This window comes from Aristolochia californica, unplaced genomic scaffold (assembly GCF_029961685.1).
Source record: "Aristolochia californica isolate CCGP_79_NKW_82.1479 unplaced genomic scaffold, dmAriCali1.0.hap1 SCAF_15, whole genome shotgun sequence".
Taxonomy (NCBI): domain Eukaryota; kingdom Viridiplantae; phylum Streptophyta; class Magnoliopsida; order Piperales; family Aristolochiaceae; genus Aristolochia; species Aristolochia californica.
The window spans coordinates 25,320,356-25,390,845 of NW_027181826.1; the positions used below are offsets into that span (position 1 = coordinate 25,320,356).

Here is a 70,490-nt window from a genome sequence, read left to right on the forward strand (position 1 = left end):
GCTTCTGGGATATTTTCATTTTCGATTCTTCTCTCTCAAGTCCACCATCTACACGTTTCAAATTCACGACTTTCATACATGAACATGTCCAGAAGCATCGGAAACAAAGAGATGGGAACAGCTGATCTTCAAGAAGAACAGTTGCCTCAATACACAGAACAGTGATGGACTGTTTACTACGGTTTTGACTGTTGCTAAGGATTATTATAATTGCTGAACAGTGCAAAATTACCTCTCTAATATTGACAACACAGGTCTGCATCTGTGGTGCCTCTTGTCTTACTAAAAGGTGACAGAAGCTTTTCCTGAAGATGGGAACTTCACCACTTTCATTGTCATGCGCTCACTTAATCTAGATTTCACTTTTCCTTTTCTGAGTTTTTCCCTTTGCCCTTCGAAGATCTGTTCTGTACCATCTTGACAAGTGGTCATAGGGCCCCAAAATATGAACAACACAGAAGCAAGTTGCTGTCATGCGCCTTCCTCAATCATTCCAGTCAATGGCAACACTCTCTGCAAGCATCTCTGCTTCTGGCCTTCGTCTTATTATTATCATAACAGCACAAACCTATGAAAAAAAAATGCTCTCCATGATTCGTGTAATCTCTGTATCCCAGAAAGTCTGTCACTGAAAAGAATAAAGAGGTGGAAGAAAATATTAATCTTGTACTAGAAACAATGTAGAGAACTAGTTAAGCAGATTTAAAGCAAGAAATACAGCAGGAAGATGAACCCCAAGTTCTCTTGTTTTATTTGAGACAAGATTTCATGAGACGCATCACAGGAACGACAGCAATCAGGAGGTGTTTTTACGTGGGGGCCATGTGGAGAACATCTCCTGATTGGTTTCATACCCTGTAATGTTTCACAGGAAACCAGGCAACGAAACAAACCCTGAAATATCATATAAAGTAAGACCACTATCCACAAATTTCCAAAAGAAAATAGTGAATCGTTTGGCTGTTCCTCACTAGCTACTTCAATCTGGAAACGCGCAATTCTTCAATTATATATGCAGATGGTGAAACTTGTTTGCACTTTACAAATAAAACATCGGCGAATGTACAAACCTTAGTTCAATGGACTAAAGATTTATGATAAATGCCTTGGCTGGAAAAGTGTTTTAATATTTATCTGAAAAAAACTTGAGAGTTCCAATTCAAACTGAAAGATACAGTAACAGTTGGGAGCCCTGCTCGTAGCCATTTTTCCACCGTTGCTTCTGTAAAGGATTTTGAAATGCCATTTGGTAGAATATATTGTTAGAAAGTCTTCCTTTTGGCTTCTATCTATTCAGAGAAAAAGAAAGGGGAAAGAGAGCAGTCTTGAGCTGTGGAGCAGTTCTTGTAGCTGTTGTTCATGAAATAGACTTTTGTGATGGTTCCCTTTCATCTTTCTTGTCATAAGACTCCTCGTTTCTATATTAAAGCCCTATCTGCCCTTCCATTTGTTGCTTCAACTTTCTAAAAATGGTCCTGATTCTCTTCTTTTATCAAGGCCAGCAGTAGGAGATTGATGCCTTCTGAACTATTTACGCACATGCAATGTTCTGATCATTTTTTACCCAGAACGAATACATACAGAAGGAAGCATTTGAAACACTTCCATGATTCTGAAGTTAAGCTTGAGAACATGAAGATGATGCTTGAAGGTTCACTGCTGACCCACCATAACGAACTCATTCACTTGAACCTTATATAATTGAGAACCCATGTCTGTCCTGAAATAAGATAACCCTAGTCACCATTGAAACTGATCACAGGCTTTACCATCAACAATTGTAGAGCTGCCCTTGTTTAGTGTAAAAAACAGTACACTTTTTGTAGTTGAGTGAGTAAAAGAGCGAACATATAGAGAACAGAGGACAAAAGAAATAATCTCTGAGTAACCAACGACAAGAGAACTCAAATCGACAAGAGAACCTAAAGAGAAGTCAAAAAGACATCAGCGATAGGCAAAAAGAAACTGTAACTAATTGATGCTGACGAATTAAATTTCCAAGAAAGATACAAACAACGAGAAAATGTCAAGGTTTTTTTAAAACAAAACGTACGCGCGTCAAGGTTTTTAAAAAATAAAACATAAGCGCATCTATAATAAGTATATGTGCATGTGTTTAGCTGGTTTGGCCAAAGAGTTGTGATATATGTTTGAGGTCATAAGACCTGCCTAGACCAAAGTATGTCTTTTCTACTGGTTCCATATTCTTTAGTCCCACATTACTTCGCAAATGTGTTCATACAGGCCTGTACATATAGAGCCAAAGCAAGATGAGTTTTTTTATTAGATCAATCGGACCATTGGGATGGATTAAGATCACAACCATTGGATGGAAACGGTTACAGATCTTAACCATCAAAGATAAAAAAAAAAAAACATTATAGATATGAATCGGCAGATCAAAACGGTTACAGATCTGACAGTCAGATTGAGATCATTGATCTGAATAATCAAACCAATGTGGTTACAGATCTAGACGGTCAGACCAAAAGGTGTTTTTTTTGTTCAAAAGAGTAAAAAAACTCTATAAATAGAGCTTTAGAATGTTAGAGAGAAAAAGATAAGAAATCTGAGCTCTAAAAAGCATTCTACAAAGAATAAATTATTCTCTGTGTTCCAGAGAAAAATTCCAGTATTCTTGAAAGAAAAAGCGAAAATATCCACCATTCCATCAAGTTCGAGCAGTCAAAAAACTCTTGAAGAAGTTGTGGATCAGCTTAGCACCATGCATGTCTAAGAGGGCAGAAAGGTTTGTTGTATCTTGGGAAGAAATCGTCAGTATCCTATGTACTGTAGGAAGTAAGACATAGAAAGGTTTGTTGTACGGTGAATACATGCCTATGGCTTGGCAAAGGTATTGATTAATTATAATTATTTTTTGTCTGATTGATGAAGCGGATCAACAAAAGGTGTGCATCGACACCAGATTTAATTTGGGTTTATTAAAGTATTTATTTTAGTTCTATGAGTTTGCATTATATTATTTCCAACATTTTTGAAAGATATTTGAACTTCTAAAATGGGGAAATTAGAAAACTCACTTAACAAAACACTGAAAGCCAAACCATTTGATGGAAAAAACTTCAGTATATAGCAAAAACGGATGAAATATGAGTTAACAACTCTAGAGTTGTTCTTTGTAGTTGTAAGTGCCCCACTAGTTAGTACCCCGAAGACCATGAACCAACAAGATCACATGTTAAACATAAATATGAGAAAGATTATTATTGTTGTCATTGTCTAATCCTTAATGAACTAAGCAACAATTTATATGACATGTATTTTGATGCGAAAAGTGCAAAAGGTTTTTGGAAGACTTTAGAGTCAGCAAGACATAGAGTCTAAACAAAAAAAATTCATAGGAGAATATTTTACTTGTGCGATAACAGATGGCAAATCAGTAATCGATCAAGCACATGAAATTTAAAATATTGTTGCTAAGATTATCACCAAAGGTACTCTTATGGATGATAGAAGACAAGCAACTATCCTCATAGTCAGACTTCATGATCTGAAACATAAAAGAGAACTTCCCACATTAGACAAAGTGATGGTATCGATTCATATAGAAGAAAAATACATAAACAAAACTAAGAAAAACTTGGGAAACGGATCTAAAGTCAGTGGAAGAGGAAATTTGATAGAATAAAATAAGACTAACTTCATAAAGAAGAAACCCAAGAAATTCGTTGGTAAGCCTAAACAGAAAATTGAGAAGGAACAAAACAAGAGGGCATGATATGTCTGTAGAAAATCGGGTCACTTTGCTAAATAGTATAAACATAAGAAAAATAAAGGGCAATGTGATAGTACGACTCCTCAAGCAAGTAAGATAATCAAAACTAGCTCGGTTGGAACCGATGACGGGTTAGTAACAACTAACTTGGAAATAAATCTAACATTTAATCCAACCGATTGGTGGATTGACACAAGAGCAATTGTCCATATTTGTTCTTATATTTCCTCTTTTTATTCCTACCAGGAGATCAAAGGGAGAACTGTGACAATGAGCAATTCCAGTGTTGCTCAAGTGATAGGTGAATGAGAAATAGAGTTGAAGTTTACATTCAGGAACACTCTCACTCTTCACAATGTGCACATGCGAGACGTATGGAAGAATCTTGTTAGCGTTTTCCTTCCAAGTTAGTTGGGCTACAAATTAGCATTTGAATCAAATAATAATGTAATTACCAAGGGTGGGTCTTTTGTAGGAAAAGGTTATATTTTATATGGTTTATTAAAATTTAATGTAATTTTTGCCAAAAATATCAATGAGAATAAAGCTTCATCTTATGTCATTCTAGTTGTCTTTTTTTACTTATGGCATAGTACACTGGAATATATAATATGAATATTTAATACCTAAAAATAACACAGACTTAAAAAATAAGTGTGAGATATGTGTCTTATCTAAACAATTTGAAAAGTCATTTAAGTCAACAAGTAGAAGCTCCGACCTTCCAGAGCTTATACACACTGAAATTTATGAGATGAGCAGTATTTAGACCAAAGGAGAAAAAATGTATTTTATTACCTTTCTAGATGATATGTCTAAATATTGTTGTGTTTCTAATTAGGACTAAGGATGAAGCATTAGAAAAAAATTTTAATTTATAAATCAGAAGTAAAAAATCAAATGCAAAAAAAAAAAAAAAAAGACTTAGGTTAGTCAAAGGAGAAGAATATAATTCTATAGAATTTGGAAAATTTTGTGAGGAACATGGTATCATACATGAGACCATGACTCCTTATTCTCCTTAGTCTAATGGAGTAGCTAAAAGGAAAAGCAAATATTTTTAGACATGATTAGTTCTATTTTGCCCAGTTATGGTATTCCCAACAATATGTGGGGAAAAACTTTACTTTTATCTTGTAAAATACTCAATTGTATTCCTTACAATGACACTTAGAAAACACCATATGAGTTATGGTGAGGTAGAAGACCTAGTCTTACATATTTTAAAGTATGGGGTAGTCTTGTTAAAGCTAAATTTAACTTTAACATGACGAAGCTAAGTCCTTAGACTTACGATGCAACTTTCATAGGATATACAGAAAATAGCAATGCATAAAGATTTTTAGTAATACATTCAGATTTACCTGAAATTTTGGTAAATACTATTAAAGAATCCGATGATGTTGTATTTTTTGAAAATGTGTTTCCTATGAAAGAAAATAAAAAATTAGAAGTAGGAGAGACTTCTAGATATTGTGATGAGGATATTGAATTAGTATCACAAACTGAACTTAGGGGGAGTAAGAGACCTAGGATAGAAAATAACCTAGGAGATGATTTTTACACATTCCTCTTAGAGGATGATTCTTTGAATTTTATCGAATCAAGGAAATCTAGTGAAGCATCCATGTGGGAGGAAGCAGTTAAAAGTGAAATGGATTCTTACCTCCAGGGTCTAGACCAATTAGATGCAAATAAATTTTCAAAAGGTAACGTAATCCTGATGGGTTCATAGAAAAATACAAAGCAAGATTAATTGCTAATGGTTTTAGGCAGAGACAAGGGATCAATCTTTTCGATACTTATTCACTAGTCACTAGGATAACTACAATCCGAGTGCTTATTGCATTGGCTACATCATATGACCTCGAAATACATCAGATGGATGTTAAAACAACCTTTAGCAAATTAGAGGAAGAAATTTATATGAAACAACTAGAGGGTTTTGTAGTTCTTGATCTTGAGAATAAAGTGTGTCAACTAGTCAAATCTTTATATGGCTTAAAACAAGCTCCTAGGCAATGACATGAAAATTTTGATAGGGTAATCCTATCATATGGTTTCAAAGAATGTGATTTTGATAAATGTGTATATTATAAAATATATGATAGGTCTTTCATTATGTTATGTCTTTATGTTGATGACATCTAGATATTTGGAAATGAAAATATCAAAATATTATAGGTAAAGAAATAATTTAATGATAATTTTGACATGAAAGACCTAGGGTTAGTAAATATGTGGGCTTGCTAACCACTTTCCACGTCTAAGAGGGCATAAAGGTTTTGCTGTATCTTGGGAAGAGATCGTCAACATCTTGTGCATTGTAGGAGGTGAATCTCTTTTGAAGACAGTAAATATACACCTCAGACCTGAGAAAGGGAATATTTGATTATTATTGTTATCTATCTAATTGATGATACATATCAACAAAAGATATGTAGCAGCACTAGATTTAATTTGGGTTTGTTAAAGTGTTTATTTAAGTTCTGTGAGTTTGCATTATATTATTTCCAACAGAATAAACATGTGGAACAAACATTTCAAAACATGTGACGCATTACAAGGGACCGACAAGGAATCAAAAGCAGGCGATGTATATGCCTCGTTCACTTTGTTGTTTCTAGGTAAGTAAAAATTGGTATGACCCACCAAAAGGTGCATAACCTTTCTCATGGCATCATGAAGCAATTATGATCAAAAGCTTACAAGACAAAGGAAGAATGAAGAGAATGAGATGTGCAAGAGAGCTTTGATTGATTGTTTTTAGTTTGATAGTATATACCTTATGTAAATATATATTATACATGTCTAAATACAATTTGGCACAACTTAGAAAAGCTCGGATCTGTGATGATCTGATCTAGAGGAAAGTTTTGCCTTCTCAGAGAAGAATTTTGTCTAGGATAAGGTTTGTTCACTGTCCTTTCTTGTTTCATGTTGGTGGGGGAAAAAATTGACCAATATATAATCATGCATGTGTTCTACATCTCAGGCTTGTTGTTTGAGAGTGAGATTGTTGTGTAAAGGAGTACAACTCTACACTAGTTTAGGCTTGAAAAGATCCTTTACTAATTAGTGGGAAAGAGGCCTCCAAAACTACTATTAGTTGCTTTGGGAGGAATCAACTCTAACTTTAATATGGTATTAGAGCAAACCAAAATAATGATTGTGTTCTATATAGCTTTGTGTATATTCTTCATGACCCACATATGCTCTTCATGTTTTGAGTTAGGTTGTTGGTTTAGGTACGGATATAAGGGGGAGCGTTAGTGGGTAAAAGAGTCTACTAGTTAGTTGTATATGTGCCCCAGAAACTACTCTACCTAGTTGTTTAGAAGTGACAATTGTTGTGTGTGGGAGAATAGCCCTATATTGATTTGGGTTCAAAAAAATCTCAAGGTAATTAATTAGGAAGAGAAAACATGATCTTAAGAATCTTCAATGGATTCTACATCTCCAATATATGGTGTTTTGCTTTGCTCCAACAGATATGAATTAAAAATTCAGTATGTCTCTTGAGGAAGCTCTCATCATATATGGACTAGAAGTGGCCTACATACCTTTGTGCACTAACTCCATAAGCAAATCACAAAGAATGTTGTTAACTTTCATCGTAAAAAATCCTCTTTATGTACATTGAATTCACTTTACATTTTACAGATTACAGGATTTATACAAAGTCGATTACATCGATTACAGGATTTCCTCCTGTAATCTCTCAGGAGGATAAATCAGAGGATCTCCTCCTCTGATTTTTTGGGAGACAACTCATGCCAACAGTCTCCCTCAAGTTGGTGCATATAGATCTCTTATGCCAAACTTGTCAAGTGAGTTGTTGAAGTTCTTGCTGCATACTGCTTTTGTAAGTATGTTTGCCAACTAGTCTTCAAATTTAACAAATGGAAATTGAATTATCTTGGCCTCAAGGTTTTTCTTGATGAAGTGTCGATCTACTTCCACATGTTTAGTCCGATCATGCTGAACTGGATTATGCGAAATATCAATAGCCACTTTGTTATCACAGAATAAGTTCATCTCACGGCATAGGGCAAAGCCAATTTTGGTTAATAACCTCTGAAGCTAGAGAAGCTCACAAAGACCCTTAACCATCCCATGAAACTCGGCTTCAACACTTGATACTGCTACCACCTTTTGCTTCTTACTTCTCCATGTAACTAGATTCCCTCCAAAAAATGTAAAATAACCTATGGTGGATCTTTTATCTGAAATATTCCCTACCGAGTCAGCATTTGTATAACCTTCAACCCTTAGGTGGTTGTCTCTTGAGAACATAAGTCATTTCCCACGGAGGACTTTAGGTACTGAAGAATTTGACTCATGCATTTATATGATCTTAACTTGGACAGTGCATGAATTGGCTTACTACACTTATTGCATAGGCGATGTCAGGCCATGTATGGGAGAGATAAATAAGTTTACCAACCAACTTCTAGTACCTTCCTTTATCTGTTGGGACGTGGTTTGGGTATTCTCCAAGCTTATGATTTTGGATTATTAGGGTATCTACAGGCTTACACTCCAATAGTCTAACTTTAAATTATAAATCTAGGATATATTTTTGTTGGGAAAGGAATATGTCTTGCTTATATCTAGCAACTTCAATTCCTAAAAAATATTTGAGTCCTCCCAGATTTTTCATCTCAAATTTTGTTGCCAGTTGCTTTTGAAGTCTTACTATTTCTTCTTGATCATCTCCTGTAAAGATCATATCATCTATATAAATTATCAAATTTGTTACCTTATCTCCTTGATGCTTTAAGAAAAGTGTATGATCGGAGTTACTTAGTTGAAAACCATATTTCCTCATTGCCAAGCTCAGTCACCTAAACCACCCTCTAGAAGATTTCTTCAAGACATGCAATGTTTGTTGTAGCTTGCACACCACCCTCACTTCCGAATTTGCTATATATCCCGGAGGAATATCCATGTAGATTTTTTCTTTAAGATCTCCATGGAGAAAAATATTTTTAACGTCAAGTTGGTGTAATAGTCAATCAAGGTTAGCTACAAGAGATAGCAACACCCTAACAGTACTTAATTTGGCCACTTGTGAGAATGTCTCCTGATAGTCTACGCCATATGTCTACGTTATTATTTTACTACTAGCCTTGCCTTGTACCGTTCAATTGATCCGTCTAAACCCCATTGTTTTTTTACCTTCAGTTAACGGAACAAGACTATGTGTCTCATTTTTTTCATTAATGCCTCCATTTCTTTCTTCATAGCTTGAACCCACCTAAGGTCTTTTAGAGCTTCCTCAATACTTCTGGGAATATGGTGTGAGGAAAGTTCACTTACAAAAATTTTGAGGGGTTCAGTCAGTTCTTTTTTAGATACATAATTGGCAATCAGATATCTCAATCTTTGTTCCTTCACTTCAGGAGAATATTTGTTTGGTGGTTTGCCTAACAGGTAATTCATAGCCACTAATAGGAGTATTCGCATCATTAGAATTTTGTTGTGTGGCAGAAGTACTTACCTCACAAATATTCTCAGAAGATGGGTCGCTGGATATAGAGGAGAGGAGGGGTACTGGTACTTCAACTTATGGAGATGTCAGCTCTGGATTAGGTTCTGCTCTTCAACTTTTCAATATGTCATTGTATTAGTGTCCTTGAACCAGTCAAATGTCAACCAATTCAGTTCTTCTTCTCATGTCTCTCCTTGCAGAGAAGAATTGGATGCGAAAGGAGAGTAGAAAATATCGGATTCCATGAATGTGACATCCATAGTCACATATGTGCGCCGAGTAGTTGGATCATACCCTCAGTACCCTTTTTTATGTACCACATATCCCAAAAAAAGACACTAAATAGCAAAAGGATCAAGTTTCATTCACTGGTTTTTTTGGAGATTCACAAACACAACGCAGTAAAAAATTCGCGGTGGAAGCATCAACACCGTGGGTAATGAAACATAGGTTGACAAGACCTGTAGTGGAGTCTTAAACTCAAACACTTTGGAGGGCATGCGGTTAATAAGATGGAATGTCATAGCAACAACATCAATCCAATGGTGGCTAGACACGTGAATTCAAAGTAAAAGAGCTCGAGCAGTTTCAAGTATATGGGCATTTTTTGCTCTGCAATACCATTTTTCTAAAGAGTTTAGGGGCATGAGGTTTCATGAATCAGTCCATAATGTTGGAAATAATCACAGAACTGTTGATTCACATATTTTCTACCATTATCATATTGAAGAATTTGAATCCTATCGGTGAACAGAGTTTGAATCATTTTATGAAAGGATTGAAATTTATGAAAGACCTCATCCTTATGTTTCAACAAGTAAATTCAAGTCATTCGAGTGCAATCATCAATAAATATCACAAACCAGCGAATACTAGACAGAGAATATTTAGGGGAAGGACCCCACATATAAGAGTGAATCAAAGCAAAAGGGACCTCACTCTTATCCATACTTAAAAGATAATTGACTCGATGACGTTTAGGTAGAATACAAATTTCACCATTAAAGTCCAAAATTTACAAATCTGAAAATAAATCAGGAAACACATGCTTCAGATAACCAAAGGAAGGGTGGCTTAACCGACGGTGCCACAGCCAAATTTGTTCTAATTTGAGGTCACTCGGGTGGTGCATGTGATATGCTCAGCCTAGCACCCCCACCCTTCTTAGTACCACACCCAATGATATCTTTGGAGAATATCTTGAATAAGATAAAATACAAGATAAATAAGCACAACAAAATTTAGGTCTTTGGTAACTTGACTTACAGATAATAAATTGTTAGAAAGAATAGGCACTAGTAATGTATTAGGTAATGGTAGGGTTGGTGACAATATCACCGTTCCCACCCCTGTTCCTGAAGAAATAACTCCATTAGTATTGGCAATGCTAGTTCGTCGAGGAGGAGAGGTCTAAGAAAAATCATTCGCATCAAACGTCATATGGTCCATTGCTCTAGAATCAATTATCCAAGTGTTGTAGTTAGTCTCTCTATTAGATCCAATGAGAACATTACCTGAAGTAGAATTTGAACTATTGGCTGGAATAAGGGAAAGATGTGGCTCTGTTGCAGCCACTACAACCTTGCATGTGCCTTTATTATTCCCACCTACATCCTGGCGCTTTCTAGCCTAGAGTTCATGCCACCAATCGGAATACCCATGTAGCTTGAAGCAAGTCTCACGAGTATGTTTCGCATTCCCACAATCAGAGCATCTGGTTTGATAAAAAATGGCTCGTGATTTGGAATTGGAACCAAATTTGCCACCATGCAGAGAGATAGACCCAGAATAAATCGGAGGGTGTGAACCATGTTTGATGCTTTTAGATGCCATAACTGCTCCTAGTGTATCATTGAAACTTTTAGTCGTCATCACTGCTTGACGCCTCTCTGTAGATGTGAGTGTAGGTTTGCTCCACAGTTGGGAAAGGTTGTATCTGGAGAACATCACTTCGGATATGGTCTAGGCGATCATCGAGACCATCCAAGAACACACATACCCGCTCTTCTTGAACCAAGATGATATACTGGCACTCCATCTGGTTTGATCAACGGATTTCTATTCATGCCAAAGGCCTTAAAGATTATTGTAAAATTTTTCAAGAGAGCCACCGAACAATTTGAGACATGTCACATGTCGTCGGAGATCATATACCTAAGAGGTGTCATTGCCATCAAAATACGTAGTAGCAATGGCATCCCAGACCATCATGGCTGTCGAGAATCAAATGAAGTTGCTGATGATGGAAGAGTCCATGAAATTAATCAACCATCTTTTGACAATAGCGTTGTTTGTGTCTTGTCGACAAAAGGTAGGATCCGTCTGAGGAGGTTGAGGGAGATCATTGTTCAAATACCCCAGTTTGTCTTTGCCTGGGATATACATTTCGACAACCTGAGACCAGAGTGTATAACTTGATTCCAATTGGTGCAACAATATCAGTGATCTAGGTCAAAGCTGAAACTTTTCTCAAAGTTTTAGTCATTCTCGTGGTCAACTCAACCAAGATAGAGGAGGGCGAAGATTCACTGGACTTGAAGACTGTATCGGACATGGATAAAGACACATGAGATGTTCCTGCTCAGTCGCTGAGTTGACTCGGCTGAGAACAGACTGAATAGAATCCAGTCCGAGTCCGGTCAGAGGTGTTGGGTTCTGGGTTGACTCGGTTCTAAACCCAGTCCAAAATTAAAATCCACGCATCTCCTCCGCTACTGCAGTGATAGTCGGAGAGGGGTTTCTCGCCCGGGAGTGTTGTTCGAGAACACGGCCGCCCGTCGAATCACCGCACCTCTATTGTAGCGATCTTCGGAGGAGGATTTCTCGCCCGGGGAGTGACATTCGAGAACACGGCCGGGCCGTCGAAGCACCAGGTAGTGATGATGCGAGTGGGTTCGTCGGAGAAGGGTTTCAGACCGGTCGCCTAAAATCCTGATGTTATTAAATGTTCAGCCATTTTTTAGAACCTTCTTTCAATAACTTGGTGATGTTAAAAATGGCCAACGAAGTACAATCAGACCTTTGGTCTGTAAAAAGCTGTTTATGTATGTTTCTTGCTTTCTGTGATGGATTAAAGCACATATGGCGATATGATTGATAAAATTCTGATATTTATGTCCCTGTAATATTGGTTTCGACTTCCACAAAGTGAAATCATGAAATAGAAAACAGTAAAAATGACAGCTTGATATATCAAACATGTATCTCGAATAAAAGATACTACAAGAAGCTGAAAAGTTGCAAATGACATGTTTGCTTTCTGGCATGGAAATACTCGGTGCTCAGTTTCTTGTCCTGTAATTAAAACGTTTGGAAGAACATGATTGGATGGGGGTTCTTGTTTTTGCCAGTGGACAACATAAAATTGTCTGATGCATGGACAAAACGCATTATTTGAGGATCCATTCTCTCTCTCTCTCTCTCTCTCTCTCTCTCTCTCTCTCTCTCTCTCTCTCACACACACACACACACACACACACACACACACACACACACACACACACACACACACAAAAAAAAACACAAACAAAGAAGAGTCCAGTATCGTTTTCCCCATCATATACCCAGGCAGAAAAAATAATGGAAGCTCTCGATGGTTCACTTACTACTTGAGAAGAGCTCAAAATATTCTAATAGAGTGTTAGATTAACAGTGGCAGTTAGTTGTTCAATAGAAGTTTCAATGAAAAAGCAATCAGTTCATGGCAGGAGGATTTGAGCTCTGCCCAGTTTATTTATTTGTCAAACAGAATTTGAGCCTCAAAAATACCTTCTCATTATGTGCTTTTCACCTTGAAATCCGTCGATCTTGCGCACTTGACAATGTCTACAAGTTGGGTTACAGTGGCCTTGGACTTTCCTTGCCGCTACCACTTGAGATGGAGTCAAGATAATGTTAGCGGACATGGATCACGGAAAAGTAGTTTTCAGCTAGGAAAAGAACAAGAAATTCGGGAAAGAAAGTTGCAAGCAGCAGATGTTAAAATATTTTGCACAGTAAACCTCGTTTGAGGACAAGCGACAATAAGCATGGGACTGTGTGTCAGATGCGGGCATGGATGAAACAGACAATCCTTTGCATAGCACAAGAAAATGAGAGGCCAAGGATGGCATTGGTTGATGTGAAGGGTCTACGACAGTTTTCCTTTCTGTTGATTATTAGTGGGAATCAACTTCTCTGGGGCATTTAAACAAACATATGGAGTCTCAACCATACAGATCTTCTGTGCTTCCCTGGTGAGCCATAAGAACTCCAGCAGAGAAAAATGACAAAGAAATCTCATCAAAAGTGTACACCAGGAATTCATGAATGATCAGAGAGTCTGTCCATGAGAGGCCAAGGATGACATGAGGAACCCTTTAGTGGGTACTGCATTCGAACACTACTTGGAAGTGGCAACAAGATGTCCAGCAATAAAAATCAATAGAAAATGAAACCCCAGCCTGAGTAAACTTTGCAGCAGAACCCAAATGAAACCCCAGCCTGAGTAAACTTTGCAGCAGAACCCTTTACTGTGTGTTTCTCAAATATCTGCATTCTCAACAGATGAGTTTAACTAGTGGCAATACTTTACTAATCATCTCAATCATTTACTGTTGCAGTTTCTAAATAACCAGCTCTTCCAGTAACAAGTGGCAATACTTTACTAATCATCTCAATCATTAACTGTTGCATTTTCTAAAGAACAAGCTCTTCCTGAAAGGTAAAAAAAAAAAAAAACCAATAGAAGACAGAAAAGGCTGTGGAATAGAATAAGAAAGAGGTTGAGAAGTGGAGCTACAAATTGACAGGGCACGGGAGACAAGCCTACTAGATAAAGGCAGTGTTTCATCAGTCCTGGTCTCTCTTTGTTGCATCACCTTCCTTGACTTGCTACAATGAAAGAGAAATAAATAAATAACTGAGCCCATCTCCTAGGTCTTGGAGAAAGAAACTGACTTTGTTTGGGATTGAGAAAGGAACTGGAGGGTCTTAGATGAGATGGTTTCATCAAGAAATTCTAGACAGGTTTTACTTCTTTTAACACAAGCCCTCCATAAAAATATACATTTGATACTATATATTATTTTACATAAGATACTGCAAGCATGGCTCTCAATTTTCTCTTTCTAGCTAATCTTGTTTTGCATTTGAGCTGAGTTGAATGGAATGCAAAACTGCATTAGCAACTGAATTAGAGATTAGGGTAAATTAAAAAAAAAAAATCTAATTATTTATAAATTAAAATTTCAGATTCGAAGTTACATTCAAACACAAAAGTTTTACTTGTATTTCTTTTTTGTTTTTCTTATGTGGGTCAGATTCAATTCGGATCGGATTCAAAATTCGAAAGCTTTGAATTAAAGTGAAATGTAGTAAAACAAATCGATGAGGTTTATGAGAGTGGGTAGTGAAAATATTAATTTAGTTTAGAATTAGAACTATACCTGACATATTTTCTTATCCTCAAGTGGTTCCATAGGATAAGAATTAGAAACTTACTAAGCAAAATAAGGTTACATGGATGACTAAAAGGAATTGCTCTATCACATACCTTGAGATTTCATATGGAGTGTCTCATAATTTTCACTCATATGGAACCCACGTATATTAATAGATGATCCTTATCTCCTAATATAAAAATGTCAGATCATATCCGAACTAGCATTATTCAAACCTTACGAACAGCTAATAAGGGGTTGCCAGATCCAAGATTTAAATCATGTGTACAAAACAACTTCCATCTTATTTGATACCAAGTTGTGCATCTACTTAAACATCTTTTTTCATTTATTTATCTTATTTCTTTTCTTTTCTTTGCCAAATGATCCCGATTTACAGGGATCCTTTGAACTCTATTCACATTAAAAATCAAATAAGAACAAGAAGAATTTGACTTTGGTGATTTCAGTCCCTTTCTTGACATGGGGATTAAATAAAACTTAAAAGAGTAACCAAAGTGTTGACTTCAATCTGATCGTGGCTCTACAAAGAGCGAAATCAGAGAGAGAGTGAGAGTTGCAGAAGGAAGGAATGGAAAGAAGAGCCTGGGTGAGAGGGATATGGGAGATGGTGAAGGACATATTATGCCAGAAGCTCCTCACATACCACCTTCCTTCTCGTCTCCTCCTCCCCGATCAATTTTCCGGCCTCTGTATCATTGTTACAGGCGCCACCAGCGGAATAGGGCTCTGCACTGCCAGGGCTTCTTCTTCATGGCCTCACCCTCGTCTTCATCGAGCATCGACTATTTACTTTGATGTTCTGTACAAACCCAGACACTTTAAAACCATTTCTTCTTTCTTTTCTTCATTCGATTTACTTGAAACCATTAATTTCTGCATCCGAAAGAAACAAGTGTAAATCATTGTTCATGGTTGACCACTCTCGCCAAATCTTTTAAAGCATCAAGCATCAACCTGTTAATCACTCAGACTGGACTGAATTAACCCAGAACCTAGTTTTTCTTGTCTTCCATTACTGCAGCCAGATTTTGTTTGTTTCGGTATCCGTTATTGGTTCCTGATAGAAAACCGTTGAAGAGTTTTGATTGCAGAGAGCTCGCGCTGGGTGGCGCGAACGTGATAATGGCATGCAGAAACACGAAGGCCGCCATAGAAATCGCACGAGGGTGGCAAAAGGAGGCTCCAGGCCGCGCCAATCTAAACGTGGAGGTACGTAAGTGCGCATCAAGAGATTCATACTTCCTCCGACATGGCTTGTCTTCTTCCTCCGTCTGTTTTCCAGACCTGTAACGCTCTCTACTGCCCATAAACGTGGAAACCTGACGGCAGGTGATGGCGCTGGACCTTCTCTCCCTCTCCTCCGTCCGGAGCTTCGCCGGCGAGTGGGAACGACGTAGAAAGCCCTTGGACGTTCTGATCAACAACGCCGGGGTTTTGCTCATGGGAGGTGAGACAGCAACTCGCACAAATCGTTAAACGATAACATATTGAATTCATCGTGGTGATCTCAGAGACGCAAAGAGGGTTCCTCCTTGAACCCAACTTCTAACAGAAGAGATTCATAAACAAAAACAAAACAAAAAAAAAAGTTTTGATGGATTGTTTTATCTTGGTTTTGTACTTTTGACGAGAAAAATTAAAGAAAAGAATGGTGTTTGTCTTATCTTTTATCAGAGCCACAGAGATTTTCTAAGGATGGAATAGAACAGCATCTGCAAGTGAACCATGTGGCTCCTGCACTGTTGAGCCTCCTTCTCTTACCTTCTCTCCTCGGAGCCTCCTCTCCACGAATTATCAATGTTAACTCCGTGGTAATCTTACTATTCTCTTTCTCTCTTTTTCGATTGTAATCCAGAAAGCCCTTGTAATTGATTTGGAGTAATTGAATTCAATTCAGGCACATCATTGTTCAGTCGTGGATACAAAACACTGGAACCTCAAAGTTGAAAACTCCAAATTCAGCAGTATAAGAGCCTACGGAACAAGCAAGCTAGCACAGGCACAGACCCTACTCACCCTTCTTGATCTTTTCCTCACTTCCCATATCTTGATTAACTAGTAATCACATCACTATTTTTTCACTTCTGCTAATAAGAAACTTTTGTTCTTGTTACTCATAGAAGTGGAATCTTCAGTTTGTGCATGTAAAGGAATGGTTTTTTGCTCCTTATTTGCAGCTCATGTTCCTCAAGATTCTTGCTATCAAGCTCTTGGAGAAGAAGGCTTCCATTCAGTGCATTGCAGTGCATCCAGGGATTGTTACAACCAACCTGGTGAGCTTTCATGACTTTTTTTTTATTGAAAAAAGGTTATCAATATGGTTTTTGTTATTTTTTATACTAAGCTAGCAAATACAAACATCAATTCAAAAATACTCTTCAGGTTCCTGGGGTTAGAAAGAAATCATTCTGGAGGTTTGATCCAGCTCAAGGTAATGAAGCTCCAACAACACTCATCAAAGAGAGCTTTTTTTCTCTGGCTAATACTGCAGAATTCTTACCCTTGTTGTGTTATATAATTAGGGGCAAGAAGTGTTCTGTTTTGTGCCACAGATGACCTGGTTGCAGACAATCTTGTTAAAGACTTTGCCTACTATTCAAGTAATTGTAAGCCTGGGAAAGTTTCACCCCAAGTAGGAGATATGAACTCCTGCATAGAAGTTTGGAAGGAGACATTGGAGATCTCAAGGGTTAAAGCTGATTATGTTGAGCAAGTGTTTGCCAATCGAGATTAGTTGAGGGATTGGTATACAGTTTTACAGTCATTGTAAATCATTTTTTTGTGACAAAAGGTACCCCTCTAGTTTTAAATTAATCAACCTATATTAATGTCACACATAAGTTAATAAATTCAATCTGACTCCATTTCAGCCACCATAGTTATATGAATTAAAGGAAGGACAAAAAAATCTTTTTTAAACCAAATTTTTTTCGAGGCTTATAGCCCTAGTCCAAGTGCTCATGTTTTATAACACCAAGTTTTTATTTGGGACCAAGGTTTATGTAAGAACAAAAAAAGGTCATTACTCTAAGGTGATCTATCTTCTCTGGATTAAAATGGATTTTTATTAATTCTTAAAAATAGAAAGTTTAAAAGATAAAATAACATTACATGATCACTTCATCTCTCTCATTCTAAGGCAACTCTACATTTTTATTTGAAACATACCATTAAAATTGAAAAAAAATAACATTATATCACTTCATCTCATTTAAATATTATGGAAAGAAATTGAAATTTCATATTCTCATATTTAATGCAAAAATAAGAATGATTCACTGTATCTAGGTAATATAAATCCTGTATAAATTTTCTATCTGCACTAACATGTTTAAAACAGATTTCACCTTCACTACCAGCATTGCCTATAACATTATCAAAACTTTGCTTTGTTCTATGCATGTTTACTAAGTTAAACTAGAATGATTGTTTAGCAAACACTTTCAACTCAAAAGGTCTTGTAGAGGCTTGAGAAAGAGAGTATTGAGAGTGAAATGACTACATTCAAGCAACGATTGGAGCAAAGAGTGGAAAGTGGTAAATATGCCAAGGCCTTCTATTTGACATTTAGCATAAGCTTTGGCCTTTGAGTGGAAGGCTCAATTGCACTACAAAAAGATAAGAGAGCTCGATGACTTCTTGCATCTAGTAAGCTTGGGTCTCTCTATCAAAGAAATTTTAGGAAAAAATTGTCCACTTTTTGGTGTCACGAGGGCTCATAATGAGAATCTTAATCCAGTTTTAAGTTACTACATAACAATGAAGTTAAGGAAGAGAAAAAATTTGACCTAGGGAAAAAGTTCACAATGGGTCCATGACAAACAAGTGAGAGATTCCAGTAGGGACCATCACCTAAGCATGCTACTGCTATGCGATTAGTCAAGATAAGCATAATCATATCATAATATCTACCTCTAAAAGGCCAATTAGACTGATTGAAGTGGCGACGTAAAGCAACCTCAGAAGAAAAAGGTGCAATTTGACTATTCCTTGTGCTAATCACATTCTCTCGAACTTGTATCTGTGGGTGAACTTTTCTTAAAGGAAAGATGACACATTAAGAAAAGGATTGCCAAGGTCAATTGATCCCATTTATGTGGTGAATACAACAATATGATTAGCATCTTTCTCATCTTTACCACCGTCTTGCTTAAATTGTCACTTCCCACTAACCACATTGTGCCAGGTTGGAGAGGTTCACCTCCCCTTTAGCTCTTTCTTGATCATGATAAAGGAACCCCACAAAGACAGATATTCTTATGATCATCATCGAATCGTGATCCAGGACATAAGACAAAGCTGGAAGGATTTTCACCGATTAGTTTAATTAAAATCTTAATCATGGTTAAAGTGCTTTTGCTTTCTTTCTTCTAACTATTCAACAGTCTATGGACCTATGCTGTTGAGGATTTTGATTCAATTAAGGCCCAGGAAAAGGTAGAGGCCCACACCCCCAGAGCCAGGTAACATCCGAATGTCTTGCGCTCGAACTCGCGTAAAGACGTACTCCTGAGATTTCTTGAACCGCGAACCACGTCTCAACATCAAAAAGAGAAATTCACTTATCTTGAGAACCAGATTTTCTCGACTGTTCCACATCAGGAAAAATTTTCCACCATGTATCTGCAAGTTTCGTGTCATATTTCAGTGATACAACCATTAGTTTTGATAAACATCTTTCACAACCTTCTGAAAAGAGTTCATTTTCAGCTGAAAAAACATGTTTTCATGGGAAAGTGCCATCTTCTACATCGTAGTAACTATGTTCTTAATTCAAAAGGCATATATAACAAGATGAGATGCAGATTGGGGTTATACAATTTAAGTGGAAAAGTTATATCCACAAAGAAACTTTCCAAGTGAATATACAGTTCGCAATCATTCAATATGACTGTTTCAAAACTGCTTGTAATAAGAATGTGGCTTTCAGAGATGAGGACAAGAAACCCTACACTATAATCATTCTATTGTTGATCCACAATTCAAATTTCTAGATATGCGACTTAATGCATCTTGTACACTAAGTTCATGTTAGTACAAGTAACAAAGCATAACACACCCTCCAACCCCCCCCCCCCCAAAAAAAAAACACACAATCTAAGGTTTATAGTAATTTCTCTTCGCATAAGCAGATCGAAGGTTCTAGGGAAATTTAATAGAATCAAACCATACACAAATAATACTTGTAAAACGATGTTGCATTCGCCAAATAAGACATGAGAACACCCACTACCACAAAGCACCTAATTAAACCTCTGAAATGATCTTCACCAAGGACTAGCTGTTTGGTATGGGCAAACAAATCAGCAAGAGTAATGGTGGTGTAACATATATTACATCGAAGGACGTTGAACACAAGCAAAATTTATCTGCACCTACCTCACAAAAACACACTCCTAGTAGCAGCCTTCTTTTTATGAAATTCACAAGGGTGTGAAGCGTACAAAACATATAAAGGAACTTTGTAGAGATAAATATGTACTTAATAATGGAATTGTTTGGTAAGGGTTTAGAAGAGAACCTTCATCAAGTGGACAATTTGACAAACTTTGCAATAAAAAGCCCACTAGTTCGGGAGACCAAGGGATCAAAGCGCAACGTCTTTGGGATACCACCACTCCTACAGGGCCAATTCTTTGCAGCATTGATCTCTTGCAACTCTGTCAGACCAAAAGAATGGCTATTGGTTCAAAAATGACATTGTCAATCAGCAAGGCACATAAGTACCAGAGTCATGCATATGGCCCTGGTGAATCTCTTTCCACATTGTAAAAGTAAAATCAGAAGCAAACCAGAACCCATCAAGACTTTGTTTTTCCCATTTTTTCGTTCTCCTTTTTCTCAATTAAATCTGGACTAAAGTTGCAGGAACCCAATTTACTTGAACTCGAGCACCAGAAGAGGTTTAAGTCCGACACATATTTGGTCCACTTTTAAGAACAGTTGTTCCTAGCAGTTGAAGAGTAGTCAAATTAACTGTCTTTTTTCTTGATTCACATTAGAATAGATCCCAACACAACAGTGGAAGCAGTGAGATCGTGTGGAGGAGACCAATATGCCAATCAGGCTTCAGTGGACCTACCAATTATGGTTGAAATTATTTATTTTTGTAATACCTTTTATTTTATTTTCATTTTATCTTTCCTGATTTTACTGGATTTGATCAGATATTAATCTTATCTATTTTGAGTTTAAATTTCAATATTAATTATTAATAGACTATAACAGCATGTTGAATGTAGTTTTTTCAAGATAAAATAAAATTTCTCTCTTGGTTTTCTCTTCTTCTCCTTCTCCTTCTGCTTTTCCTTCCTCACTATTCTTCTCCTTTCTTCTTCTTTTCAATCTCTATCCTTCTCACGTCTTCTTCTATCTTCTTCCCAATTCTTCTCCTTTCTTCTCTATTTTCTCTTCCTTTTCCTTTCTAGTTCCAGCAGCTAATCGATAATCAATCGCATCAATTAAAATCATGTTGTCATCCCACATCATCATGTGCATTTGTGCATATATGTGAATGTGTATGTTTTCATTATTAAGAGTCCCAAATTGATATACTTGCTCAGAAGAGTAGAGAAGGAGAAGAAGGTTGAATAAATCAGAGGGAGGGAGTTTAAGGGTAAGAAAAATAAGAAGAAAAAGAAGAAAAGAGAGAACAAGAGGAAAGCCTAAGAGAAAGAGAGTCGAAATAACAATGATTCAATCTTGACCCCCTGCTCTTATTTACAGAACTTACTTAGATTGAAAAATACACACATCCCACTCACCTTCGTAATTTAAGGGGGAAAATAATTTTTTTCTTTTTTTTAAAGGAGTTAATTAACTAAATATGGACCCTGAATCAAATAGGTAAGTATTCCATTTTACTTGAAACAGTTTTAGAAGCATAAGATGACATACCGGCAGAAGGATTTTCAGAAAGAAATTGATCCACCACGTCTTCATTTTGAGCAACAGTTAAACTGTTGGAATTTAAGCAAAAGGTAAGGAGTCATATGACAGATTTTGCACCAGGGCAGAGTCGCACACCACAGTCTCTTTCCCGCCCAAAATCCGAGAACACTATAATAATAAATAAATAAATATGGTTAGACTCTGTACAGTTACAATACCTGCAAGTGCTGTAGACAAGTGAGCCCCCAGTCTTCAGTAATTTGAATCCATTAGTCAGAAGTTTTAACTGCTTAAACAAGACAGAAAAAGTAAGTGAAAAAAGCTAGGTATACTGGTATAAATTTAGGGATTTTAGGAGTATAATACAAATCGGTTTTTGTGCACACGTATCTAGGGAAAATGGCATCCATTGAAGTGCACTACCGGCTCAAAAAGGAGAAAATTCAAAAAAGATAGTAAACAAGTGGAAGCCAATTCAAGGAGCAATTAAAGTGGGAAGACAAAATCTCTTTCATCTGTGATCTGAGGGACTTACTCCATTTTCTTGATGTTTCTTACTCTTTACTTCTTCTTTGTAGAGCTATAATACAAAAGAACTACCTCATTGCCCATATCTTCTTTTTCATAGAAGCTTATTAAGAACCAAAAGAACTATAATACAGGAAGAAGACCTCCCAAAACAGGAGAATAAGGAGGAACAAACATGTTAAGGAATAGTCCTACATGGATTAGTGAGTACAAAGATTTTGAGTTTATTAGTTGGGAAATAGGTTTCCTAAGTTGGCTAGTCATTTTGGGATGGGCATTGGACCCAACTTAACATGGTACCAGAGTAGGTACTCATATGTGGGCCTACACCTAAATTATCCACTTGTAGAGCCACAAAAGAGGGCCTACACCTAAAATTATCTACTTGTAGAGCCACAAAAGAGGGCCTACACCTAAATTATCCACTTGTAGAACCACAAAAGAGGGTTTACACGTGAGGGGGAGTATTAAGGAATAATCCCACATGAATTAGTAAATACAAAGATCTTGAGTTTATTAGTTGGGAAAGAGGCTTCCTAAATTGACTAGTCATTTTAGGATGGGCCTTTGACTCAACTTGACATGGTATCAGAGCAGGTACTCATATGTGGGACTACACCTAAATTATCCACTTGTAGAGCCACAAAAAAAAGCCTACACCTAAATTATCCACTTGTGCAGCCACAAAAAAGGCCTACACCTAAATTATCCACTTGTGGAGCCTCAAAAGAGGGCCTACACCTAAATTATCCACTTGTAAAGCTACAAAAGAGGGCCTACACGTGAGGGGGAGTGTTAAGGAATAGTTCCACATGGATTAGTGAGTACAAAGATCCTGAGTTTATTAGTTGGGAAAGAAGTTTCCTAAGTTGATTAGTCATTATGGGATGGGCCTTGGACCCAACTTCACAAAACAGATGAAAAGCCCACGTACATTCGATAAAGCAAGCATGATCAGTTCCAAGCAAACAATGTCATCACAAATCACATAAGAGCTCAACAAATCTCTACACTTGAGGTATCTCCATCAAAGAAAAGCGAAGGTGACAAAAATCTCCTACAAACCCTAAAAGAAGTGAAGAAAGACAAAGCCACAGCTTCAGTTGTATGTTTTGTTAAGGAATAGTCCCACATGTATTAGTGAGTACAAAAATCTTGAGTTTATTAGTTGAAAAAGAGGTTTCCTAAGTTGACTAGTCATTTTGGGATGGGCCTTTGACCCAACTTCATATGGTATCAAAGCATATGTCGGCCTACACCTAACCTATCTACTTGTAAAGCCACAAAAGAGAGTCTACACTTAACTATCCACATGTAGAGCCACAAAAGAGGGCATACACCTAAACTATCCACTTGTAGAGCTATAAAAAAGGGCCTACACCTAAACTATCCACTTGTAGAGCCACAAAAGATGGTCTACACCTAAACTATCCACTTGCAGAGCCACAAAAGAAAAATGGCCTACATGTGAGGGGGAGTGTTAAGGAATAGTCCCACATGGATTAGTGAGTACAAAGATCTTGAGTTTATTAGTTGGAAAATAGGTTTCGTAAGTTGGCTAGTCATTTTGGGATTGGCCTTTGACCCAACTTCACATGTTTAATTCCCATAGACAAAATAATTCCAGTCTAGCCAATTCACTCCCTGAAATGAGATTACAACCTTATAAATAACTGATATAGTAACTAGCACAATCTTCTATTTTAGAGAAGCAATAGCTGGTCACTTTGCCAAAAGAAGGATCTTTCAAGTCCCAAAAGCACATTAGCCTATTCTTGAGCCAGAAGGGATGAATATGTTCATTCAGAAATCTGGCTATTATTGGCAGAAATTCCTTTTCAATATAATTTCATGGTAATCTAGGTATCAAGAAGGTAATTCTATTTCTACTGGGAAATATCTGATTGGCAATCAAAGTAAGTTGATAGTTCAATGAGGGAGCTATTTGAAGCAATTTTTGACAAATAATTTTTTTTGGGTAAAAAAATATGAGAATATTATCAAAAGGAAAATAATATACGGAAAATTACAAGAAAATAAAGAAAAAACAAAATTACATCACAGAAGAAGAAAATAATCAAACCGTGATTTGCAACAGATAAGAGTTTTCACAAATAGGAAAGAGTAATGAGACATCAATGCCTGCTAGATTGTCCATTGTTGAATTTGCACTCCACATGGCATAAATTCATGAAACTTGGAATGAAATGGATAAAGCACAAATCTCATCATAATAATTAAGCAAATGTCATGGAGAAGTTTGTCTGATTTATTAAAGCTGAACACAGAAGAATTTGATTCCATGGGTAAAGGAATGGAGAAGTATAGATGGTAAATACCATGAAAACATGTCTTAATCCACTATATAGTATGTTATACTCATTCTACTCCTATCAAGAGTCCTATCTTGAGTATCATTAAGAATCAAGTTGGACCTCAAGGAAGAGCTATGGGATATTAAGTCAGAAAAGGGCAAGGTTTACCATCAGCCAGACGCCTTGTCTGAACTGATTCGTTCATAATTTGGTGGGGCCCAAGACTTGTCAAGAGGTTTCACTCAAATTTGACACAAGTAGGTCCTACAACAGTAACATGCTTTGTATTGACTGTGAAACTCATAGCAGATGCTTTATTATTCACAGGTTTTCTTCATTTTAGATAATAATTTACTGAAACTTCTGATCCCTCCCAATCAAAGATTGTCTTTGATCATACTGTTACAGCACCTCTGACTCTCCAACTTTATACTACTCCAACACCTAATTCCCTGACCATCTCCAGGTAGAAAAAGACATCTTTACATTATTAACAAAGGGTTCATATAAATCATACATACTCTTTCAAACTTTAAAGACTGAAAAAAAATCCTCAAGAAATTTTTTTTGCCAACCTCCCATGGGTCGTGATTTGTTTTTCTACTGGAAGTACAAAAGAAATTTTAAAATAAGCAAGAGTGCTAACATCTCACAATGGCCAACGTCATCAGGGCTTCAATGTCATATGTAGTCAATGCCTCAACATGTATCAATTAAAACATAGAAGGTGGATGATCATCAGACTTTGCAAGAAGAAGGATTGCAAGGAAAATGCCAGGAGTTTAGTCTTTTTGAATGTTTGGAGTATTTGGAGTATTTTAATATTAGTTTTTAATGTGTTTAAATTGCTAGCTTATGTTCCTTTTTTAAGCTTTATCTTAGACTATGTAGTAAGTTAGTTTAATATGTTTACATGGACTTGAGCTTATTTCTTGGAAAGAGGTCCCCTAACTGCCACCAATCATTTTGGGATGGACCATGACCCAACTTTAACAAAATATTAGAACAACTACTCATACATGGGCCTCCACCCAAAATGATCACGTGTTAGTTACAAAGAGGGTCCACACATGTGAGGGAGTATTAAGAATAAACCCACATGAATCCATGATAAGAAAAAACTTGTGCTTATCACTTGGGAAGAGACCTCCTAACTCTGGCTATTCGTTTTGGGATGGACACAGACCCACTTTATCATGGTCTCTTCCTAACTAATAAGTATAGGGTTTTTCAAACTCAAACAAATATAGGACTATTCTCACACACACAACATGTCTAATCCTCAGACAATTAGTCATAGATGTGGAGTAACTATAAGCTAGTAGACTTTTTGCCCCCCAATGAAACCAAACTCTTTGAAATCAATACTCTTAACAAAAATGTCTCCTGCAGAATTCTCAATACTCCAAGCAGTAAATGGTGTCAAATAATACTTTTCTTTTGGAATATTGAACCCCAAACACAATTGAGGCTTGAATGATGTCGAGCAAACAGTGTCAGATAATACTTTTAACTATTCAGCAGACTCTTTTACGAAATCAGGGAATTCTCTAACTATTCAGCAGATTCTTTAACGAAATTGGGAATTGTTATCAACATCTTGCCATATCTTGTCCCCATGGTTGTAAGTCTTACTCTACGGATGTAATTTTTCCTCTTTTAATAAAATTTATAGCCCATTCAAAAAGTAATGATAAAAATAAATCTTAGATAATCCCCTCTTGGTTTTTCAAAATATAAAACATGTCATGATTGGCCCTTGCTAGTCACCTGAAGGTGGGTCAAGGAGTCTGTCCTTTTTGCGTCCAATACTCGACGTTGAAGTGTTGCCCATCCCCAATGCTCAAATTTTTCAATGTGCCTGAATGACCCATCATGTGTACACTCCGCATCAATAAGTACCTAGTAGTTCTCCCAAGTATTTAACAAACTCTCAAATGATACTTCAAAACATAGCAAACTAAACCAAATAAATGAGAAAAAAATTAATTGACACATCAAGAAAATGAATATACTAATAAGCATAAGATATTGAAGCATTATTGGCAAATCAAGGTAGAGGATATACAAGATGCTTCACGGTTTAATCTTATATCCATATAATCACTAGTTTTTTTTTTTTTTTTTTTTTTGGAAACTGTCAATGGATTAAATAACCATAAAATATAGAAGCACTATTGGCAAATCAAGGTATAGTGCATACAAGATGCTTCATGGTTTAACCTTATAGCATAAAAATAGTTTTAAAGAACACAAAGGAAAACACGGAAAAATGACTTCATCCACAAAGTTTTTGTGTTTGTCCCCAACATCATATCTCACTCCAAATGTGACAACAAAGATTTTCTTACAAAGACCTCACTCTTTTCCCAGCAGAAAGAGTAATGTTTGATATACATTTTGTTTTAAGTTGTTATGGTCCTATCAAGCTTCAACTTGAACATTTTGAAAAATAACCAAACATTGTGGAACAAGATTCATTGAGATGTGTGAGCTGAGCAAGTTTACCCAGAAAGAAAGAAGGCATTGAACAATTTTTTCCAACTTTTATATAACTAAAGATTAACGTCTTAGAGTGATTTTGAGTTGTCTATGCGCTGATCAAACTTCACCTCAATCCATAGAGGAAATCATGACAGTCCATGGAACCCAAGAAAATCATGACATAAGACATGATTGAAAATGCAAATTTTGAAACAGAGCTTAGAAATAGTGCTAGTTTCTCTAGTAGATTGGAAACAACAAAGAAAACCAAGTTTGAAAGCAACACAATGGAGGCAACCAAGCTGCATCTACTGCAAGGAAGCTTCTTACATGCTAGCAAACAAATAAATTGTCCATTTTCCTAAACAGCCCGGTTCTACTCTTAGATACTTACTTGTATAACACTCTCAGTTCCAGCAGGCAATTTTTCTATTTGGAGCAAAACCTCGTGGAATTGATTACTTATCAAAGAAAGTGTGTCAGTACCTTGTCATAACCTAACTTTGATGCCTCGCTGCTACATCCACTTTCAAAAAGCTTACTTTTACTGAGTCCAATCACTCCAGATTGTTGGCCATAAAAGATTAATTCCGGTTCTGTGTTCACTGATATCACATGCAAATTATTTCTTGCTTTGGCAGCCATTTTTCTTTCTTTCCATGACCTCCTAGATGTCCACTCCCTAAATACATCAATCTTCTCTTCACACATATCATTCCTGAGCATTTCTAGACAGAACAATAACTTGTAAAGCAGTGAACTAAATAGACAAACAACCAATGGGGATTAAAGAAGATACAAATAGAAGATTGCAGAAATTCACTAGCCAAAACTGGTTGATAATAACCCACTCACAAACATTTCTTCAGCAATCACTAACCTAATCTTGAATCTGTATGAACTCTTAAGGGTAAAAGAGAAAAAGTTGATCCATCTGCAACAAAAAGACGACAACGGTCTCCTAAAGAGTATTTCTGCAACATCGATCTACAAGCTGCCAAGCGATGTTTCGCAACATCGACACCAGTGAGGGACCCTGAGTTACCAAGAAGATCTGAGAGCATACACAACTTGGCACCTGAAAGATAAAAGAATTAATGAGTAACAGTTCCCTAGACAAATGTGCTATTGCAGAAAAATAAATGTGACAAATTCTACATGGAAACTTCTGTAATTAAAAATTATTTTTCAAGAAAAGCAGAACCAAAGACTTTTAGAATTCTCAGCAGTAATACCTGTTTCTACATTTTACTAATGCTCTAAAGGATAGTTCCTTGTGTCTTTTTTCTGGAAATGACACCAAATATACCATAAGAAATTAAAATATCACCGAAGATTACTAGTTGATTCAACCCCAGCACAGTTCTACAGATAATCAAAGACAACAAATACCACCATCAGAAAAGGAAAAAAGAGAGACAAGATACCAAACAAGGAGGTTAAGGAAGCAAAATGTGAATTTATCCGTGTCACATTTTGCCTCCCTGAATTTCTTGTCAAACACTAATCAAATAACAACAAGACTGTCCTCACAGGTAAACCATTATGCCTCCTTCAAACACGTCCAAAACCGTTCAAATGATTCTCTATTATTTACTTGTTTATTTGTGCTATCATATGTTATCTTTGATACATAAATTTGTAATTTGGTCTCACGTAGCTTTGTCAAACATCCATTTTGACATCCTTGTCTCCATCTCAAGCATCTAAGTTAGTTCTTCAAACTAACATCGAATAAGAACAGCAGAAAACATAATTAACAAGTCCAAAGGAATGAGTACCTGGAGCAGCACAAAGATCAAGAACATGATCTCCAGGAGAGATGTCCAAAGACATAACAGCTGCACCAGATGCTGCATCAATTCCATAGATCTGACAACACAAGGAAAATAGCAAAGCAGAAAATACAAGTTAATACGTGTGGCTATGATAGATGATCAAAATTGTAAACATTGATAAAACTAAAACTGGGATAATCATTTTAGTCATCACCAAATCTCAGGCAGTCCACCACTTCAAAAATGGCAAACACAACCAACACATGTATAAAATCCACAGAACTTTAGAGGGAACAGAAGCCAAAACTAAGCATCACAATGTTCTCAATAACCATTTGTTTCACATTCCATCTCTATCAGGTTTCACCCGACAGCTCCACAGATATGAAGTATCCTGCCTTAAATTTCTAATTTTTCTAGTCCAAATGCAACGCACACAAATGACTGCTACAAGTCTTAAATTACCTACAACCATATGCAAACATAAATGGGAAAATACTAAAATGATTCAAGAATATCATGTGGCTTCACCTTCCCTTCCTGGTATGCTTTAGAACTAGCAATCTGAATATGAGCTGGGATGGCAAAAAACCCCGGTAGCCATACAATGTTCTCTAGCTTACACTTAATCTCCATTTCAACCTCTGGGATCTGAGACTCACCACCAGGTTTTATCCTTCCAAATGTAAAATAAGGTTAAGAAAAAACCACAAAAAACAGCTCAAATGATTCAAATTTTTCTTTTTTTCTTTTTTTTTTTTTGAAAAATCTGCAACACAGATTACTAAGAAACAGATAAGAGAGCAACAAATATCTATTATATTATTCATTACCTTATGTATCGTGGAATAGAATCTCTAGCAGCATAAATTGAAGCATCCAGCCCATTTTCTTCAAGAAAATCAAGAAAAGCCTTCGGCAAAGGCATACTAAGATCTCCATCCATCTGACTGAGAAACTCTTTTGAATCAAACACAGATAGGAACAGCCAATCTTCAAAAAGTGTTCAACCTAAAAGCACAAACCATACACAATGAACTTGACAAAGTCTTATGGTGTAGTGTAGGAAGAATCAGAAGATAAAGATAGAATAAAAAATAAAAAAATACACAGATAAACTACTAAGGACAAAATCAAAATTAGTATTTATTTTATTTCAATCACCTCAGGGAATTTCACAAAAAAAAAAAAAAAAATCCTACAAGATTGTTCACTTTGTTGAAGGTTAAATCACGTTATTTGCACAGGAAAGAGCAAAATCACGTTATTTGTTGAAGGTTAAATCACGTTATTTACACGGGACAGAGCAAGAACATTGAGAATTCTATTAACTTCAAATTATAGAAAAACAAAATGTAAAGCCACTTGTCCAATAAATGGAACAGGTTTTTGAAGTCTCCATCTAAAGAATCTCAATAGGGCAGAGAAGAAACTTATTACAAGGATTCGAACACCTCTGCATACCCAAATAAGGCTTATAACTTTAAAAAATATATAGTTCAACCAGACACAAGGAAACTACTGACAGAGAACAGAATGAGAGAACACTGATGTTACATAAATAAAGAAAAAAATTAAAAACAAATTCAACAACTATAAGATATTAATATGAAAGATTCTAAGACATAAAAAAAAAAATCTTATTAACAATACATTAATACGAGAATGTTTTAATAACACATGTCGCAACTAGGCAATAGTAGGAAATAGGATCTTTTCTACATTTTCTGCCCATTACAACTCTCCATGCTAGCTTGCTTTTAAGTCATTTCCTAGGGGATTTACCCTTCTTCATTTGTCCTTCTTCTCCGTTGCTATCATTTGCTTCGTGCCTAAGAAACGCCATAGCACTTCTCTGACACGTTGAAGACCTAGTCATGCAAATCTGAGACCACGTAACATATATAGAAAATTTCTTTTATGAGACTGCATTTTCACTCTGCAACAGCGTGCCGACGCACCTATCGTAAGGCGCACAACCTCATAGCTATTGTGTGGCTATATATATGTAAACATATGCACTGTAACTGTTGGAAAATGATAACATTCGACACCGTGCTTTATATGACTTCCTCAGTGAAACTAAATAATTCCCGTGAATGCCTGTATCGACCTCGAGCCTTAACATTCCCAAGACCTACTTCCGACCATGAATCGGTACGATTTTACTGGACATTTCCATATCAGCCACTTCAATGGTCATTTCGACAAGATAACTGGATCAAACTCTCTGAAAGCAAGTAAAAACTCGAACCACGAGAGAAACCAAATACTTATCAACATACTAAATCCAGTTTCCATTCGTAATTCGATCCATCGACTAGGAAAACAACAGCGGATCTAAACAATTTTCTAAACCATGACTGATCCTCTAATTTCTTCAATGTTACACACAAACATATGTACCTCATGCTCGAGAGATTCTTCGGTCGACATGAGAAACACAACATTTACCATCAATCTTACCTTTACAAATCGGACAGTATTTTGCAGGAAATACGCGAAAGCATTGTACACGAGAGAGGTGAATATCTTGAATTCTTGGAAGAAAATTGGTAAGGCAGCGGAGGCAGGAAATCTCTTCGCTCTCTCCTTGTAGACGAGAGAGGCGAATATGTTGAATTCTTGGAAGAGAATTGGTAAGGCAACGGTGGCGGGAAATCTCTTCGCTCACCGACAGTAATCGGGCGACTCCTAAATTGTAGATAAACGGTGATGATGAAGAGTCAGAGATAAGGTCCCATTTGCAATCTTACACTCGCTCTTTGTCGACTTTATTCTCTCTTTTTTACTAATGTTATCCAGCTTCAATTTAATTGATTAATTAAATCGAATCTAATTCTTTATTTATATAAGTTAGAATATGTCAAGAGGGTTGGAAAGAAAAATTAACTTGAATTTTTTTATATTATATTTTATCTATTTATTACCAGGAGAATCATTTAATCGCATTATCTGTTAAATTTTTTTATTGTTTTCACTGACCATTTAAAATTTGTGGGTTCGTTATTTCTACATGGTCTTGATCCAATAAAATGGCATTGGGAAAATATAAGTTGTTAGCCACCATCCAATAAAATGGAAAGGATAAGTAAACCTTTCGTATCAAGAAGAATTGTTTATGTAATAGAATCACTTATGAATAGAGTTGAGTAGGATGAGATTATTTCCTTCATATTTATTTTCAAAAATTAACAGTTGATGGGATAGAAGAAGGTTCAACAAGTTTATTTATGTACTCGAACCTGCTCAAGAGGGAGATCTCATGTAGGTCTTTAAATTGTGAGAGATGAGATTATGGAGATAACTAGTTGTGTTAGTTTCCCACACTTCTCTGTTGCTTGTTGGTATTTGTATGGGTTTTCTCCGTATGGCCACAAACTTAGCATAAGGTTTGTACATGGGTTTTCTCAATAATCAATATTTAGGATAGTGTGCACTTAGTAATTTAAACTAGGAAGAATAATTAACAGTTTTTAGTACTGATTTTTTTTTTTGTATTTATCCAGTTCAAGTGGAGCTTAAACCCAGTTTGCATAGAACTACTAATGTTGTTTAGATTGTTTTTTTTTTTATGTTTTTAATTTGTAGAAGTAAAAATGTCAACTCCTCCTCAATTGACATCAATAATTAAAATTACTTCTAGTGTTGCCGTAAATAGTGAATCAACTCCATCAGTCATATCTCTCTAAAACTATTAATGTAACAAAAGTGAGCCTAGATAAAGGTGCCCTAAATGAGGATGAAGGTGACTCTACCCATAGTTAAAAAATAAAAAAAAGGTTTCATGTGTGGTTGGAATTCAAATAAGTCTCACTTGATAGTACAAAAAAGGTTCAATGTGTTTATTGTAAAACCAATTTGAGTGTTATTAGTAGTGGAATTACCACACATATGAGTCTATATTTGAAACGTTGTCTTGGTAGAAAAGTGACAGTGAGAAAACAAAAAACCATAAACTTTCAACCAGTGTAGTCTAATGTTGCTCAGAGTCCATATGGACTTCCTTCTATGGGTTTTGGAGGCAAATATATTCAAGCTAAAATGAGAGTACCCATTACTCATTGGATTCTTATGCATGAACATCCATTCATCATAGTAGAAGATGAGGGATTTAATTTTGTAATGAAGATGCAAAATGTGAATTATGAAAAAATATCCCGTAAGACCATTAAGAAGTGTACTGAGGTGTACAAGGTAGAGAAAAATAAATTAAAATTTTTAATTAAAAGAGGTTAATAAGATTAATTTTACCATGGATCTTTGGAAGTCCCAAAATCAAAAGATTGAATACATGGTTATTACTGGACCTTTTATTGACAGTAATTGGAAGCTACAAAAAATGAGTTTTGAGTTTTGTGCACGTTCCTCCTCATCGTGGTGTTGATATAGCAAATGTTATTTACAAGTGTTTGAACGATTTGGAAAATTGAAAATAAAGTATTTAATATCTTAGTTGATAATGCTGCATATAATGATGTTTGTCTGAGAGTTTTAAAAGAAGATTTTTCAAGAAAAAATAAATTGGTTTGTGGTGGGAAGTTATTTCATGTGCATTGTTGTGCTCGTATTTTTAACTTATTGGTCCAAGATGGTCTTGTTCAGATTAAAAATATCGTTGAGATTGTGCGTGAGAGTGTCAAATTCATAAACCGGTCTAAGACTAGACTTCGCATTTTTTATGAAATTGTACAATAACTAAAACTAGGTGAAAAGAGGTTGGTTATTAATTGTCCAACTCATTGGAACTACTTATGACATGTTGTCTTCTGTATTAAAATTCAAATATGCATTCCCTAAATTTCAAGTTAGAATACCAAGTCATGATTGTTTGCCAAGTATTGATGAATGGGAAAAGGTTAAAATGGTGTGTGGGATTCTAAAAGTTTTTAATGTAGTTACTAATATAGTTTATGGGAGTGACTACCCTACTTCTAATTTGTACCTTAGAAAGTTATATAGGCTAAAAGAAGTTTTGAATTTTTATTAGGACAATGGTTAGTAGAATGAAAGAGAAATTTAATAAGTATTGGGGTGACTTCAATTTATTGATGGTTGTTGCTTCAGTTTTGGATCTAAGGGTCAAATTAAGGTTGATCGAAATGTGTTTTCCAAAAATATATTATGAGGAGCAACCTACGATGAATATAAACTCAGTTCGATGCACCTTTATATGAGATTTACAATGAATATGTATCCTTATATAATGTCGATATTATAAATAAAGGGATTACTTCAAGTACTAACTCTATGGGTGTTTCCACAAGTCATGGATCATATTCTTCATCAATTTCAGGTTGGTCAAAGTTAATGACTTATGTGAAATAAGTAGAAGTAGTTAATTCACCAAGGTCAAAATGTTAAGGTCCTGGGTTAAGTACATATGTCTTCCGCTCCTAACAGGCCGGTCTTTTGGGTAGCATTGGCTAGGTGTTTAACATTTGGTATCAGAGCGGGCTCCCACGTCGCGAGTTCGAGTCCCGGGGCGCGCAAGGCTGGATTAAAATTACTGGTAGGTTTGGAAGGGGCGACCTGGAGAACTGCGAAGGGGTACTAGGAGTAGGCAGCCGCTAGAGTAGGCCACCGGGTTGGGCCAGTGTCGTTACACCGCCGTGGTCGTCGGCTCGCGAAGGTGGGGTGTGATGTTATGGTCCTGGGTTAAGTACCTATGTCTTCCGCTCCTAACAGGCTGGTCTTTTGGGTAGTATTGGCTAGGTGCTTAACACAAAATTGGAAAATTATTTGGAAGGTGTGTATATTTGTAATAAAACTTTACAATATGATTTTGATGTTTTAGAATGGTGGAAAGTGAATTACATGAAATTTTGGGTATTATTTAGGATGACATCAAACATCCTTATAATTCCCATATCCACAGTAGCTTTAGAGTATACCTTTAGTGCTGGTGGTAGAATAATAGATCCATATTGTTATTCCTTGGCACCAAATACAGTTCAATATTTGATTTGTGGCAGTGATTGGGTTCGGGCTCTTTGTGGTGTCAAGAAACATTAAAAGATGATTTTTTTTTGAATAATTGTTTATAATAATATTTTTGAGACAAAAAAATTATTTTAGTTAATAATTTTTCTCTCACAAAAATGATGAGATTTGGAGACAGAACATAATGGAAACTCGAGAGAAAATCTATCACCCATTTTTTAAAAAATTATTAATTTTCTTCTCCTCTTCATTTTTCACTTGTATCCAAACAAGAGAAACTATATTTCTATTCCATTTTCTCACTCATTTTCCATGGGCATCCAAACAAAAAAAATATATTTTCTTTTATTTTCTCTTCATTTTCTTTTATCTTCATTTTCTTTTCTCTCCACTTTATTTGTTTAAAAAACAGCCTAAGGGAAAACTCTAAAACATTTCTTCCCAAAAAAAGCAAAAACCTTAATTACTCTCTTATCCTTGTAATAAATTGTAAATTTTTATCTACCAATATGTGGTTATGGATATACTTGTAATAGGTATGGGCATATAATTAATATATATACATATATATATTGGAAATCTTTACACCGATGTGTAATGTCAGTGGCTATAAATGCAAAATTAAGTTTGATCAATTCGTTTAAGTTTGATGAATTCCAAGCGAACCAAATAGGTACTCGATGAAAATACGAGTGGTAATTCCAACCGATATATTCCAATATATCCCTACCCAATTTGCCCCTCCGAAACTGAGTGGACCCATATATATATACTGATTCAAATATATTCTATATCAAACTTTAACACAATAACTACTAAATATATTCTTATATAAGCCGTAATTGTTTGTCTCTCTATACATATAGTTTTTAGTGTTGGGTTTTCGGGTTTTAGCTTGGTTACTTCCCAAAATAACTTAGGTGACCTATTACTTAAACCTTATAATCCATTAATTTTTGTTATCTCTTTTTAATGTGTCATTTTTCCCACTCGGGAAACCTTATACCTGAGCACAAATGTTTTACAAGGTACAAAAACTCCTTCACAAAACCCATAACATATACCTATCTCGTGGAACTCATAACACACATATAACCTGTGGAGCATAAATTGGGTTTTTGACTCATACACACAACTTGTTTTGGTACCATGTTATATTTTTTTGTTTTAACTCAATTCTACCCCAAAAATGACTAGCCACTTAGGAGATATATTGCTCAAATTTATAATTCATTTACTTTTTTTTTTCCTTTCTTTTTTCATTGTATGACTTTTTTCAACTTAACACTTAAGGGGGGTTAGTGCACTTCGGGTTCAAGTGAAAGTGTGAAAGTGAAACACGTTCACTGGTTCATTCACTTGAACCCGTTAGTGCCACACAATAAGTTGAGTTAAAGTGAATGAACTATTTCATTCACTTGAATACGCTCTTGAGTAAAGTGGGTGAATCAGGATTCCCACCGAAATTCTGGTTCATTGACTTGAACTCATCGGGTTCCAAATTTTTTTATCCTGACGCTCACTCATTCTTCTCCTTCTCCCTCTTGCTAGGGGTGTCATTGAGCCGAGCCGAACCCGAACTTGCCTATGTTTGATTTAAATATTTCGAACTTGAGATCGAGCCGAGCCCAGCCTCGAGCCTAAAATTGTTATCGAGTTTGAGCCCAATAATTTTAACCGAATTTGAGCTCCAACAAACATTTAAAATTTTTTCAAAAAATACATGTCTCGAGTTCAAGCTCCAACATATATTTAAAATTTTTTAAATAATACATGTCAAATAAATTGTATATAAAATTATGCATACATTTTACATAAATTTGGGCATAACCTCTACATAAAATTGAGCATGACCTCTACTTAAAATTAGGCATAATCTATGTACATATTACTTGCATAAAATTGTTTATATACTCCATAAACACTACATAATATCATGAACAAACTTTATACAATAGTAAAACACAAAAAATTAAATAAAATATCAATATCAATCTACAATCACCCAAATAAAAACTATAAATTAGTATAAATTTATAAACTATAACTCTTTCTCTTCATGCTAGAAAATAATATACGAATGAGCAAAATCTCCACCTATGACAATTTTTTTTTTTATGGTCAGATAAAAAAAATATTTTTCCACTACTAGTTATTAATGTAGTTAAAAATATTAAAATTACTATGATGAGAAAAACATGAAAATCATGTAAATGGTAGTATTATCTTCACACTCTTTTTCTCAAGCTGTAATCATAATTTTTTTTTAATAAATAGAACTACAAAATATACTCTAAATGTTTCTATGCACCAAATAAATTTTTTTCTTTTTTTTTTTAATTCCAAACGGGTCCTTAGCTTAAAAAAGAACCCGCAATGCTTTTATCCTACTAGGCAGCGTCTGCACCAGCGTGGACGTGCCGTGCCACAGGCTGCGGTGACCATCGTTCACATGTTTCATTACGCCGTTATAGATTGCCAGATTCGGAGCAATTAATTTCAAAAAGGCCACTAGAACCCTAAACCTTGGATATTTTCGCCGACGCAAGAGGTAGCAAAATGCATATATATATACCTCGAGCGAGTGTTCTTTGAAATTCCCTCCCTAAAACCCTAAAACTTTTTGGGGTTTTTTCAGTTCTTGTTTCTTCTCACAGTCTTCCATCTATCCTAGCCTTTGGTTATAATTTCTGTAGGTAAGGACTCTTCAATCTCGAAATGCTTCTTTGTCTATTGCATTTTGTAAAGAAATGTTTTTTTTTTTTTGTATATTGCACTTTGTAACGGATAGACTGTCGAATGATCTTGAGCTCTCGTGCTGCATTTCCTTCTTAGAGTTTGAGAATGATTTCATGTTTCTTAACTTTTTCGCCCGTTTTTGATTGTTGTTTAGGTTGCTGTTTTGATCTCTCCAACTGCTCGTTGTACCTGTTGTTTTACTCTTCTGTACGAGTGGGTGCTACAAAGATTTGTTTTATCTGTTTGATTGTTTTTAATGTAGAGGGTGTAGCTTGAACTTTGGCAGAAACTATGTTGCGTTGTATTTTTTTGTCGGAAAAATGTAGACCTTACTGCTACCGTCGGTTTTACATTTTTAGTGATTATTTTGGGATTTTAGTTTCCTCAAATGATATCAGGACCCATTTCAGATGCCTCTGATTTTTTCTAGTTTTAGTTTTGTGACATCGTCTATCTTACATTTTCCCATCGTTTCGTGTTTTTTAACATGTGTGTATATATATTAAAACGTAATTCTTTTAAGTAATTCTACTTTCTATTCTTGAAGTTTCATAGTTACTCCTTCGACTTGACAGCGCTCTACAAATTTGTCTATTAGAATATCGTCAAGTGACATCTTACCTAGTACCAACGCATATAAACATGGGGAAGTCTAGCAAGAAATCCAATGTCGAGGTATATTTATTCTTATATCCATTTATATTCATTCTTATGTTTCTCTGTTCTTGACTTATGACTTTTTATGCATTTTGTATCTTATTTTCTTGATCCTTCCATAAAGGTTGCTGCAACTCCCATGGAAGTTTCTCGAGCAAAATCTGCAAAGAAGAGTTAGTGTTCATTATCTTTTTACTCCTGCATTTTGATGCATGTTTTAATTTGTCATTTTTTAAAATCTGAATGGTGGCAATGTTGTTTACATGATATTCAGTTAAGAGGGAAGCAGACACAGCACTCGAGAAACAGTCCACTGTCAAAAAGCAGAAACGAGAAGTGGAGTCTGCAATTAAGGTGCAGAAGGGTGGCAAGAAAGGAAAACCTGTGTTTGAAGTTCCGCCAAAAGGGAAGCCAGAGAAAAGCAGCTCAGGCGATAGTTCTTCCGAGTCCGAAGATGAGGTCTCTTTTCATCAGAAACAATTTTTTTACTTGTCTCTCCTATTAAACTTGGAGTTTTTGCATCAATGAGATTTTCCCTGAAGTTTGTTGTGATTTATTTGCTCTTTTGAGTTAAATACATCACGTTCCTACTTATTTGTTTTACTGGATCACAATTATCTATTAAACTTGGAGTTTTTGCATCAATGAGTTTTTCCTTGAAGTTTGTTGTGATTTATTTGCTTTTTTGAGTTAGATACATCACTTTCCTACTTATTTGTTTTATTGAATTTTGATTATCTAACTTTTAGGTCAACTATATTTATCTTGGCTCAACAATTTTACCTCCTTTGTCTTCCGTATGTGTTGTTTCTTCACTATTTTGAGCAACATGTGTTACTTCTCATTGTGCAATATTGTTCTACATAGCATGTCCTAGACTCTCAATTTTTTTTTTTTTTTTGCCTACACCACTTAGTCACATACACTTTGGGGTGGGGGGGGGGGGGAGTGAAAGTGAATCACTTTTTTGTGTTAGCGTGTTTGATGTAAGTGGAAACAAGAGAATGATTTACTTTTTATAATATACCTAAATAAATAATAAACCTAAACAAACGTGGTTAATTTTATAATAAGTAATTTGATATAATATTAGAATGTATTAACATAATAAATTAATAAATAGGGTATTTTATTAATAAATTAAGATATATTGTAGTTTAATCTACATTAATACAATAATTATGTGTTAAATTGAATTATTAATTTATTTAATTATAAAATATAGAATACTCAAACAAAAATATTTACTTTTATGATGTTTAGGTACTTGATCAAATTCTTACTTTAACAATATCTTAATTATCACTCTTAACTTAGTAATTTATTATACTATTAACAGTAATGAATATAATAAATAAATAAATATGGTATTTTATTAATAACATAAGATAGATTTTAGTGTAGTATTAATTAATTATATAATTACGAAGTAAAATAAACTTATTAGTTTAATTAATTATCAAAAATAAAAATAAAAAGATTTTGATAGAGGATATTTAGGTTAATACTTTTAAAGCCATGATATTATTTAAAAAATGCTTAATAATGAATTGAAAGGGGGAAGGAGTTTCAGACGGCGAGAGGGGGAGAGGAGGCAGCATGGCGAGACAACATGGAGCGAGAGACGAGAGAGATGAGGGTTGAGAGAGAGGAGGATGGAGGGAACGTCGAGAGTGAAAGTGAATGAACTGGTTCATTCACTTTCACTTTCCATCGCATGTGCGCACTAATGCTTTTGGGTAAGTGAAAGTGAGATCGCATTCACTTTCACTTTTCCTTAGGGTGCACTAACGTGCCTTTATGCATAGGATCACAAATTCTAATCAGTGTTTCCAGCCATCCATAGCTTATCTTATGTTTTACTCTTTCACTAATATCTCCTTCCTCTTGAATGGTCAAGTCTGGCACCCTAGGTAGGAGTGTCTGGTGAGGTGTTGCTTGCTTCTCAATCTATGCCTGGAACCAGTCTCTTGATTTTATGTACTTGTGCAAGTCATATCATTGGTTTAGATTGGTTAGCTTCGTGGCACTGGTTTTCTAAGGCCGGCTTAATGCTTTTTCACCATTTACTCTCTACCTGGATTCCCCTGTTAGTGATATACCATTTGCAATTTCATACACTAATTTAATATGGACAATTGCGTTATCCACAATAAGTGCCTAATTTATTTATTCCAATGAAATAATTTTATATAAAAAAGTTTTATCGGGTCTTCCACTTCCTCTTTGAGTTTCTGTAATTTTGTATTCTTCTTTATGTTTTGTTTCCTTGATTGTACTTCAACCTTGGGAGCCATCTTACTTATGGATTCCCTTTTCTCTCTCACTTAAAAAAAGGTTTAAGCTGTATCAAGCTGTTAACTTTTTCTCTGTTGACTTCCTTAGCTCTAATCTTACTTTTCTATCAAAAGGTTGTAGCTAAAGCTGCTGCTCCTTCAAAGAAGCTATCATCTATTGTCTCCAAAAATGGATCTGCTGGAAACTTAAAGAAAAAAGCAAAACCAGCAAGCAGCTCTGAGTCCGAGAGTGATTCTGATGATGTAGTGAGTTTCAATCACTACTGGTCAATTTCTTTTGGAATCCGTCAATTTCTTTTGGAATCCACCAACTGTTTTTCATTTTCATGTGCACCTGATCTAAGTGCAGTTAAAAATATTTTGCTCCTTGTATTTGAATATGTTCTTGACACTCTTTGACTCTCTTGATTTACTCTTGTGCAACTGCCTTAAGGTTCCTGCAACTACGAATAGTAAACCAGCAGCAAAGACTAATGGGTCTATAACTGCTTCAAAGAAGCAGGAATCAAGTGACAGTTCTGATTCTGATAGCAGTTCAGATGATGAGGTTTGTACTTCTGTTTCAGATGTTTTTTTTTTTTTTTTTTTTAAATTTTGAAAGTGATAGGGGAAGCTGATCATATGCATTTGTATCAGCCAAAGAAAGTTTCTACGCAGCCAAAAAAAGTTCCAATTGCTCCCAAGAAGAAAGTGGAATCAAGTGATAGCTCAACTGAAACTGAATCCGAGGAAGACGAGGTAAGCTTCCTATATTCTTGAAATTCAAGGAAGACGAGGAAAACAACATTGATGCAACTCCTGTTTTATTGAATATTCACACACCTTCAATAAAAAAAATTGATGTAAGATATTGCATATCTTGAATGAGCACATCATGGAGTGATTTAGTTGGACCAAAACTCTCTTATTAGAAGACAAATTTGGCTAAAAAACTCGGATTTTAGGAGAATGGAAATTCGAATCACGTCAATAATTGGAGAGATAATAGGAGGGAGAATATGGAAAAAAGAGAATTATTTTATTGAACAGACCTTTGATACTTCTGATATCAATATCTCCAAAAATATAGCCTAGAATAAAAAATGTTTTATTGATAAAGAAACTAGACTCAAATATCTTTCATCCTAGTTCAACTTCAGTTCATAAAATACTTCTTTTGAGATGAAGAAGCTGATATATTTGTGAATTTGTAATCTGGTTGAACTAAGTACTCTTTCTTCTATGGCTAGCATGACCATTGACGCTTCTAATATCGATAACTCCCTATAGAAAACTCAGATTGAGAATTGGTTGAATAGGTAAGAAAATAGACTTATAGATTTTTCTTTGGATAAATAATTCTCTCTATAAAGTCTCGTTCTTAATGGCATAAGATGACTCGAAAGTAGAAGCTTTCTGTTGTTGCAGGAGCTTCTCTTGCAGTATGATTTTTTTTGTTTCAAATATCGATTTCTCTTAGAGGAAAACTCCGATTGCCAAAATTCGTTTTAGCATTGCAAATTAGACTTGATAATCTTTTCGTCAATATATAATTTTCTATATGAAAAGCTCCATATGGAGGTGCAAACACCAAGAAAACAACGGGCATTAGAACTGAAAAAAGAGAAAAAAAGATACATACGAACCTAAACTACTATAGATGATAGATCAGAAAAAGATCACATTATCTTTGTGGATTGACTGAGTCAACTCACAAAACCTGCTTTGATACCATGTTGAATTTTGGGAAAAGAGAAAAATTTCATTGATTTGTTGTAATACGAGTACATGAACCCTTATTTATAATAGAGGAAAGTGATAGATTCTAACTACAATTAAAGTACCATTTTCCCAATTATACCCAATGTCTAACAGTTAAAGATAAGTTTTAGCATAATTATACTCCAAGAACTGCAAATCATTTGGTAGACCTTCACTCTAAATGGGGATCTTCCCTCTAACACCTTGTTGTGGAGGACGACCCACCTCGTTAGGTTGTATCTCTTCTGTTTTATTGAATTTTCACACACCTTTCTTTAAAATAAAAATTAAACGGTTCAACATAAATAGAAGACTAATATAACTAAAACACCTTTAAACTAAGACTCTTCAGTGGAATCTCATTCTGTGATACTCCTGTATGACTTCACCATATTAATTCTAGCTTTGTGTTACTTTTTGTTGTGAAAGTTATGTAAGAGCCTTTTATATCTTCTTTTGAACACCTTGAAAAAGAAAGAAGAGAGTCTAGTGAAACTTTAGATAGTGACTCTGAGTATATTGTGAGCTTTTGATTGTCTTATCTCCGTTACAGTTCTCGAGCATTTGCATGTTATGTGGACTGGTCTATTCTATTAAACTCTTCTTTTTCTCTCTTTTTTGATTTGTTCCCTTTTGCTTTCTCCATTTGCTTCTTATTTTTTTAATGCTGTCAACTACTTTCTTATTGTGTTTGACATCGTGATGCAGGAACCTGCCAAAGTTGTTGTTCCTGCAAAAAGAAGTGCCCCGGAAAGGGATTCTAAACAGGTCATGTTTAGCTTGATTAACGTAATTTTTGTTTGGTTATGTAATTATTTGCTTGTTTGTTAGGTTCTGTTCAAGGACACTTTCTGGTCGTCTATACTGCTCTTCAGAATGTGTTTTGAAACTTAATGGAAGTTTGTGTTTCTTTCTTTTTACATGACCCTTTAAAAGAGCCATGTTCTTGTGCTGTGTAATGTTATTATAATTTTATCAGGTGCTGAAGTGGTAACGTCAGAGTAGAACACTGCTACATAAATTATTTATTTATAAATTAGGCCTCAAAGTGGCTGCTAGGCATTATTATATTGTTTTCTAACTAATACAAATGCATAAATTGCTGGGTGGTTACATAGTTATTTTCATTCAAAACGTCACTGAAGTTTCCCCTTCCAAATTAGCAGGCTCCTTCAAAGGCAGGTAAGAAAGAAAGCAGTGATGAACAAGAGGATGATAGCTCAGAGGAAAGTTTTGATGAAGAACCTGTAACAAAAAAGCTGAAAGCTCCAGCTTCTTCAAAAATTGTTAAAAAGGAGAATAGTGATGAGGATGATAGCTCCGAGGAAAGTTCAGATGTTGAGCCTAAAGTACGTGAAAAGCATCTGGTATTTTCTGTTTGTTGATTGAAGAATTTTAAGGTCAAATTACATAATAGGACTTGACCCTCCAATAGTAATGAGTTAGTCTCTCTGTTTAGTTTTGATTGTTTTACTGTTGCAGCGAAGCCAAGCTCCTGCAAAGAGTAGTAGTTCTGAAGATGATTCTTCTGAGGAAGAAAGTGAGGAAGAAGAACCTGCCAAGACTCCAAAGAAAAAGGTGAAATTTTTTCTCATTGGTCATGGTATTTGTAGTTTTTTGTTCAAGAACATTTAGTTTAGTGATACATTTGATTCTTGGAAACATTTACTTAATCAACTGACCAGCAGAGCATCTTGGAACTGTTATCTTGTAGGCTAATGATGTTGTAAGGGAAGATGCCTCTACAGGAAAGCATACTGCTACAAAATCTGAAAAGAAAGCTGTAGGTTTGCATATTTATTATAGGTTTTATACTTCTGACTTACTCAATTGAAAGCTTGATGGATGCTTTTTTGTATTTTATGCAGCCTAAAACTCCTGTCACTCCTCAAGCTCAAACAACCGGTTCAAAAACACTATTTGTGGGCAACTTGTCCTTTAGTGTTGAACGTCCTGATGTGTATGATCTCTCTGTCTCTCTCTCTCTTTCTCTGTCCCTCTCTCTGTGAAGGTTATTTATCTATTCTGTTCTTTTCTATATTCTGCTGTTACCTTTATTGACTAGTCTTGCATATAAGTTGTGACAGTAATATGTGACTTTGTTCTGCAGGGAGGAATTCTTTAAAGATGCAGGTGAAGTTGTTGATGTTCGATTTGCTATAGGCGAGGACGGTCGTTTTAGAGGTTTTGGACATGTCGAGTTTGCTTCAGAAGAGGCGGCACAGAAGGTAAACTATTCAAATGGTTCAGTTGAATAAATTAAAGTCTGCCATCTTGTTGGAGTCTGTAGTTGTTGTTTTGTTGCCTAAGAAAACATGTGGAACTGTTGGTAGTTTCTTTCATTTTTTCTATTTCCCTTTTTTCCTTTTTCTTCTAGAATTTCTCTTCCATTGTAGTTTTGTATTCATTAAATGTTTGTGGCCAGGCTCTTGAACTGAATGGTCACGACCTTTTAGGCCGTGATGTGAGGCTTGATCTTGCTCGTGAAAGAGGTTCATACACTCCTCATAGCGGGTACTACCCTGTTGCCCTCCTAAAAAAATATGACGTTTGCTTCTCTCAACTGAGAAGAATTTTCTTTTAGGTATTGCTTTCAGTGATCATTGATGTATGTGCACTGTACAGCAATGATAATAGCTCATATCAGAAAAATGGTAAAGGTGAGCAGGGGAAGACTATATACATTCGTGGGTTTGATAAATCTCTAGAAGAAGATAAGGTGAAGTTTGTTACTTTCTATTTTTGTTTAACTTTACTTATTTGACACCATACTCTTGAGTGATGTGCCTGATATTCTGGAGGTTTCTGTTTGCAGATTCGAAGTGCTTTGGAAGAGCATTTTGGCTCCTGCGGAGAGATTACTAGAGTTTCTATTCCAAAGGATTATGAGACTGGTGCTTCTAAGGGGTGTGTGGAACTTCTCCTTTTCCCTAGATAATTCCTTCAAATTGCACTTTTTTTTTTCAGGTTTGGAAATTTTAAGGAGGGTTTTGATTGCTTGGATATAAAGGGTTTTTTTTTGTATATTTTGATACATTGTGACAATACTGGTTAGCTGTACTTCGTTGCTGTCTTGTCTGGTTTTGAGAGTGGGGAAATTCTGTTGGATAAGTGTAGCTTAGCTAGTTATTTTGTAAGAGAGGATGATTTGTTAAGGTAGGCATTTGGATGCTTGGACTGATACATGCTCTGAAATTGACATCACTGCATCGGTGTACTCTGTTATGTATGTGTTTGCACAGTTTGTGTCATCCATTTGTATTTGACTGGTTCTTTAAAGAAGCTAAGTACCTCCATGATCTTGTGTGCTGAGGGATTTTGCATTCATTTTATCAGGCTTGCTTACATGGACTTCAGCGGTGATGACGGTTTCTCTCAGGCCTTGGAACTCAACGGTTCAGATATAAATGGCTACAATCTAACAGTGGAAGAGGCTAGGCCAAGGGGGGACAATCGTGATGGTGGTGGTAGAAGTGGTAGAGGTGGTAGAGGTGGTGGCAGAGACAGTGGTGGTCGATTTGGTGGCAGGCGTGGTGGTCGTGGTGGTGGGGGTCGTGGTGGTGGTGGTAGAGGTTGTGGTCATGCTACCCAGGGTACTGGTGAGTAAACACTTTTTTGAAGGTCTTTCCTGTTTCAGCATAAGCACATCCAATTTTGCTGGCTTTGTCTACTTTTTAATTAGTGACTGAAATAAACTTTCTAGCAAATTCTATAGTTGTTGCATTTAGCTTAAATAAAGTGTCTAGAGGGTCCATTTTATGCATTCTTGTTCTGTACTTTCATTCTATACACATTTTTTTTTTGAAATACATGCACATCTTACATATTCGGTCTCTTTATTTAATATTCTGTATCTTTGTGCAGGCAAGAAGACTACTTTTGGCGACTAAGTTGGACTCATAGAGTCCTGTAATTTTGGCGGGTATTTGTGGTCTATTGCAAGTTTTGATGTGAATTTACTGTTCGTAGCGTGGATCGATCTATGTTAATTGGGATAGTTTGCCATGACAACATAAAAAGATGATTTTTTGCTCTTTTTTTTTTTTTTTTTTTTTTTTTTTGAGTTACCTACATGGGAACAAAAGGCTCGATATTGAGTACCAAGCCCAATGAAATTCAGTAGTTTTTGTTGTTAAACGGAGGAGGTATCGATTTGATAGTTGCTGAAGGCCGTTAGGTGTTTTTATTTTTTTATGCCCTGACCTAGCAGTTTGTTCTTTCATTGCCCCTAACGGTATTTGATGAATGCAGTTGCAAGTGTTTATGGCCTTACAGTTGCCTAGCCTTAATTTTAAAAGCGTTTGTAAGTATTTTGATTTAAAATACAAATCTCACCGCAGTAAAATGGCCTTACAGTTTGATTTGCTAGAAGGTGAGTTTATGGGGTCGTTTCCTCAAAAGACTGATCTCTTATGCTAGTTGGAGAAAATTGAAGTTGTAAAATGGTTAGAGATGTTCTTAGTGTTAGTGATAGGTTTATGGTAGACGTTGCTATCTTGTATGACCTCACATTTTGTTAGATTTTTAGGAAACATTTAGGGCTGTGTTTGGAACAAAAAACAGTGGAGAAAAGAGCAGAAAAAGAAAAAAAAAATTGGTTTTCTTATCTAGAAATGGGAGAGAAAAAGGAAAGGGAAATGTAGTTTCTATACGTAAAAAATGAAAAAGAAAAGAAAATGTGGTTTCTCAAATTTTTGTTTATTTTTTTTCCCCAAATTTTATTATTATGTGAGAGAAAATTTATTAACAAACAGAGTGATTCTCTTATATTTTCTGTTTTCTTCTCAATGAGTCTATGCTAGTCTCACAATTTTTTTTCTCCCTAGTGTCTACATAATAGCCACATTGTTTTCTGTAGTTGTAAAGGAAACTCAGCTCAGAAATGTTTCTTTCTTCATTTCATCGACTTCTTTGGAAGGTGTAATGCGCCAAAGAAGTAGTCACTAACATGGTAGGGAGTACAGCAACAGGGAGTCCTACAAAGGCTAAATATTATGTCCGGTTCTTATTTCTTGAGTGGCACAAGAATTATGGGGGTGGAGGCCGGAGTTCATCTGAAAATAGAGCCTTTCCTTGTATTCACACTCGGGACAAATTGAAACCTAGAGGATGATGATATGAATTAAGACCGTGGTTAGCCTATAGAATCTAACAGCTCTCTCCCAGCTAGTTTATTGATTATAGGATGTAGATCCCCAAGCGACCACCTGAAATCAAAAGCAGTCTATAGAGAATTGATCTGCAAACGTCCAAATTCACTTTCAAATTGTTCGTTTAAATACTTTTGCAGCTACAAATTATTGTCGAGGCAAAGCATGAAACTAGAATTACATTAAAAGCAGAAAAAGCACTCGGCTCTGCAACTTACAACAACCTCCTCATAAGGGAATTAAATAATCTTAAAAGTAGGCAATATAGGTACCCTTAGAACGTGTTTACCATTCAAACCAACCCTCAGAATATGAAGACCACGCTGTCATGAACCCTAGACTTTTGGTTTTGTGCCACACATTCAGAAATCCACATCAGGTTTCTGATCTCTTGTTCCCTCAGCCTCATGTATGCAAAGAAAACCCCATAATGGAACTGCACATTTGTGTTGAGGAAATCAGCAAGCAAGATGAAAGAATAAAGAGCATACTTTGCATGTGTTGTACATGTACCACTGAAAGTGAAACTCTAAATTGCCTGGCTGACATGTTAGTATAGTAAAAGGTCAGAGATCCTACCTGTTGTTCGAATGCCAAGCATAGCCTTTTTACCTCCTCTTCATAAAATGCCTTGTCCAGCATTTGGCTCTCTCCATAGGATAATTTGGCAAAAATAGACTGATATGGAGGGTATTTCTCCATGACACCACGAACCTGCTCCATTGATATTACTAGATCAGCCATGACCACAATAGTATTTTTAAACTGGATTCCAGTAAGCAATTGGAAATGAAAACTGAGTCAAATTCGTCATTCAGTAACAAAACACAAGCATAAACATCTGATTGCATTTTATTTAAAGAGGCTACTATTTTATTTTGTCACAGCGAGAAATGCAAACATCTCAGAGTGATATCTGACAAGGTGTAATTGATGACGCCTTTATGAAGAAGTTAAAGGAGGGAAGCATATTTGCACAGCAATATCCAAAAATTTACTCCCACAAATTCAGAATTTAATATTTTCAAAATTTCACTTAAATAAAATTCAATTAAATAACTGCTTCACCACATTTTCTTATCTTCAATTAGTGCCAAAACCATTTTGTGCGTCTGAAGACACTTTGCTTTGCTGGGATTGAACCACATTTCATGTGTCTACATGTAACAATGGCTACTTTTCTTTTAAACATTAAAAAAAAAGTTTCTATGCTTTCTATGCAAAATCAAGTTCCAAATTGTGCTTCTCAAGGTAGGTGGAAAGCAGTTACTATGATATCAAGCTAGCTAAATAGCTACACATCAAAACTACCTGATCAATGTCCTCACAGACTGCAAGTTCCTCATGGCCATATGGGTAGCTACAAAGACATGCACATCATCAATTAAGAAACAAAGAAAAGGTCAATCAGTTTCAGAGGATTCCAAAATCAAGAATCGCATATGAAAAGCTTACAGCAAACCAAAGCTAGAATAGAGCTTCCTACGATCGTCTCTTGTCAGCTCAGTGCCAATACTGCAGAAACGAAAAATGTGAAAATTAAGAATGATGAGAGGTAGTTCAACCAGAGGTACCTCCAAGAAAGTCACCTGTTTATTGTAATATTTACAGCTCTTCTGTCAGCCTCAAAGGCTAGGAGGTCCGACATGATTTCTGCCGTGGCTCCACCCAGTTTCTATTGAGAATCACAATCTTAGATCAGTAATGTGGCAGGTGTCCATGTTAGTTTCAGTTATCGCACAAGAAAAGAGCTTATCTAACACATATCAACATACCTGACAGAACTTGTAAAAATCCTCAAGATATGCCTTATAAAGGGTGTTTCTCATGATTTCAATATTCATGTCATCCAAGTCCTATTAAAAGAGAACACATAAATCTTAGGATAGAAATTAACACATAACGTTTCACCTTCCTTCTGGTCAAAACAAAAGGACACCATCAATGGGCAGGTGCTAAAAACTAAGTCTTCAAATGCACTTGAAAAGCAAATTAATGTTTCAGAGAGCTATTAAATACTGAAAGGGCAATTTTAAAATTATGTATAAACAATAAACAGGTGTTTCTTTAAAAAGGCTGTTGTTCCAAGAAGCACCTCGGAAGTGATGCACTCTGAGAAGTATGGGGCCAAAGGGGTGTCAACAAGCACCAATCTGTAGAGCTCACGCATATTCTGTGCAACTGCAAGTGTAGCAATACTGAGAAAGAGAAGTTAGATGCTTACTTTTAAGGTATAAAAAATACAAAAATAATACAAAGCTAAACAAGAGGTACCTATCAAACATGCCTAGTGGATGGCATTTCTCCAACAATTCCTGAACATCTCTCTCATGCAAGGTTCCAGTAACAATAAGAACCACATTGTCAATCATGTGACCATATCTAGTATGAGAAAAAGAAAGGATATTAACAAGTATTGAGTACTTGAGCCTGGAATCGGTCCACATACAAGATCATCTGAAAAATATCTGAGTCGCCCATTCATTGTCCAAGAAATTAGAGGGTTAACTTCCAAAAAGCAGCAGACTTTTAACTATTTAGCTGGAAAAGAAAGCTTCCACGTGATTAATTATGAGAGCTAAACAGAGGGGAATCATAAGCAGTGGTTGTATTCGCATTCTAAAGCATTTAAAATGACTGTATCTCATAGATGAGAATTAAAGTGATGCATACGTTATGTACTCTAAGAAGGTCGACAATGGCTCTGTGGCTTGGCATAGCATGTGTTTATACTCATCAACCAGCTTAAGTGTACACTTCTCCACTATCGTTGTTGTATGCAAAGGGGAAGGCTCTGCAAACAATCAAATAAAAATATCAATCCCAACAACCAAATACCAATCAACCCATCCAAAGGATGCGCTAGAGACAATAAACTGGATGTATCACGCCAACATCGGCAATGTTCGGATAGTAGATATGATAACATCAGACTACCCGCAATAGAAAATAAGTCTTCAAATTGAATGAAAATTTACAAGAAGAAGAAGGAATAATTAACCTACCGTTTTGGAGATAAGGTCCATATTCAGTAGCGGAGAGATGCATCTTGATGTCGTCTAAAGTCTCACACTGGCAAAGGTTATTGTAATCCGCTGCGGTGAGAAGACCTGCACGGTGACCTCGCACAATTGCTTCAAGGTAACCGCCATGAATGTTGAAGGTTAGGGCTTCGAAACCGTACATCCTGCGGGCTAAAGTAAACCCAGAATCCGAAAGAGGAAGAGGAAGAGGAAGAGGAAGAGAGCAGATCTGATCGGGGTACCCAAACGTAAGACCGGAGGGGGGAACTACCCCGCGAGATATGTTTCTTCTGGTCACGAGACGAGCTCTCCCCCGAGAGGACGCGAGATGATAACAATCTAGCAATTATATTAGCGCGATAGACGATTTCCTACGACAATAAGAAAAATGAATACATTCCATTACATCATACCAGCCTGCGGATTTATTCGGAAACGTCAAAATCCGATATGTACATTATCGGCTGATACGGAGAGTATTGATTAGCCTAAAATCTAATGTATCAGCCAAAACTAAATACGTATTGGTTGATATCTGATATGTACCGAGCCAATATAAGATTATTTATAAACACTGTTAATCCAATACAAAAAATTATTTGGTATGAAACATGTCGAAATATAGTGCACCCGAGACGTATCGGATTTCCGAGACAGGGCCGCTGCTTCGTACACTCGCCCCCGAGAATCGAGACACTCTAAACCCGAGATGACTTTAAAAATTTTTGCCCTCGAAGAAGACCTGGAAGGTTGTTTCTCTTTGCATTCAAAATCTTAGCTTTGACGTCCTGCAGTACACCAGCCGGAGCTTGATAGGGCAAGTTTTTAGCTGCAAACCGGTACAACTTCGCGTCAATGGAAGACACCAAGGAGAAAAAGGTGCCTGTTTTGCCATGGATGAGAAGCCCTTTGGACATTACTCTGTTCGAAGAACGCCTCGTTTCTCAGCTTCCCTGCCTGGAGCCCAGGTTACTCTGCTCTTAAAAGTTCTCGTCAAGATTGTCTGTTTTTATTTCTGGGTGTAGTTTCAATTTCCTTATGCTAGAACAGAAAAAAAAAATCTAAGTAGTAGATATTGTTGCTGTTCCTTATTTCATTCCCATCTGTCTTTTGTGATGTATTAATGGAGATTGAGTCTAGGAGATGCTGGGTCCAGTTGTGTAGTAAACAGAAACCACCTGTTTGAACTCTTCTTCTTTTCATTTACGTAATGCTCACAACAATGAGAATGTGAAAACTCTTTTGGGCTTGTTAATTTTTTGGCAGCTGGTATAGCGGGGGCCATGTTAGCAATCATCAAATTTTTACCAAGTGTTATTCACTTTGTGTTGTTTTTCTTCCTTCCCGAATCGTAAAATGTCCTCCAACAAGCTCATGTCTCCATTACGTTATCTTGTAGGTTAAAGGATGCCCTACAGGATATGGGCATTGATTCACTCTTTCCAGTTCAGGTGGCAGCATGGCAGGAGACAGTTGGACCAGGTGCTTTCGACAGAGACCTCTGTATAAACTCGCCGACAGGAAGTGGGAAGACTCTTGCATATGCCTTGCCTATTGTTCAAATGCTTTCAACCCGTGCCTTTAGATGCTTGCGTGCTTTAGTGGTGCTGCCCACTCGTGATCTAGCTGCGCAGGTTCTATTTAATAACTTCAGTATTGATTTCAATCTATGACCTCTGAATACCAACCTTGATTATCTCCTTGGATTGTGCTACTATTGGAAGATACTTGTGTTAGCAAAGCAGTTGAATAGTTGTTACTGCTGTTTCTTGAAGCATAGATAGTAAAGACTTCTGATCAATAGATGATTTTTGTGTGTTAATTAGGTTAAGCAGGTTTTTGATTCCATTGCACCAGCCGTTGGCTTGCGTGTTGGCCTAGCAGTTGGTCAATCTTCAATTTCGGATGAAATATCGGAGCTCATCAAAAGACCCAAGTTTGAACTAAGTAGTTTGTATGAAACAGATGATTTTCATGAAGAGTTACAAAGTGCTGTAGATATACTTGTGGCAACCCCTGGAAGATTGATGGATCATATTAACAATACAAAGGGTTTTACTTTACAACATCTTTGCTATCTTGTAAGTATTAGCCTGTATTTGGCTTTCTAGTCAGCCTTATTTACTCCATTGTACCTTTGTGGAGAGCATGGGATCACTTGGGATATGCAGGTCTTATTTCCACTGTTAACCTTTGTGGAGTGCACAAGATCAATTAGGATTAACCATCTACACTGCTTGCATTGTATAATTCTCAGGTTGTTGATGAAACAGATAGGTTACTTCGAGAGGCATATCAATCCTGGTTACCTACTGTTCTGCAGCTGTCTCAATCAAATCAGCAAGGATTGCTAACCTATAGTGGAAATTTGCCTTTCTCTCGGCTTGGTTCCATGAATACCATTAGAAGATGGTAAAAGTCCTAACATGCACATCAAAACCTTGTGTGCACCCATCCTGACTGACAAACTTTTTTCGTTAAACATATTTCATATCATATTTATCAGCATACAAATGTATAGTGAGACATGTTCTTTGTCTTTCCGTAACAGTGGTGTTGAGAGAGGGTTTAAAGGAAAATCTTACCCAAGGCTTGTGAAAATGATTCTATCAGCTACACTCACTCAAGATCCTAGCAAGCTTTCTCAGCTTGATCTGCATCACCCTTTGCTCTTGACAATGGGTGATACACGGTACAAGCTCCCAGAAAAATTAGAATCATATAAATTGGTGAGTTTTGCTAAATTTCGTCCTGTTCTTGTTTATATTCTATTTGATCTGATAATTTTTTTCCTTAATGTTTCCAAAGACCTCACTCTTTTACCTTGAACACAGATGTGTGAATCCAAGCTCAAACCATTGTATTTAATATCTCTTCTGAAAGATTTAGGCACGGAAAAGTCTATTGTTTTTACGTCATCTGTAGAATCAACTCACCGCTTGAGCACCTTATTGAAATACTTTGGGGACCTTCCTTTTAAAGTCAGAGAGTATTCAGGCCTTCAACACCAATCAATGCGAAGGTAATCCTGAAATGTGTAAATTTGGTTTCTTTACATACATATTATTATTGTGTGGTTTGAAAAACTAGTACCTGTTATTCTTTATATTTTTGTACAGAAAGGAAACATTTCCTGAAACTGGAAAGTTTTTCATGCAGTAAAACACTGAAGGGCTTCCGGAAAGGGGAAATCCAGGTGCTTGTATCTTCAGATGCAATGACTCGTGGTATGGACGTTGAAGGAGTACAAAATGTTATCAATTACGACATGCCTGCTTATGTAAAGACTTATATCCACCGTGTAGGCCGTACTGCAAGGGCAGGTCAGGGTGGTCGTTGCTTCACTTTACTACGGAGACATGAGGTACTAAAAGAATTTTCTGTAAGTTAGCACTTATTTTTCTCTAAGTAGGAGTACATGATTGAAGAAACAACTTGTGCATGTAACATTGATATTACAGACACAAGGTAAGTTGATGTGCTTGTCTTGGTTGTTATGTTGCTTGTGTATAAGTGTTAAGAAGTTAAAATTATTTTGATCTGTCTCTATTTAAATTTGTTTTTCATTAAATTAGAAATCGAGTACTTTTTTTCTGGTTTTAATATGTGTGATTTAAAATTGATATAGAATACTGCTTCTGGTAAATTAATGGTTTCTTAAATAAAAATATTGATGGTGGATTTTACTGAAAAGAAAGAAGAACTGTGCAGCACACAGGCTGGAAGAAATACAACTCAATCTGAGGGGTGGCATTGATAATTTAAAGTTCAAAACCAGGTGATATCAGATATGATACTCTTTCTACTTTTCCAGGTTAAACGTTTCAAGAAGTTGTTAGAGAAAGCTGGTGGTAATGATTGTACCATTTACTCAGTACCTGCTGAGTCAGTCAAATCACTCCATCCCTTTTATTTATCTGGTAATTTTTCAGCCATATGATGCTTATTAAGTTGAATAAACAAATGCTTCAACAATTGTTCGAAGCTTATGATTTTGTTCATTTTTAACAGCTTTGGAAAGATTAAAGGAATCTGTTGAATCAAGAGGATCCAAGAGGGGTAGGACTATTTTTAAGTCTAGGAGCACAGGCAAAAGGAAGGATAAAGGTAGTAATGCAAGAAAATAGACAAATGGCTGCATTGCAATTTTCAGATGTGCTTGTAGCATTCGTGGTGAGTTTATCATTTTGTCCCTTTTAATTATTGGCAGCTGCCTCATGGAAAGTAAAGCACCCATTTGATGAGATCATGGACATAACAGTTGAATGACGCATAGTCTGGAAAAAAAATGTTCCAACATTTGCTAACTTGGAATCTGATAAGCTAGCAAATGGTGGGCCTTGCAGAGATAACTTCACCTTTGGGCCTCACTTGAGCTTTAGCTCCTTGAACTGTTTGCATTCAATGTTGTACCCTATGTTGTAACACTAATGCTCAGTAGATTAAATAAAGCTATCACTGTTTTCAAAAGAAAAAAAGGCTGTTGGTTCACTTTTCAACCAGTGTAAGACTGTTTCTGTTTACCATATATATCCGTATAGTTAAGGGGCTGCCTTGCATTTGATTTTCTTCAATCTAGTTCTGTAGGGTATGGTGATTTTTTTTTTTTTTTTCTTGTTGCAGGAAAGTGCAAAACATTATTTTCCTTATACATGATAGTTTTCTTCCGTCAATCAAGAAATGCATTAATGTCTTAAAAATTTCATAACTTATTTGATATTTATGATGATAACCATTAGAATCCAACTTGTACAACATGGACATAGGCACTTTTTTGTCTTATTTAGTCCATTGTTGTTTTTAAGCAATCATTCACCCATTGGCTGTTGGTGTAAACATAATAAAGAAGAGGATGCTATCTAAGTAACTAAAGAAAAACTTTACAAGCCACACTTTAGTCCAAATTTAAACTGTATGAATAAATGCTATACCACTTGCTGCAATCAGAAATTGGACGGTGAATGAAACAACTTTGAGAATTGGATGTCTTTATAAGATATTGGATGAGGTTTTTTATGCTGGGAACTTTATGCGCCATTTCTTTCCATGGGACTCTGTTGGGCAATGAAGGCTCACAAACTGGATGATCAGGATGAAGCTGTTTAAAATGTGAATTTTCTCAAGAAACAAATGTTGAGAATGTATCTTTTCAAATAAAGAAATGTTGTAAATGTGGATAAGAATTTATTAACCAAGACTCCACTGAAATTTTATATATAAACAAGTGAGGATGACAAAAATTGACCCCAACTTGAGACACCAAACAAAATTCTTGCACTAGAAGAAGCAATAAATGGGATATGTATGGCTAGGGGTGGTGCTCGATCAATAAATAGTCTAGGTTGGGGTAAAATACCCATACATGAATGTTGAAGAGAAGGTATGGAAGAGTCTTACATGACTCTCACAACAAGAAGTCTCATATAGTTAGAATTATAATGGTGGAGTCTACAGGAAGTCTCACAAAAGAGTTTCGGTTAAATTTGTTTTAGTTATATTGGTCTTCTTTATGTTCAATTGTTCTAAGACTTAATTTTTAATGTTTAACTTTGGGTGTAATTGGTACAAGGGTAGTTTAATTATAATTAGATTCTACTTGTTTTCTCTAATATAAATAGAGACTCATGGTACTCAAATTACAAGAAGTTAGTGAAGTATTTATCTTTTCCAGAAATTCAACATGGTTTCAGAGCGGGTTTTGTGAGTTGATTCGTTTACTCACAGAGATAATGTGATCATTTTTTAATCTATCATCTCTAGTAGTTTAGGTACGTATTCTATCATTTTTCTTTCTTTCTTGTCCTAGTATCCATTGATTTCTTGGCGTTTGCACCTTTGTATTGAACTTTTCATATTGCAAATTATATATTGATGGAAAGGTCTTTGAGTCTAATTTTCAACGCAAAAAGAAGTTTAGCAATTAGAGTTTTTTACAAAGAGAAATCGATATTTGAAGAGGTAAAGGTCAGACTGCAAGAGAGGTTCGAGCAATAGCAGCAGAAAGCTTCACTTTTTGAGCTATTTAAGCCATTAAGAACAAGACTTTATATGAAGATTTGTATGTCAAAAGAAAGATCTGTAAATCTATTTTCTACCGTATCAAACCAATTTTCAATCTGAATTTTCTAGAGGGAGATATCATTTTTGCAAGGCTCAATGGTAATGTTGGTCAAAGAAGAAAGAGTACTCAGTTCAGCTAAATTACAGTGTCTGAAAATTATCAGATTCTTTCTCTCAAAAGAAGTATATTTTATGAAGAAACGTTGTACTTAGATGAAAGGTATCGAAGTCTAGTTTCATAAGGAGAAAATTTCATGTTAATCTGATCTATATTTAAGAAGATATTCGCATTGAAGTCAACAAGGATCAAACTACAAAACGAAGGAAATCAAGAGGTCATAAAAGGTTCAAGAACGAATCCTTTTATGTCAAATTAGATATCGGTGTAAAGTTCTTTGAGTCTAGTTTCTTGAGCAACAAACTGTTTGTGATTCTGAGCTATATTTTTGGAGATATCGATATTAGAAGTGCCAAAGGTCAGTTTTGTAAAAAATCTCTTTTTGTTTTTCCTTATTTTCTCTCCTATTATCTCTCCATGCATTGACATGAATTGAGTTTCCTTTTCTCCTAAATTCCGAGTTTTTTAGCCAAATTTCTCTTCTAATCAAATAATTTTAGTCAGACTTAATCATTCAATGTATGCAATATCTTGCTTCAATGTTGTTCTCAAGTTTTACGTTTTTGTTACTTGGTTATGTATCTTTCGCATAGTTAACTCCTAAAAATTGTTGTTACCCCAAAAAAGTTATACTTTGGTCAAGTTTATTAAGTTCTACTGTTATAATCTCTCCTAGTTTTCGAATTTTTTTTTGTCACTTTGGAAGTATGAGAGTTACATAGTCGTCTCCTTTCGATTGTTTTCCTTTAGTATTTTTTCAGTTTATCGTCTTATGTTTTTATCTTTTTAGACCATTGCCTAGACCGACTACCTAAAAAGTATAAAAGTGTGTCCAACATCAAGCTTGAGTCAAACCTTTTATTTTTCACCCAAGCGGTGATTTGTGTTTGAGCTATCCTTAAAAAGTGAGTAGTCTCTTTATTAAGTCCTAAAGTTGGGCAGTTTTTTTGTTTTTAAAATTGCGCGGAGTGTGTTTTAGAATATGACCATTTTGGTGTATGGGGCTGTCGTACGACTAGAAGTGATTTTCTTTTCCTGCATTGTGTTTTGTCCAAGTTGGGTCTATATATACTTTTTATCCCTAGTTTGAGGGAGAGAAGTAGATGAAAAAGTACAAGGAAGAGGTATTTTGTTTCACATGTTGTGGTAATTTTTGTGTGACCAAAATATTCAAGAAAAGGGAGAACAAACAATGAAGAATTTTACATCTATGAACATGTTTTTTTAGCAAAGAAAATTGTAGACCAAGAATCATTTTCATTGCAAGTTGAAGTTATAAACTCCGGTTTGAGGGGGAGTGTTGAAGAACAATTATGGAGGAGTCTTACATGACTTTCACAATAAGAAGTCTCACGTAGCTAGAATTATTATGGTGGAGTCTTACAAGAGTCTCACAGGAGGTCTATCAAAAGAGTATTAAAAGTGTTCTAGTTATGTTCAGTTGTTCAATTATTCTAGGATTTATCTTTTAGTGTTTAACTTTGCGTGTTACTAGGATTTATCTTATTGTACTCAAATTACAACAAGTTAGTGAAATATTTCTCTTTTCCAGAAATTTAACAACAAACAACTCGAACAATGTTGAGAGACATTCTTATACCAAAAATATTTGCTACCAACTATGCCATCAACATCATTTATATTATTAACTGCAATTTTATTTGAAGGAAATTCCTTGCATGTCTTAACTATAGAAGTTACGTCTCTTGTTTATCATATATTAATAAAAGAAAGAAATCAGAATAAAACTAATATAAATATATAAAGAAGTATAAACTATTTTATTTGTTATATCAAGATATGATTAAAGAAAGAAATCAAGTGTAAAACTAATATAAGTATCTATAAGTATAAACTATTTTATTTGTAATATCAAGATATTATTAAAGAAAGAAATCAAGAGTAAAACTAATGTAAGTATCTATATAAGTATAACCTATTTTATTTGTAATATAATTTAAGTCCATAACAATAAAAACTCACATATCAAACTTGATAACTATGCATTTTCATCATATATTTGAACAAACTGTCTTTTTATATTCTTTTATTCTGACAATTAGAAAAAAAGCAGAAACTAGGTCATATATGTCATCTAGTACTAGAACTAATCTCTTAACAATCACATAAATTTACTCATATTTATAATGATTTCATAAATTTTGATTTTTCTCTTTTCTATTGTTTTCCTTTTCAGCAGGTCAACCTCAGCCTGCACCATGGGACATGGGTCTGTACTTTTTGACCGATTTAAAAGAAGAGTAGGATTTGGGTCAATCCAGTTAAGGACATGTCGATGTAGACCTAACCTTTACCTATTTTCAACCTGAGAGCATCAAGAATTCTTAGGGCATCAAGCTCAAAGCTCGGAGCTTTTGTTGATGGCCTTGGTATATAGATAATCTCTGGTTGAGCCTATGGATCTGGAAATTTATGGTGTGATTGTTCATATGAACCTTTGAATATGGACATCTGGGTTTGCATGTTGTAGGTACTACATGAGGAGTGTCAAAGGCTGAAACACCTTCATCAAATTTTATGTGAAAATTTTTTCTGTTGAAATATTGTTTCTGTGATACTAGTGCCTATCTTCAGTTAGTTGCTGAGAGCATTTCCCTTACCAAGGCAGTCGTTGCTGCCAACTCATGGCTGTTTCTTGGGCTTGCTTGCTTACTCGGTTGAATGAAATTCTAATTGTTACTGATGAGTACATCTTAACAGGGAGGATGATAGAGAGAAGGTTATTTCTTGAGAGTGTGATTTTAAGCTGTTATATGTTACTGATTGAACAAAAGTGGCACTGACAATTGCTAATTGGACTCCCAGGCTAAATATATCCTGATGCTATTAAGTAGCATTCCCTTGATGTTTGAAAAAGGCTGACTTTTTGCTGAACTGTTCCTGGCCTGAGTTCACCAACGGTTAGGTAAAGGTCGAATGGATCTCTAGTGCAGGCACTGCCAAGGGAATTGTTTGGGAAGAATAGTGTTCATCCACATAAGAGACATGTAGTCTACCTATCTGCACTGTTCTTTTTGTGAACTTTTATCCAATACCTGTTACTTGTATTGCTGAACATCTTAACTTATATCATTTTAAAGAGTGACTATGTTATCAATGAAGCTTTTATTGATTGGGATATATCTATTAAATACCTTCCTTTTCCAACTTTTTGCTTGTGTGAGTTTCATTTTGTTTTCTTACTTGATTTTTGAAATTTAGGATGTAAGAAGATCAAAATATACTTTTCCCTGTTCTTACTTAGTCATTCCTAATTTCTTCACATATCTAATCTATGATTTCCCCGTGCAAGAATGAAAATGATTGCAGATGAGTCAAATTGGGTACTGCCTTTGAATTATGCAAGTGGGAATAGGAGTTCTTAAGATAGCATTCAAGTCTGAGCATTGGATCGTGCATCTGCACATAAGGAAGGTAGAACCTGTACTTCTTCAATTGAACCAGGTTGTGACGGTGTCTGAGGCAAGATCACTAAAAGCAACTCAGCGGATAGGGAAGCACAAACATGCTTTTTTTTTGTCAATTCTAATTTCTGATATGTATTAGATAGTGGCAAAGCAGACACCATTTATAGCCGATTATGGTGGTCTATGTACAAAAGTGTGAAAAAGAAGGAAAAGCTGAAACAAAAGGTAATCTAGAAACACACTCTCTGACCTGTTCAATTCTCAAGGAAAAAGTTTTAAGTGGAAGAAACAGAAAAGAACCCTGTTCAGCGAGTGAACACTGCTGAAGTGAGGAGAAGACTCTTCTGTAAAAATATTACAGAGCTTGCTACTGTCACCGAGTCAGAGATCAAAACTTCTCTATTGCTGAGCACAACTCCGTTTCTGGCCAAAGACGGAGAACGGTCCCTCCACCTCTTTCCTGCGGTAAGAAGAAGCAAAGCCGGAGCTTTTTGAGGAAGCCACAAGCTCAGAGACTTCTATTCTATCTTCTTCCACTATGGTGTCGAGGATTTTTGACACTCTGCGTCTCATAACGCTGACAACCTGTGGCGGAGCAACTTCAGAAACAAACCTGGAAAGGTAAGAAGCAGCCATATCTCTTATTTCTCTATTTCCAGAGAATGAAGAGGAGAAAGAAGTAAGAATATCAGAGAAGTGAGCGCTGCAGAGAAGGATTGGCTTTTGCTGAAAACCAAATTGATGAGGGGGGAATTTATAGGCAGCCCAAGTTTTGTAGTCTCTGGTGTCTCCATCAGCTGGTTTAAAACGTCCATCAACACAGCCGCCTCTCCCATTTCATCTTGAAGGCTCGAAATGGCGTGTTTTAATCCGCAAGGTTAGACAGTAAAGTATGGTATGGGAGAGAGAGTAAAAGACGTGGCTGTCTCTGACTGGAATGGATATCTTCCTGGGAATCCGTTTCTAGTATTTGACTGGTTAACCACTTTTCTCCGAATACCTGATAATGAAGACGAAGATGGAGATGTAGACTTAAGAGACTTAGTCATGCATGCAAATGTCACCCCATTTAAAAACTCATTTTCAACCTTTCAAATGGAAAAAGGTTAAACATAAGAACTTTCCTGATCATCATTCGTATCTGCGTGAAACTTCTGGATTAGCTCAATTTCGCAGTCAATCTTCTCTTCAACAAGTTGCAGCCAGCCATGGCCAACATTGCGAGTTGCAGAAGGTAAAGGACATTTGAAAGCTCATTCGTCTAGTCTTTCTGCAAGGGAATGGCCCGCCAAGCAGAGTTTTTCAAATCAAAATGCGAGAGACAGTTTGGCTCTAATCTTGAACATGTGTGAGTCTACTTATCTAACATTTTATCCTACGAAAGGAGACATGATACGTTAACGTTATGGATGAAGAGTGTCCCCATCATGGTATCACTTATATATGACATAAACTGCCATTTTATTTCAAGTGCCCTTCTTTGTAGGAAAGGGATCAAGTGCCCATCTTGACTTCGTTGTTATATACAGACAAGTGGTCCAACAAAAAGGAGTATGCCAGCCGGGAACGAGTGAGTTTACTGGGTAGTCTGAGAGGGGGAATGGGTATTTCTCAGCAGCTGTTAAGGAGGCGAATGGGTGCTCTTCCTATTATTAAAATGAAAAATTCTACCGAGGGATGCTGAAGATCCAAAATAGAAAGAAGATGAAGCAGATGAGGCGGTCCAGAGGAAAGGATTCTCTCTACACGCAGTCTTCAGAGTTCGTCTCTCAAGATGAGACAGTAAAGAGGTTTTCTCTGATTTAAAGGTCGGCGACCAAATTTTTCCTCCACTGCCCAAAAGTAATCTCTTTCCTCATGTTCCCGTCCTCTCATCCAACCGACTGATGCAACCGCCCAAATCTTAGCTTTTGTAACGGGACCCATTGCAGAAACTATCCCGTGCTTTTCTGTAAATTACAGCTGTTATGTAATCGGGTTCAGATATGTATTCTGTAGCTTCGTGACATCGGAAGAGAATTTCTTTAAACGATAAAAAAACGTTATTACAGGAAACGCTTGTTGGGAGCTTTCAAAGTGCTGGGTGACCAAAATGTTCGTGCTTTAGTGAGCCAGGCCATTTAAAAGCTTCGGAAAATTATCCATGTAGTTGTGTATGCACTAAGCTGCTCTTAATGCTTTGTTCAACTGGAAAAAAATTCATCGTAAGAAAAAGTAATTGCAGAAACCTTGAGCTACAACTCATGGTATTTTGTGTATAGGAGTTAGTTCCATTCACGGTAGACGATATCCATTTTGAAAAAACTAAAAAGGGAAGAAGAAGCAAGAAGAAAGAAAGAAGAAAATCAAAAGAGGAGGAAAGTTTGTCAATGGACTAACCCTTGGACAAGGTAGTATTACTGGCACTTCAGAATGAAATAGCTTTCTCTTCTTCTCGCAAACAAATGATTTTTTCTCTGAAAATAGTAGATAAGTTTAGATCACATCTCTGCTGTCTCTTTCCTCTTTCCTCTTTCCTGGTCTAAAGGTAAGCTCTGTCCCAGCTTTGAACTTCCAGAATTTTGATAATACCCCTCTGCAACTCCATTCTTTACCATCAAGCCACCGCCTTTCCACAGGGTGCATCACCCAGTACTTTCTGAACCAGCGCTTGGTTCACTCAACCTACAGCAAAAAGTAGCTCAGTAACTGTCTCCATGAATCTTGTCAGATCTCTGGTGAATTTTAGCTAAACCCAGAAAAAACGAATTCCATGCGATCAATCGTCGTGCAAGTAGACAACTTGCCCATGACAGCATTGACCCAAGTTCAGTTCTGCTCCCATCGGGAAATCCCTTGCCATCCTGTCAATGAGTGCAAGAATAATATATATATATATATATATATATATAGATAGATAGATAGATAGATAGATAGATAGATAGATAGATAGATAGAGAGAGAGAAAGTTAATTACGAAGAAATCCTTATGATGCAAAAAATATGAAAATTAGTTTTGGACCATATGATCTTCATCAATGACGGAGGTGAAAGGTTGAGATCGTCTCTGCTCCTTGTTCTTTCCCTCTCTTCTCATTTCTCACCCAACCCATATGCTATTCATGGTTTGCCATTTACCATTGTCGCAATTTAGAGGACCACTTCATCACAAACAAGGAGTGATCACAATGATTCCTCGAGAACCCCATTGATACTACAACCTGACTAAAATTTTCAAACCAAACACGTGGACTTTGCTTTAGCCCATAAATTGCTTTCTTAAGTCTGCATACTTTATGTATTTCCCCCCTGAGCAACATATCCTGAAGATTGTTCCATATATACCTCTTCTTCCTGATCACCATACAAGAAGGTGTTTTTAATGCCTAGTTGTCGTAGGGACTACCCTTGATTCACTGCAACTGAGACCAAAATATGAAAAAATGACAAACAAGCAAAAAGGTTTCAAACACATCAATACAAAAGGTTTGAGTATACCACTTCTCAACCAACCGATATTTATACCGCTCAATAAAACTATCTGCATTATAATTGATAGTATAAACCCAACAACAACCAACAACTTTGGCCCCAGATGGTAAATCATACAGTTGCCAATGTCCCAATCTATCAAAACATCTATAGCTTGCTTCCAATGAGGAGACGAGAAAGCCTCCTGCACTGAAGAAGGGATAGTGCAGGTAGAAATAGGCAAAATAAAATTTTGATATGAGTCAGATAAGGAACAAAAAGACACATATTGAGACAATGAATACCGCATACATTTACCTTTCTTGACATCCTTCCTGAGTCCGATAGGAAAATGTAGATCCTCACTTCGAAGTTCTTGAGACGACGTACAGTCATGGTTCAGTGAGAGAGTCGGTGGTGATACTTCTTGTTGGCATTTATATACCTATAATGGTTTTCGATTGTGACAACTTGTGACGGTCCAATGGGCTCATCAACTGGTACATGGATAACTGGTGCCGGTTCAAGTGTGACAACATGATCCGAAGGTAAAGACACAGATGAAAAGAACAGTACATCCTTAAAGAAAGTAACATCAAGAGAGAAATATTTTTATAGAGGATGAGAAAAAATATTTGTACCCCTTTTGTGTGTGAGAGTACCCAAAAAATACACACTTAAGTGCTCAAGGTGACAACTTATCCTTTTAAGACCCAAATACATGAGCAAAACAGACACATCCAAACACATGGGGAGAAATAGCAAATAATGGTGCAACCGACCAAAGAACCTGCATAGGAATTTTTCCTTCTAACATAGACGAAGACATTCTATTAACCAAGAAATAAGTTGTAAGAACATCATCACCCCAATAAGGTTTGGGTACATGCATATGTATCATCATTATCCTAGCTACCTCCAATAAATGATGATTCTTACGTTCAACTATGCCATTTTCTTGAGGGATAAAGACACACGATGCCTGATGAATAATTCCTTGTTCTTGACAAAAGACTTGGATTTTATTACTCATGAACTCAAGGCCATTATCAATACACAAGATATGAAAAGAAGCACCGAACTAATTTTTTTTTTCATTGAAGAAAAGATTGAATACATCAAAAGCCGTCGAAATTTCCTTAAGAAGGTAAATCCAAATACACCTACTAAAATCATCGATAAAGGAAATAAAATACCTATGACCAAATTGACAAGTCACATGACAAGGACCCTAGATGTTTGAGTGTACAATCTTAAATAGATGGATGGTTTTATGAGATGAGACCGGAAACAAACTTCTGTGATACTTGCCCAGTTGACACAACTCACACTAAAAAGAACTAGGTGGAAAACCTAAAAAGACTTGAGTCAGTTTTGCTGTAGATGGATGACCTAACTGCAAGTGCCACTATAGAGGAGATTATGTGGTATGTAACAACTGAGTACTATTCTGCCGATAGGTCTCCAGGTAGTATAGCCCATCTATCTCATGAGCGAAACCAATCGTCTTCCTCGTCGCGAGATTTTGAAAAATATAATGAATAGGATAAAATGTGAGGGACCAAGTCATTGACTTGGCTAGCTGACTAACCGACAACAATTTTGAGGAAACTTGGGGACAAAATGGAAGAAAGAGTAACATTGCCTACTCCTTGAACAAGAGAGGTAGAACCATCTACAAGATTAACATATTTGACACACATAAACTTTAAATTGGAAAACAATGACAACATACTAGACATATGTCTGGAGGCTCCTGAGTTAAGAACCTAGGATGGTGACGAGTGAATATGATAAATTGCCTTACCTGAGTCAACATTGGTAGAACTAGGAGTTGGGATGGAAATATGAGCTATAGATATTGAGGTCGAAACAATAAAGAACTGGACCATGTGCTGAGCAATCTACTGCTCTTGCTGTATCAATTGCTGGTTCTTATCTGGAGCACCTGATGTAATTGACATAGAAAAATCTAAATTCCACTTCCTCTATTAGGAGTTGTAGATTTAGCCCATGTAGGCTTCACAAACTTAACCCAATATCTATTAGAATAATGATTATTTATGCCATAATGAACACACATTCTTTCTGACTTACCATCACCACGCCCTCTACCTCTAGAGGAATCTGTATTTAGATCACCGAACAAAAACTTAGAACCCAAAAGCTAGTTGTTTCATAACATGAGAGCTTCATTCAGTGCACAAGTTGTTGTTCTAAAAAATAAAACTGTTAATCCATGGAGTGAAGAAAGATAATCTGACAGAACAAAGGAAAATAAAAAGAAAATGACCCCTTGTCGGGTTTGCTGCCTTCACTTGTAAGACAGGTCATATATATAGGCTGTTGAATTTCTAGAAAAAAGATACTTTATTGAGTTGATATAATTTGTGTATAATGAAATTCAATTTATAATAGAGGAAAAGTAGAATCAAATTACAAATAAATTGCCCATGTCTTAGTTACACTTGAAGTCAAACATTAAAAGATAAGTCCTAGAACGACGAAACAATTGAACATATATAAAAGACTAACAAAATTAAAACACCTTTAAATAAATCATTCTGTGAGACTTTTTCTTGTGAAACTCCTCTTAGACTCCACCATATTAGTTTTGGCTCTAGTGATACTTATTGTTGTAAGAGTCACGTAAGATTTTTGTATTTGTTCTTCAACACTCCCCCTCAAGAATTTCAGCTTGTAATGAAAAACATTTTTGTCTTCAGTCTTCATTAGCTAAAAATTTTCATAGAAGCCAATTATTTATCTTATGTTCTTCCCCTTTCTTGAATACTTTGGTCACATAAAAATTATCGTGTTGATTTTCAGGACTCCATGGATTTAGCTCATAGAGAAAAAGGGAGAGAGACCCATTGGGAGAAAACTAGAGGAAGAAAAGGTTATGGACTTGATGTCCTAACCCTCCCCTTGAAGCTCTATTTATCAATTAATGAAACTACTATATTATAACAATACCCCTGAACTTAGGGTTTTAACCCTTGAACTTTAACTTAATTACATCAATGCCATCTCTATGAGATGACCCTTTATTTACCATCCTGCCATTATTGTATATGGGCCTATGGGCCTTCTCCTTGATCTGTGGGCCTTGAGCTCATCTTCTATATCTCTTGGATGCATGAGTATTCCTTGGTTATATGAGCTTGAGTTCATCTTCTAATACACTTGGATATGTAGGCATTCCTTGGTCATGTGAACTTGGGCCCTATCTTTTAACACTCCCCCTCAAGCTAGGGGTGAGAGAACAACATGAACTCCCAACTTGCTGCAAATTATGTATAATTTTTTTTTTTTGTATAAAATGACACATATTCCAATATATCTTCATCTTTTAACAATCCCCCTCACACTGGTGCTCTCGTTTATGAGGCCCAGCTGGCATAATATCAGTGGGAGCAAATCACTCCTAGTCGCTAAGACATTGCTCTATACTCCAGTCATAACTTATGCCGGATGTAGGGCACACTCCGTCTTCTGTAGGTAGTGTGTCTATCGTCATTGCTTTGAAGTGTCTATCTCCACAACGACTCTCAAGTGGTAGAGTAATATATGACATTACTGGGGGGAAGTAACATAAATGTAATAATGAGTTCCTCCGTCATGGAATCCCAACCGCAAATATTTTTGATATTGTTTACAGGGTATTAAGTTCATCCGTCATGGAATCCCAACTGCAAATATTTTTGATATTTTTGACGGGGTATTAAGTTCCTCCATCATGGAATCCCAACCATAAATATTTTTGATATTTTTGACGGGGTATTAAGTTCCTCCGTCATGGAATCCCTACCGCAAATATTTTTTACGAGGAATTAAGTTCCTCCGTGATGGAAATCCAACCGCAAATATTTTTGATATTTTTGACAGGGATAAATAAATAATGGTATGAGGTCACATCTTCATCAATAATAATGTTTCATCAAAAGAGACACAATAACAGTAGCTGAAATAGGCTTGGACCCATATAACACGAACTAAAATAATCCTTGTAAAATGACCCATGAAATAATCCAATGCAAGTATCTGTACTAAATAATATGTTGACCAAGGAATAATCTGTCAATTTTTCAAAATAATAATCCAACCAGAGAAAAAATTTATCGAGTTGTGCCGAAATATGTATAAAACTTGGACATGTATACCGAGGCAACAAATAAGTGGGCCATGTCTAAGTTGAATCACTGAGTTGACCCGCACCGGGTTGCTAGGTTTTCTGGGAACTTGGTCTAGTCCAGGTTGAAGCAGGCGCTCGACTCGGATTTAATGCATTTCCTAACTTAGGAAACATTGAATCTGGCAATAATGTCATCTTCTTCAGCGCAATCACGACATCTTCGTTCTCCCACGGAAACCAAGCACAGAGATTTTCTCGGAGTCTCGGGCTGGATGACAGTGGACATGGCAAGTCTATGGGGACTACAACCCTGATGTTTTATTTATATTGTTTAATTAAGGTTTCCATAATTCCCTAATTAAGACAATATGGGTATCTACTCAATTGGCCCATATTCCTTCTTTAGCAGTTTATGGGCTTACCAAAATTAGATCATTTAATTTTAGCCTATATTAAATATAATTAAATAAAATATGTTACCCAATTTAGGCAACGTGAGTTTGCTAACAATTTTCTCCACGGAACTCCTCCATTCCAATCCCAATAATCTAACAGTAATGTTGTTTTGATACCACTTGTTAGAAAATCGTAATCCAAAATTTTCATCATGCTAGAATATTAGGATTCGGGATACATTCCTGGATCCATTCCGAAATTTCGTCTTTCTGTTGTGGAATTACTATGATAAATAAATGAATGATTTTATGATATTCCACAACTAAATCACCTTTATTTCTCTATGGGACCGTCGTCTCTCTTCCAGATGGGGAGAAGAGAAACCGTGTTTGATTTAGTCTAAGGGGACCACAACCTTGATGTTCTATTTATATTATTGAATTAGAGTTCCCATAATTTCCTAATTAAGACAATATGGGTATCTAATCAATTGACCCATATTATTTCTTTAACCGTCTATGGGCTTACCAAAATTAGACCACTTAGTTTTAGCCCATATTAAATATAATTAAATAAACCTAACAATGTCAAGGCAGCACATATCTGGTTTCCTTATTCAAAATTTGGATTTTTATCTGTCTAATGTGAGAGAGGGAGAGAGAACTTGTTAGAACTGTTAAACGTATCAAGATTCAAATTTTGGCCTTCCATATGTCTAATGTGAAAAGCCGTCTAGAAGAGCTGAAATTTCTCGTTGAAAAAGAAAATATGAGTCGTCCGATGCTTTTGCCGACGTTTTTGTCTTTTTTAACTTGAGAAAGTTCGAGGTAATGATTGGCCAAATGCAATCGCTTCAGCTGCTCCATCATGGTGGGTCATGGCGTAGAAGCACCTTTGGCCGACGCTTAAGCTGGACCACAGAGTACAGAATCCATTATTGAGCTTCAAGATGAAAGAGATTAAACCTTGGTTTTTTACACCTTCTGGGCAGTCGCCCATATCAATTTTTTTCTGTTAAAACAAGTTTAAGTTGATTTTTTCGTTGGAGAACGACTGTGATGGCTGAGATAACAGGTGGAAGCCAGAAGAAAAGATATCTGGAAAGAATGAGTAATAACTAAATGTATTGAAAATCGGAAGTTTGTTCTATTGGGGGAAATTTCTATCAAGAAGGTGATGAACGAGGGATTAACGCGATCCATTTGCAGAAATCAAAAGAGGTTAAAAGAGACGAATTTGAAGAGAAAAACCAATTAGGCTGCATTCTCAAAGGCCTCTTTTGTCTTTCAGCAGACACTGAAGCAGACCAAAACCAAACATAAACGCAGCAGTCGTTGGGGCCTTGATCGCAAGACGATAAAACACGAAACATGATTGCGTTTTCTTCATTCAAAATCTGTTCGACAACTGGTGACGATTAAAAGAATTTCGTTAACCATTCAATCGGAAAGAAAGCGCGGTTGCCATTGCAAGAGCCATTACCAGATCTAATATATATTCATATCTGCTGAAGGAACCGTGAAAATTCGATTACATAATACTACAGGAATCGACTCTATAAGGCTCCGTTCTGGCTTTTGATTTCCCATGAAGATGAAAGAGAAAAACAGCTTCCTCATTCACCAACAACCGTGATCAATCTCCCTTGCCCCTGTCACGGCCACCGGGCACTGACCGTCTCCAGGTGCTCCGAGGTCTTCGGCCACGTTCCATTGGTCAGCTCCACGAGATCCAAAAATGTATCAGAAGGGCAAAAAATGGGTGGAAAAAAAATCGACCCAGCACGTCACTCGTCGTGATCCTCCTCTGCTTCCAGAGCTTCCTCGAAAATGGTATCCAGATTCGGGACGTGAGAAGATTTTGTGGGAGAGATGACATATGCGGGCACCACCGCCATCCATGGCTGGACACTTCTACCTCCCTTTGCCATTGCGATCGAATCAAGAGAGTTTCAGCTTCTCCTCTCTTTTGCGCTCTGAGTTTTACACGAGATCGAAGAAGAAAGAGGAGGATTTGTGTGAAATTTACTGGTGAGGTGAGGAGAACCGGAGCTGCAAGCCTTCTTATAGCGACCAAACAAAACAAATTGTGACAGAGATAGAAATAGAAGGAAGAAGAGGTTGCTAGAATAGAATGTATGTCGTTCCCGTGTTAACCCTCCAGGGAAATAATGGAGGAAACTCGGCAACTACTTCCTGGAAGGAGGGTAAGAAAAAATACAAAAAAAATTCCACAGGAACCGGTGAATTCAGGAGCAGTCTCTTTCACTGATTTTTTTTCACTATTTTCGTATGAAAAATTGCTCATTTGGTGTTGCACCTTTTGTCAAAGTGACAAATTAAGTTTGGAATAAAGTCCACAAAATGATTTAGAGAGAGAACAAATGAAAAATATTTAATATGCTTCCGTAATTGGAAGTTTAATGTCTGCTCAGGTTTACATAAGACATCACATAGCATATGCAGTGAGAATATTGGGCAGATAGCAAAGTAACCCCGGTTTGGACCATTGGAAAGGTGCAAAGAAAGTTATGTGATATCTTAAAAGGGACTAAAGACTACAAACTTACGTATAATTATCTGATCATCTGGAAGTGATTGGATATTCAGACTCTAATTTTGTTGGCTGCTTTGATTCGAGAAAATCGACATCGGGATACATCTTATTAGCCGGAAAGGTCATTT

The 70,490-nt window shown here is 36.1% G+C and overlaps 5 protein-coding genes across 10 annotated transcripts; 3 read left to right on the top strand and 2 right to left on the bottom strand.

The window, feature by feature from the left end:
* The first annotated feature begins 15,242 nt into the window (after positions 1 to 15,242).
* LOC137951309 (dehydrogenase/reductase SDR family member FEY-like) lies at positions 15,243 to 17,408 on the top strand. The gene is made up of 8 exons (XM_068797891.1): positions 15,243 to 15,409; positions 15,763 to 15,883; positions 16,004 to 16,121; positions 16,349 to 16,485; positions 16,572 to 16,673; positions 16,852 to 16,947; positions 17,057 to 17,105; positions 17,197 to 17,408. The coding sequence occupies exons 1-8, from the start codon at positions 15,243 to 15,245 to the stop codon at positions 17,406 to 17,408; spliced, it is 1,002 nt and encodes a 333-aa protein (XP_068653992.1).
* Positions 17,409 to 18,783: 1,375 nt separating this feature from the next.
* On the bottom strand, positions 18,784 to 31,334 carry LOC137951673 (uncharacterized). Of its 3 annotated transcripts, XM_068798502.1 has the most exons (11): positions 31,137 to 31,334; positions 29,504 to 29,681; positions 29,202 to 29,346; positions 28,674 to 28,764; positions 27,773 to 27,970; positions 27,379 to 27,620; positions 26,179 to 26,310; positions 21,784 to 21,851; positions 21,572 to 21,633; positions 20,196 to 20,334; positions 18,784 to 19,297 (listed from the first exon to the last, which is right to left on the bottom strand). In XM_068798502.1, exons 2-10 carry the CDS (start codon positions 29,614 to 29,616, stop codon positions 20,201 to 20,203), a joined length of 1,185 nt encoding a protein of 394 aa, XP_068654603.1. In that variant the 5' UTR covers positions 29,617 to 29,681; positions 31,137 to 31,334; the 3' UTR covers positions 18,784 to 19,297; positions 20,196 to 20,200. The 3 variants fall into 3 exon arrangements, with proteins under 3 accessions (XP_068654603.1, XP_068654602.1, XP_068654604.1); XM_068798501.1 differs by lacking the exon at positions 18,784 to 19,297 and having other exon boundaries at positions 19,771 to 20,334; XM_068798503.1 differs by lacking the exons at positions 18,784 to 19,297; positions 26,179 to 26,310 and having other exon boundaries at positions 19,771 to 20,334.
* Positions 31,335 to 37,204: 5,870 nt separating this feature from the next.
* LOC137951741 (nucleolin 2-like) lies at positions 37,205 to 46,313 on the top strand. Of its 3 annotated transcripts, none has more exons than XM_068798622.1 (18): positions 37,205 to 37,309; positions 37,928 to 38,027; positions 38,134 to 38,182; positions 38,284 to 38,468; positions 40,421 to 40,552; positions 40,740 to 40,853; positions 40,943 to 41,044; positions 42,755 to 42,814; positions 43,213 to 43,413; positions 43,529 to 43,624; positions 43,761 to 43,829; positions 43,915 to 44,006; positions 44,157 to 44,274; positions 44,472 to 44,560; positions 44,672 to 44,765; positions 44,862 to 44,953; positions 45,383 to 45,645; positions 45,911 to 46,313. In XM_068798622.1, exons 2-18 carry the CDS (start codon positions 37,995 to 37,997, stop codon positions 45,934 to 45,936), a joined length of 1,815 nt encoding a protein of 604 aa, XP_068654723.1. In that variant the 5' UTR covers positions 37,205 to 37,309; positions 37,928 to 37,994; the 3' UTR covers positions 45,937 to 46,313. The 3 variants fall into 3 exon arrangements, with proteins under 3 accessions (XP_068654723.1, XP_068654725.1, XP_068654724.1); XM_068798624.1 differs by having other exon boundaries at positions 43,213 to 43,395; XM_068798623.1 differs by having other exon boundaries at positions 37,209 to 37,309; positions 37,951 to 38,027.
* A 967-nt stretch (positions 46,314 to 47,280) lies between these two features.
* On the bottom strand, positions 47,281 to 50,549 carry LOC137951457 (V-type proton ATPase subunit d2). The gene is made up of 10 exons (XM_068798120.1): positions 50,202 to 50,549; positions 49,870 to 49,990; positions 49,471 to 49,578; positions 49,292 to 49,394; positions 48,972 to 49,052; positions 48,786 to 48,871; positions 48,652 to 48,711; positions 48,508 to 48,556; positions 47,776 to 47,910; positions 47,281 to 47,632 (listed from the first exon to the last, which is right to left on the bottom strand). The coding sequence occupies exons 1-10, from the start codon at positions 50,380 to 50,382 to the stop codon at positions 47,501 to 47,503; spliced, it is 1,056 nt and encodes a 351-aa protein (XP_068654221.1). The 5' UTR covers positions 50,383 to 50,549; the 3' UTR covers positions 47,281 to 47,500.
* Positions 50,550 to 50,998: 449 nt separating this feature from the next.
* Positions 50,999 to 59,538, top strand: LOC137951699 (DEAD-box ATP-dependent RNA helicase 1). 2 transcript variants are annotated; one of them, XM_068798548.1, is made up of 10 exons: positions 50,999 to 51,187; positions 51,619 to 51,853; positions 52,046 to 52,300; positions 52,477 to 52,631; positions 52,771 to 52,948; positions 53,054 to 53,241; positions 53,379 to 53,583; positions 54,034 to 54,139; positions 54,231 to 54,392; positions 58,595 to 59,538. In XM_068798548.1, the coding sequence occupies exons 1-9, from the start codon at positions 51,075 to 51,077 to the stop codon at positions 54,344 to 54,346; spliced, it is 1,551 nt and encodes a 516-aa protein (XP_068654649.1). In that variant the 5' UTR covers positions 50,999 to 51,074; the 3' UTR covers positions 54,347 to 54,392; positions 58,595 to 59,538. The 2 variants fall into 2 exon arrangements, with proteins under 2 accessions (XP_068654649.1, XP_068654650.1); XM_068798549.1 differs by having other exon boundaries at positions 58,598 to 59,538.
* Positions 59,539 to 70,490: the final 10,952 nt, after the last annotated feature.

Excerpts from the sequence above, each read along its gene's own strand:
- LOC137951309 (XM_068797891.1), top strand. The coding sequence starts at position 15,243 with ATGGAAAGAAGAGCCTGGGTGAGAGGGATATGGGAGATGGTGAAGGAC. Across the intron at positions 15,410-15,762 it reads GGAATAGGGCTCTGCACTGC|CAGAGAGCTCGCGCTGGGTG; the intron begins CAGGGCTTCTTC and ends GAGTTTTGATTG. Across the intron at positions 16,122-16,348 it reads CGGGGTTTTGCTCATGGGAG|AGCCACAGAGATTTTCTAAG; the intron begins GTGAGACAGCAA and ends ATCTTTTATCAG.
- LOC137951673 (XM_068798502.1), bottom strand. The coding sequence starts at position 29,616 with ATGGATGGAGATCTTAGTATGCCTTTGCCGAAGGCTTTTCTTGATTTT. Across the intron at positions 27,971-28,673 it reads TGATCTTTGTGCTGCTCCAG|GTGCCAAGTTGTGTATGCTC; the intron begins GTACTCATTCCT and ends TTTATCTTTCAG. Across the intron at positions 21,852-26,178 it reads ACTCCTTGACCCACCTTCAG|TTAAAACTTCTGACTAATGG; the intron begins GTGACTAGCAAG and ends TTGTTTAAGCAG.
- LOC137951741 (XM_068798622.1), top strand. The coding sequence starts at position 37,995 with ATGGGGAAGTCTAGCAAGAAATCCAATGTCGAG. Across the intron at positions 42,815-43,212 it reads CGGAAAGGGATTCTAAACAG|GCTCCTTCAAAGGCAGGTAA; the intron begins GTCATGTTTAGC and ends CCAAATTAGCAG. Across the intron at positions 44,766-44,861 it reads AATCTCTAGAAGAAGATAAG|ATTCGAAGTGCTTTGGAAGA; the intron begins GTGAAGTTTGTT and ends TTCTGTTTGCAG.
- LOC137951457 (XM_068798120.1), bottom strand. The coding sequence starts at position 50,382 with ATGTACGGTTTCGAAGCCCTAACCTTCAACATTCATGGCGGTTACCTT. Across the intron at positions 48,872-48,971 it reads ATTTTTACAAGTTCTGTCAG|AAACTGGGTGGAGCCACGGC; the intron begins GTATGTTGATAT and ends GATTCTCAATAG. Across the intron at positions 48,557-48,651 it reads TATTCTAGCTTTGGTTTGCT|CTACCCATATGGCCATGAGG; the intron begins GTAAGCTTTTCA and ends ATGTCTTTGTAG.
- LOC137951699 (XM_068798548.1), top strand. The coding sequence starts at position 51,075 with ATGGAAGACACCAAGGAGAAAAAGGTGCCTGTTTTGCCATGGATGAGA. Across the intron at positions 52,632-52,770 it reads ATGAATACCATTAGAAGATG|TGGTGTTGAGAGAGGGTTTA; the intron begins GTAAAAGTCCTA and ends TTTCCGTAACAG. Across the intron at positions 53,242-53,378 it reads CAACACCAATCAATGCGAAG|TAAAACACTGAAGGGCTTCC; the intron begins GTAATCCTGAAA and ends TTTTTCATGCAG.